This window comes from Phodopus roborovskii, unplaced genomic scaffold (assembly GCF_943737965.1).
Source record: "Phodopus roborovskii unplaced genomic scaffold, PHOROB, whole genome shotgun sequence".
NCBI lineage: Eukaryota > Metazoa > Chordata > Mammalia > Rodentia > Cricetidae > Phodopus > Phodopus roborovskii.
Genome location: NW_026125281.1, coordinates 32215982 through 32288070, shown reverse-complemented (window position 1 = coordinate 32288070; position 72089 = coordinate 32215982). Strand labels below are relative to the sequence as shown.

The window sequence follows — 72089 nt, the reverse complement described above, 5'->3', positions numbered from 1 at the left end:
GGTATGTACTCACTTATATATGGATTTTAGACCTAGATCAAAGGATCACCAGCCTATAATTGACATGACCAGAGGAAGTAGGATACAAGGTGTATTCTAACAGATTCATATAAAGTCCCTCACAGAAGGGGGATGGGACAAGTCCCCCAGAGCACAGGGGAAGTGGGGGCTGTGCAGTGAATGAAGAGAGAAGCAGGAGAAAGCGAGGGGGTGGAGATGAAAACACATGAGACTAGAAAGATTGAGTCAGGGTAGGAATAGAAGACAGGAGAGAGAGAGAGAGAGAGAGAGAGAGAGAGAGAGAGAGAGAGAGAGAGAACATAAAAGAGGGAGCCATTATTGGTTTGAAGAGAAAACTGAACCTAAAGACAGGTCTAGAGACCTACAAGATTGCCACCAGCTAATAATTTGAGCATCCGTGGAAAGCTACCATGAATGCCCTTCCTGGATAGTGAGATCAACAACTAACTTATCCATGGAGCCCTCATCTAATACCTGTTGGAAACAGGAGCAAACACCCATACATAAACACTTAGTCGAACTAGAATCCAGATGCACATGGACAGGACAGACTAGGTTGCAGAAACACATAGACAGCTTACCTGAACAAGGAGGAGCTAACAGGCCCCCAGACTGATAGCTGGGAATCTATCATGGGACTGACTCAGGCCCCCCTGAATATGGGTCTCAGCCAGAAGGACTGAGCTGTCTAAGGGACCTCAGACAGTGGAACCAAGAGGTATCCCTGGTGTACAAAAGGACCTTGGGAACAAATCCCCCATGGAGGGATTCTGCCTTAACCTAGAGACAGGAGAGAAGTCCTAGTCCCTACTTCAAGTGACCTGACAGATCTACATGATCCCACCTGGGTGGCATTGCCCTACATATGGAATTGGGGTGGGGGATGGGAGGGGAGGGTGGTCAAGATGCATGTGAGGGGGCAGAGAGGGTAAAAGGGAGGGAGGGAGCAGAGGGAGAGGGAACTGGGATCGACATGTAAAATAATAAATTAAATAAAAAAAGAAAGAAAAAAGGCAGTCATGTGCCATTAGCTAAAACAATGCTTCAAAGTAACTTCAAGTTAAACCAGATACCTTGCTAATAGTTTTAAGATAAATAACCACAGAAAACAAGCTAAAGTTAACAAGGACACATAGCTGAGCTATCTGACTCCTTAGGCTATGGTTGAAAATACAAAATGGACTGATTGTTGCTAACTCCCCTTGCTAGGTCTGGTTAATAATTTAATTGATGATTAGTGCCTTATACCCATTTATGCCTTTAATCTCCTGACATAAAAATCTATTGATGAGTGGGTATGTACTCTAAAGATTTAAAGTAGAGCTGACGGATTTTATTTTTCATATATAAAAGTTTAGGTTTGTGATACCTTTAAACCTTATGAGATTACCTTTCAGGATAAATAAGGAAGTAATTTGCCCTTTCTTTATAACTGCAAATGTAGGCTGCTAGTAAAAGACTTAACAAGAATATACCTTGCTTGCCCACACAGTTAATCTATAACAAGTTGCTTGGGTATGAATGTATATGGGCTCTTGGAATAATTTGTTCTTTACCTGTAATACATAAAATGTTTAATCATGTAAGGGAGATGAAAAACATGTTTTTACCTGTATTCATTATAATCATTCACTTGGAAAATAGAATGTAACCACATTGTAATTTCTTTGTTGCCTGAAAAACTTTGTTGGAATATATAAGCTGTAGGGAAAAAAAAGTATACAGCAGAAAGAAAAGAACGCAGAATGAACACAGAAAGAGCACAGAATAATAAAGAAGGAAGCCATCAAGCGAGTGTGTGAGTGCTTATTTTACTATAATTCCCCTCAGATGGAAAAGATTCCTTTCAAAGCCCTGTGCTGCTGGAGGCTGCCCCAACACCAGACAACTGTATTTTAAGGGTTTCTCAGCCATTTGAGTTTCCTCTTTTGAGAATTCTCTGTTTAGATATTTACAACACTTTTTCATTGGTACTTTTTTCCATTCATTTTTTTTATTTTACATACCAACCACAATTCATCCACTCTACCCCCCATCCATTCCTCCTCCCTCTCATGGGAATCCAAAAAGCATGGCATATCAAGTTGAGGCAGGACCAAACTCCTCCCTGCTGCATCAAGGCATAACAAGGCATCCTACCCTGGAGTCCTTTGAAGATAGGGTGGAGTGATTATACAAGCAAGGGTTTGGTCAAGATCATGATGGGAAAACCCACAGAGACAGCTGACCTGAGCTTGTGGGTGTTCATGGGCTCTGGATGGACAGCTAGAGAACCAGCATGGGATTGACTTAGGCACTCTGCATTTGGATGACAGTTGTGTATCTTGGACTTTTGTGGGGTCTGTTACAGTGGAACCTGTCCTTGATGCATGAGCTGGCTTTTTGGCATCTACAGCACTTTTAAGTTGGATTATTGCTTTTCTTGATATCTAGTTTCTTGATTGAGATATATATATATATATATATGAGCCCTCTATCAGATGGGGACTAGGTAAAAATCTTTTCCTATTCTGTAGCTTGTCATTTTGTCCTAATGACGTGTCTTTTGCAATATAGAAAATGTTTAGTTTCCCATAGCCCCATTTTTAAATTGTTACTCTTAGAGCCCATGTTAGCAGTATTCTAGTCCCAAAAGTCTCTTTCTTATGCAAATAACTTCAAAGATACTCCCCACTTTTTCTTCTTTCTTGTTCAGTGTGTCTGGTCTTTGACCATTTGAAATTGAGTTTTGTAAAGAGGGATAAGTATGGATCAATTTGCTTTCTACATGCAGATGTTTAGTTTTACCAACATCATTTGTTGAAGATAATGTCTTTTTTCCACTGTATTACTGGCTTCTTTGTCAAAACTCTTCTTTTTTTTTTTTCTAGAGCATTCAAGTGTGCTATTAAATTACTAGTATGAGATTTCTCTATTTTTTTTTAATGTAGGCACAGAGTGCTATGAACTTGCCCCATAGAACAATTTTCATTGTGTCCCACAAGTTTTAGTGGTATAAGTATATTCATTTTCATTTAATTTTATTGTCTTTAGTTTCTTTTGTAATTTCTGCCTTGATCCATTTTTCATTCAGTAGAGAATTATTCAGTTTCTGTGAGTTTGATAAATTTCTGTTCTTTCTGTTGTTAATAAACAGCTTTAATTTGTTAACTTTAATTTCCTGTAGCCATTGATACTTTTTGCTTCCAAGTATGTAGTCAGTTTTAGACAAAGTTCCTTGAGGTGCTGAGTACTAACATATTCATAGGAGGCACAGCTTACAGAAAACATTTGAACCACCAGAACTGTTAAACACACAGGATTTTTATATCAAGAGAAGAAAACGATTAACACTTGATCACCCAGAATGCTAGGTTTAGCAACCTGGTGATCTCTTGCTAGTCTGTGAAGGGAGCCTACACATGAATGCTCCCAAATCCTGATCATTGTCTATGACGTAATCCTGAGTTTTGCCTCTTAGAACCCATTCTTATGAAAGAGGTCCCATGTATTTTTCATCCTCCATCAATAGAATCCATCCTTATACTTTATCAGTCAATAGAAAGTCATCATTGTAAAGATTTCAGGAGCTTTTCTATAGAGATGTACATTGCAAGGGAGTTTCTATGTAGCCATCCATGAAGCCTTGTTTTGATAATTGTCACATGAAAACTTTTTTCCCCAAAGTTTTACTATGTTTAAATGTGTAGAAAAAATAAACAGTCTGGTCAGACTCTGATATTTTTACCTAGCTCCTGCTAAAGTGGTACTGACCTGAGTTTCATTCTTTACCTCATTGTTTTTCCTGTCAGCCATGATGCTTGCAGGGAGGCTTTGGAGGCTGTCCTGGAACTAGCTCGGTAGATCAGGCTGGCCTGGAAGTCACAGAGAGTGCTGGGATTAAACACCTGGCTTACCTTTTTATTATATTTTTTGAACTAACATTTTTTGAGTGAAATGTCATATAAATATTTGTTACATCCACTTGGTTTAACATCAGTTAGCTCCAGCATTTCTCTGTTTAGTTTTTGTCTAAATAACCTGTGTTTATTGAAGAGATTGCAGTATTGCAGTTTCCCATTATCAGGGTATGCTGTGGTTTGAAAGTAAGTGGGACCCAAAGGGAGTGTGTGGCACTATTAGGAGGTGTGGCTTTGTTGAAGTAGGTGTGGCCTTGTTGGAGGAAGTGTGTCACTAAGGAAGTGGGATTTGAGATCTCACATACGCTCAAGCCACACCAGTGTCTCAGACCACTTTCTGTTGCCTACCTATCAAGATGTAGGACTCTGAGCTCCAGCACTATGCCTACCTCCATGTTGCCATATTCCTAGTCATCATACTAACCTCCAAGGTGATAAGGACTAAACCTCTGAAACAGTAAGCCACCACATCCATTGAATTAAATGTTTTCTTTATAAGAGTTGCCATGGTCATAATGCCTCTTCACATCAATAGAAACATAGACTAAGACCAGGTATGAGAGTCAATATGTGATTTAAGCTATAGTAGTATTTCTTTTACAAACTTGTTCTCATAGTAGAATTTTCCCTTAGTGAATATATACTGTCCTTCCCTATCTCTTGTGATTAGTTTTGGTTTGGAGTCTTTTTTGTAAGATATTAAAATGGCTAAACCAGCTTGCTTCTTCTCGTTTTGTTGTTGTTGTTGTTGTTATTTGCTTGTTTATTTTTTTGTTTGTTTGTGTTTTCAGACAGGATTTCTCTGTGTAGTCCTGGCTGTCCTGGAACTTACTATGTAGACCAGGATGACCTTGAACTCAGAGATCCACCCTCCTCTGCGTCCAGTGCTGTGGTTGAAGACATGTACCACCACCACCCACCAAGCTTGCTTCTATTTTAAAAACAATTAATACATATTTCTATTATTTAAAACAATTTTCAAATTTAAATACATTTTGGTCATATTCCTCCTTTCTACTCAAGCCCTTTTACATCTTCTCTCCCTCCCTATCCAGACAACTTTAAGTTCTTTTTCAAAAAACAAACCTTCAGTTTCCCAGAGAATGTTTGATGAAGTTGGGTTCTGTTTTCCTGGTCAGAGTGCCATTTTGTTTTTAATGAGGTTTTAATGACAAATGTAAATCATGTGAAGCTCCTGCATGCTAATGTGGCATGCTATAAAAGAGATTCTCTACTCCATCCATCCCAGCAAGTATCGTTTGCTCCAAAGATGAGCATTCTATACTGCAAAGACTGTTATAGGGATGAAGAACCCTAATGAACAATGTTTCTGAGTGGATTATTATAATTAATTGAGCGCCACTTTTATTCTAAAATTAATTTATCCTCTCATTAACAGGAAACATCACCCAACACCCTCTCATCTATATCTAATATAGAGTCTCTGTGTATTATTTGGGGCTGGCATGGTGGTGGGACCAGACTGGCCATTGGGGAAAACCTACTCATAACACATGGCACTGCAACGTGGTTATGAGAACTTCCATTTAAAACTAAGAAAAGCTAAAGAAACAGTTTCAAAAATAAAAGAACAAAGGCAAGCAAGGCTTCTTGCTAACGGCATTTTTCTGGGTTGGACTGTTTTGCAAGAGACAAAGATTTGCACGGCTCCTTTAAGGGAGATTTCCTGACTCAGCATAAGCAGCAAAAAACTGCAAGGATTTGAAGAAGCACTGCTAACAATTCAGTGGTGTGTACAAGAGCTGGCAATGGCAGTGACCACATCTCCAAGCTGGCGACATACTGCTGGGTGCAGCATAGACCAAGGCAGTGAGCACAGCTCACTGCTGGTGGTAAAGGTACCTGCTGCCATCTTTGATAGACCGCGGCTAAAACAACTATGATTTCATTTTAGCAATGTTGTTGTTTACCAGATAAAGACTCATGGCCAGAAAAAAATAAAGATTTATAATAAAGACAGATTCACATTAAGAAAACCTCTAAAGGTTTACACTGTGTTTTAAAATATACGTAGGCTTGGGAGAAAAAAAAGAATAAAATAGTTTTAAACAGACAGAGGAGCTAGGTGTGGTGGCACATGCCTTTAATCCCAATACTCTAGAGACAGAGGCAAGCAGATCTCTGTGATTTGAAAGTAAACCTGGTATGCAGAGTAAATTCCAAGACAGATAAAAATTACACAGAGAAACCCTGTCTCAAAAAATAAAACAATAAAAGTAAAAAAAAACAGAGTAATAAAAAAGCCAAACAGAGTAATAAAAAAGCCACTTAATGATGGAGAGAATCTGGATACTGTACGGTATTATATTGTCTTTGTATCGTTTGACTGCAGAGGAAATAACAACTGTTAAAACAATGCTGCTGATTCAATCCAAATTATATGTTTTTAAAATGCTTTGACTTCAAAATTTAAGTCTAAGGACAAGGTACTGGGGAAAAGGATTTCTATTTTTGTTTCCACAGAAAATGAAAAGCTGTGGATTCCTTCCAGAATAATGTGGTTTGATCAAGCCAGACCCCCTGAAAGAGGTGATCCAACATTCAAAACAGTTGGGACATAGCAGCCTTGCAGACTACAACCAAGATATCTGCATCTTCTTAGGATCCTTAGGACAGCGTCCTCTACCAGCAGGAAGCAGTTTGGAAAGAACGATGCCCAAATTCCCAAATATTGTTTATAAATGTTTGTTTTCATTTAAATGGAGTTGGTTATAAATGGTTAATGACAACAACCAATATTGTTTATAAATGTTTGTTTTCATTTAAATGGAGTTGGTTATAAATGGTTAATGACAACAACCAATATTTTTAAAGGTAAAAATGGAATTATGGTATAGATATGAATACTTTGTGTTGGAATGGGATTTTCATTTATTGATACAATTTAAGGTCAATTTGTGATATGTATATTTCTCCTCTTGTTTAGGTATTGTGTTTATAGAGCTAATTTAGAAATGTAATGTATAATTAAGTACAGATTATAGATGGCTACCTATGATAGTCAAAACTTAGAGTTAAGTTAGTTAGGTTTTCAAGATGTATTTGAGATGAATAGGCATTCTTCAAACCTTTCAAAGACCTACAAAATATGGCATTTAAAATGTTTTTTTCTTAACAGTGAGGCACAATTGCTCCTGGCAACACCACCTGCATCAGAAAGAAGGATGGACATTACAGAAAACGTTATGGAGTTTTCCTCCAATATGGCAAGGCTAGCCATTTGGACAAGATACTGCTCTTGTCTGGACTGGTTGACTTTATGCTGTATAAACTGAACATGCAGGACCCACAGAAAAGTGACTGCTCATACAAGATAAACAATGTTGAGGGCTTCCTGCTTCATGGAAGAGTCTGCCAGACAGTCTGCAGGACATAGAGAAAAGTGACTGACAAACTGCCAATACAAGAAGACAGTTTAAACTTTCCTGCTTTGCTGAAGAGTCTGCTAGACACCCTGTGGCCTATGGGATGAAGATGGAACATTACAGAAGAACTTTGGGTGACTGACCAGGTGAGTTGTCTCTGTCATTTCTAGAGTTTATATACTATCCTTCTGTGGTCTTTGAAGGAGTTGAAGACAGATAGTTATGGTTATAGTTTTCCTTAGGATTAAAGATAAGTTACATATAGGACTATAGACTCACAAAGATAATAGATGATGAAATATTTTCTTAAATCTTACTAAATGGTAATGGACTAAATATTGTTAACTGTGATTCTTAATTTGATAACTGTTGTGTGATATATTCTGCCATGTTAAGGTTAAAACCCTTTTTTTAGAGAGAGAAAAGAGGAGATGATGGGAGATGTCATTCTGTGAATATATCTCTCATACTGGTTAATGAATAAAGCACTGTTGGCCAATAGGAAAGCAAGATAGGCAAGACTAGGAGACAAGGAGGATTCGACAAAGTAGTAGGGAGGAGTCAACATGGAGAGACTGGAGAGAACAGAGGTCCGGGCCCACTCTCCGGTAAGGTGAGACCACATGGAAATACTTAGATTAATAGAAATGGGTTAATAATTAAGACAGAGATAGCCGATAAGAAACAAGTAACTGGCCAACAGCATTTATATCTAATATAGAGTCACAATGTTTTATTTGGGGCTGGCATGGCAGTGGGACCAAACTGGCTGGTGGAGAAAACCTACTCATAACATTCACCTGTCAAAGTAACAAATCAAGATTTAAGATGGACAACATACTTACTGATTTTTGAACAGTGTTCAACCACAGCCAAATTACAAAGTTTATTTATAAAGTATATCCACTGGGCTGTAATGTGTTGTGGGCTATCACAATTTAGAACATTTTGTCATTATAATAGTTCAATGAAACAATTTTTTGTGAAATCTGTTTCCACCTTAACCAAAGCAATTAGAAATTTCCAGCAATTTATAAATCATCATGTATGCATTGTTGACAACAAGTTTATTGTCTGAGCCATTATTTATACCTAAATTTTAAGAGACATAAAACCATATGCTTTTTCTTTCTCGGTATAAATGGTAAAAAGCTTAAAAGAGCACACTTTTAACTCTATTTGATATTCAGTTTATACACCAAACAGAAAAATTAAACATGTTCTGAAGGCAGTGTGTAAATAGAACATTAATTACTCACCATGGTCACTTCCAAGACATTTTGTGAGCACCCTTGTGGTTTTCCCTTCTAATATCTGTTCATGTTAGCCCAACATGACTACCAAAAGAAAAAAAATTAACACAGACCTTCAACAACAAAAATGCCTTTTCTTCTCACATCTGCAAGCATCCCAGATTCCTGGGATTGTGTGAGACCTCATGCTCCAATCATCTTACCCTCTGTATCCCAGTCTTAAAGATGACTACTTCTGGCCAACAACAATATAAGGGATTGTGTTTAAGGCCCACCTATAGAATATGGGATACATCATTTCCCCTAGGAGCCTTAAATTTCAACATGCCTTTTATCACATAAAGTAATAGTCTCAGGAACTTTACTTCATTTTGGTTTGTATTAGGGTATTGGTACATTGGCCTGAGTCCCGAGTGTTGCTACAGTAGTTTCACACTACTGCAAGAAACTTGGCTTGTATTTCTTTTGCTGCCCCTTATTCCACCAGACCTCTGTGTCTTTATTCCTTCCTTCTCTGCTAAATCAAAGGTTTTCCTCTCCAATCTTTCCCCTCTCCTTGCCTGCTTCTCTTTCCTCTCCATCATATATTCACAGTTTCACTTTACAGGGGCTGCCATAACACCTTACCATCACCTGGGAGGCTGAAAGTCAGAGTCAGACAGATGCAAATGTCCACACACATAGTTTATTCGGAGTCCTCACCATGGTTTGTTATGATCCTCTTGCCATGTGTCTGCAGACTGTCTTCCCTCTGGAGGTGCCTGCTTGAACCTATTCTGTAAATGTTCAGACAGTGTGCATTAGGGCCTAACCTAATGGCTTTATTTAATGTAATTACTGTTTTATAAACTCTACCTTCAGAAACAGTTCATCATGTCCTGAAATACTAGGGACTGGACTTTCACCTACAAGCTTTGGAAGGACAGAACTGAGCCTATAATTCATATCATTCTTTCCCAGCCTTGAAGAAAAAGATAAAATCATCCATCTAAAAGTTAACTTCAATTTACCACCTGAATCAGACATTTGATCCTCATTAGGTGTGCTGTGTCTTCCCTTTTGCTAAGGACCTTGCTATAGGAGAAGTGCTGGATTCAAGTTTAAGTTGGTATTACTAGAATTCTGAACGACTGGAGAAGTTTTTGCTTTGAAAATTAGAATAGGAAAAAGGAATGTAACTTTAGTTTGGAAACACTGCCTCATAATATGGGTTTAGTAGTTTGAATGAGAATGGCCCTTGTAGTATCTCATGTTGCTGGGGCATCTGTCAGGTCCAGCTGACCTAAGAGGGGGAGTGTGGATTGAGGAAATGAATAGGCAAAATACAGCAGATAGAGTCTGAAGGGCATTTAGTGAATACTAAACCACCTATGTATATTGTTCAAAGTCTTTTTATAACCCCACCAAAAGAGGGGGAGAAGGCAAAAGACTTTCTTACGAAGATACAAAGAGAAAGCAAGCACAATTTCTATCTCAATACTCAAAATATCAAGTAACCATATCCTGTGCTAAGCATTCTGCTGTTTAGGCAGGACATGCAGCGACCAAATCCTAGGAAAAAAACATCATGTTTCATTCACATCTTAGGCCAGACATCCTCTTGTCAAGGTAAGACACACAATAACCAACCACACCTTAGCCCAAACATTCTGTGGTTTGACTTTGAAAGAGCAATATTTCAAGATGGGATGTAATCAATTCTATGGGTTCCTGCAGGCCCCTATAAGCTCATATATCTGAATGATTGTTTCTCAGTTGGTGGGACAGTTTAGGAAGGATTAAGAAGTGTGGCCTTGATGCAGGATGTAGGTCACCAGATGTGAGCTCTTGGTTACTACTCCAGTGCTGTTTGGCCATCTTCCAATCATGATAATGATGGCCTCTAACCCTCTGGAATTGTAAACTCCAAATGAAATGCTTTCTTTTATGCATTGCTTTGGTCATGGTATTTTGTCACAGCAATAGAAAAATAAATGAGACAACTGGTAAAAATTAAATCATATTTTTCCCAAAAAGTTTATATTATGTTTTAGATACATTCTTTATTCATAGCCTCTGAGATTTTGTCAGTAGAAGCCATAAAAACAAAGCTTCAAAGTCAGTTATGACATTACTACATGAAAATTAACTAGTACATCTCCAAAACTGTCTGTATCCCTTGATGGTTCCTTTTGGTCAGAAATAATCTTGTAATTGATTTATTTGTTTGGTTAGGTTTTGATTATCTTTGCTTTATCCAAAGCTTTATTTGTGATATAAGTAGCACAGCTATAATATAATCACAGGGGGTAGCAACTGTATCTGTCTTAATCATTTTCTCATGGCTTATTTCTGCATGTTCCAAAATATTTATTAAATAAGCAAGTCAGTTAACTTTATATCCCGAATATAACATTGTAATTTTTTAGAAATACTGATCTTATTTTCTTATTGTATTTCTCTGAGCCTAATTTTTCTCTTCTTGTGTTTGTAATGAATTCTATGATACTAACTTTGGAGGCATTTAGTCCTCTCTATTATGAATTTATACACTGATTAAAAAGTCCTACTTCATGTATGGTGGCTCATGCCCATGAATCTCCACAGCTGGGGCAGAGAGGAAGTCATCCTCAGCTGTACAGTAAGCTTGGGGCCAAATTGGAATATAGAAGATCTTATCTCAAACAAAGGAGAAATGAGTACTCAAAGTATATTCAATGAACATTTAATAGAATATTACTAACATATGAGATGACATCTGCAATTTCCTGTGTTTTTTGGATGATGCAAGGCAAAGGACAATCCTATCAAGAGATGTCCTGCTTCCACATCCATCTTACACCAAGTCATCAGTCACTTCAAGAATGAATAAGCAGCAGTTCCCAAAATCTAAGTCAAGAACCTGTAGTGTTTCTGAGTCTCAAAGGAGGTCTGTAGATTAGAACTCTTTCCAAAACCAAACGAAGTCATTTTTCTTTTGTACTCTAATTTCCTCATGATGATACAGTAAAATTTTGCAGATGCTACGAAATATAGTGTCATCAATTAAGTGAAGCTGTTACAGTGTTTTATTAAGCCAAATATCTAAAATAGCTGAGAAAATATAAAATGATACCACTCTTATCAATAAAATGTTTATTCTAAAGTAATATAACATGTGTGGTAGCTAGTAGCTAGTTTTATTTGGCAAATTGACACAACCTACAATCATCTGGGAAGACAGCTTCAATTTAGGATTGTCTAAATCAGGTTGGACTATGAGAATGTCTGTGGGGATTATCTTATGTTAATTAATGTGGAAAGACATAGAACACTGTGAATAGCACAATGTTATAACTCAAATCATGGGGTTTGAATTCTAGGCTACAGATGAGTAAAGTGATAATAAGCTGACTAACAGGCATGGATACATTCATCTTTTTTCTCTGCCCTTGCCTCCCCTCTGCGTGTGACTAGCTTCTAGAATGTTTAACACTACAAGTTTCCTGAGAAAAAATGAAAAAATCATGAGATCAAAGAAGCAGCCTCTTCTTCAATATTACAGAAAAACTAGAGCAAAAAGAGGAGGCCTCCTCCCTTTACTGTTCCTTTGGATCACTGACCATAGGTAATACCCATGTTGTCACCATTGGGCACCACACTGGACCATACAGAAAGTCACTCTATAAAACAATAGGATTCGGAATAATGGTGTTCCAGACAGGAAGTCTATGGCTCTAGGAACATAACCCAAATGTATGTATTCATCTCCCCTTCATTCTGTTAGACACAAGCCCCTGCGAATTTCTAGCTGCTAATAAATGTGGTATTTCCTCGGTGACTTTCCTGCAACTATCCCTCATTCAGAGAGATTCCACATCTCCATCATTGACCCTCATATTGCAGATGTTATCACTCAGAAATAACTTTAAACCTGATGCTATCCATCAAAGGCATGGCCTTGCTCTGCAAAGGCAAATATATCTATAGCAAGCATCAATTCTGACAAATTGTTAGTGGCTGACTGGAACATTGTTCTAGATGGATTCTGAAGCTGTTAACTAACTTAATAAAGCAAATTCTATAATTGATCTACCAGGGTACCTTGGTTTCTATACTGTGTATTTGCTGACCCTATGAAATCAACTGAATTCACTATGGTCAAACATATATAGAACAAGACAATAACTGTCTAGTCCATGTAAAAATTTCACAGAAATATAACTGTTATATGGTATAATAACAGTAATCAGCAACAGCATCTCCGTCATCAGGAAAACAGATCTGCTTAAAATTTGGGCAAAGAAAAAATGCATAAAGATATATAAAAATTGCTTTAAAGTTTGTAATAACATGGATTATGAATCTGTATACACTGACACTGGTTTGGTTTTAGCAACTCAACACAAACTAATGTCATCTGAAAAATAAAACCTCAATTAAGAAAATGTTTTCAGCAGATTGGCCTTGTAAACCAAGTCTTTGTGGTTTGTTCTTGGTTAATTTTGATTTGGTGGAGAATGAACACCCACTGGGAATAGTGAGAAGGTCCTGGGTTATATTAAAAAAAATCTGGCTAAACAAGCCATGTAGGATAAGCCAACAAATAGAGTTCTAACATCTCCGCTTCAGTTTCTACCTCTATGAGTTCCTGCCCTGCATTCCCTCTGTAATAGGCTATAAACTGTAAACTGAAATAAACCCTTCTTTCCTCAGATTGCTTCTGGTCATGTGTTTTATCACAGAAATAGAAAGCAAACTAAGACAATACCTATCTTGTTTCAGATCTTGTTTTCAGATCTTGTTTTCAGAAATAACTTCCCTGTATAGAATATCGGAAGATATTAGGAATGCCAACTGTAGGTCTGATCTATTCTGGATGTTGTCACTGATGCTGCTGTGGTATAACATCTATTGTTTTGTTTTTTGAAGCATGATTATAGTATGTCTGTATATTATTTATGATTTATTAAATCTTGCCTGAGAATTCAAAAAGCAAAGTCAGCCACAATCCATACAAGCCAAACACACACCTTTAATCCCAGCTGCCAGAAGCTAGGAAGTAGTGGTACATACCTTTAATCCCAGGACTAAATGTCTTGGAATGGTATGCATCCTCGTTCATTTCCTCTTACTCCTTGTTCTTCTCCATCTTCTCCATTGCCTCCATGCCTCTGGCATTAGTTGCATCAATGAGAGGATATGTGTAGCACACACACACACACACACACACACACACACACAACCAACCAACCAAACAAACCAAAAAATAAAACAAAAAACCCCACCCAGATCCTGATACATTTCTATTAGTTCAAGGCCACACTGAGCTACAGAAAATTGATTCAATCCTAAAGAAAAACAGGTCACACAAGGGCAATCTCAGTACTTGGGATCTTTAATCCCAGGGTTCAGTAGACAATGGCTGATGGATCGATCTGAATTCAAGGCCACCCCCCCATGGCTGCACATGTCTTTAATCCCAGGGCTCATATGAGGTAATTAAGACAGGAACAGGGTCTCAGAGCTGGCATTCATTCTCCAGCCACATTGAGGATAGGAAGACATTGAAGTCTCAGGAGTCTCTAATCACACCGAAGACAGCAAATCTGAGACGCACACTGAGTGAATGTGAGAAGCAGTGAAGTCAAGAGAAGTTTGGTCTGAGCTGAGGTAGAGGTGAGAGCTAGTGGCTGACTGCTTTGCTTTTCTTATCTTCATCTTGAAGCTTGAACCCCAGTATCAGGATCTGGGTGGGGTTTTTTGTTTTATTTTTTGGTTTGTTTGGTTGGTTGGTTGTGTGTGTGTGTGTGTGTGTGTGTGTGTGTGTGTGTGTGTGTGTGCTACACATATCCTCTCATTGATGCAACTAATGCCAGAGGCATGGAGGCAATGGAGAAGATGGAGAAGAACAAGGAGTAAGAGGAAATAAACGAGGATGCATACCATTCCAAGACATTTGGGAAATCTTGGCTTTCCCTTCCTTGGCAGGTAGGGCAGACTTTCTGTATCTCTTTAGAATGTGTTCCCATGGCTGTTAGCTGTAACGTGTATACTAGTACAGAGCAGGGATAAAAGCTGGTGATATATCTTTTAAAGCACATTTTGTTGATGAAATAAGAGCATTTTCTTCTCCTTTGTGACTGGGACAAATCTAAGCCCTGACAAGAACTCTAACTAGTTCTTTTGTGGATTTGTTTTTTGTCATTTTCTGAGAGTTACACTGTAAAGAAGTACAGAGGAAAACAAGGGATGCCTACAGCTAATAAATCTAACATTGTGCAAGAAAGGGAAAAAAGATTAATATAGAATTTGTTCCCTTGGAAACAAATAATACTTACAGTTTCTGGGAAAAAAATATATTTACAGCAGAATGTTAACAAAGATGTGGTACTAAAATGAAATTCTGACAATCACAAATAATACTAGTAAAAAATAAGTGGCAGCAGAAACATAAAGAGATGGTTTATACCTTTAAAAGTACTTACATGGATTGGGCTAGGCAGGTCAGAGTAAAAGTAGTGCATACAAAATTATAAAATGATAGAGAGTGAGGAAATGTATGTCTCTGTTTTACTAGTATGGGATGTAGAACATACTAATTAGAGCAGGGCTGTACTTCCATCAAGAAAACATGTAGCTAGTAGAAGGACTTTACACTTTGTTGGTAAGAAGAAGAAAAACAAAGTGAATCTAAAACAAATAATATAGTAATTATTTAATAATTAAAAGAATAAAATCACAGGCTTTACATTAAGGAAATGGTGGCTATAAAGGACCTACATGAGTTCTTTAAGGTCAAATCTACAAAAACTTAGCTTACAAAACTAAAAATTTGAATACTATAAATTTCCTTAAAGAAGATGACATTCTATCATCTTCCCTTCTAATAGAAGTATGAGGCTTAGAACAATCACATTAAAACATATCAAATAAATAATATATAAAATATATTAAAATCTTATAAAATATTTTTTACTATGTGCTCTATGACGAATGGTATGTAGTATGTGAAGCACCTATGGAAGCCAGAGGCAAAAGTCCTAGGCCACCTGACATAGGTGCCGAGAATCAAACCTCGATCCTTTGTTTAACAATTGACCTATTTCTACAGCCACAAATATATCTCTTAACCTCTAAAGTAACAAACAAATCTTGTAGCCTCAGTCCCAGTTTGTTTTTAAACATTGGAGTCTAATAAATTGGATCTCTGGCTTATCTTTAATTCTCTCAATCAGTTTTGTTAGCCAACAATGTTAAATGAGATATAATTTTAAAAATAATCTCAACTGATTTAAACACTTTCCTATAATATTTCCAGAGCTAAGAAGCTATTATACCAAAATGGAGCCTGACCAGATCTTTGATTTCTGCAGGATGGGCTTTGACTCTTACAGGATCTGAGAGTACCTGCAACCAGACCTCCAGCTAGTACAGATCCAGAGAGCACTGCCAGATCAGAGAGTACCACAGAATCAGCCCTCTAGCCGCACAAGCCATGGCCTTAGAGATGACTACAGAGCCAAAGTTTTTGCTCCAGTGTGTACAAGCTCTTGAGGAGTCTAGAGATTTGGCTCTACATCTCCCTCAGGTCTGTGTGGTATAGGGCTTTGACTTGATAGGTTCCAGTGGTCACTTCAGAATCAGGAGTCTATACTCTTGTCCTGGTGGGTATTTCTGGCTTAGGGCTCTAACTACAGTCCTCAGACAGGACAGAGATTTGTCTGACATTTGGTGTCCTATACCCAACCAGTTCCAAGACTTTGAAGAGTGCCCAAGCTTTATACTCCATGAGGTTTCCCGGAGCTAAATGTGCACCTCTCTCTCAGTCCTTTTGGGTTACATAAAACAAAAGATTCAAATAAACTCAGAAGAAGGGAAAATCAAGACTTGATGACAAACCCACTCACACAGGTAAGTTAAGAATGCTGTTCCTTGAAAGAGTTATCATTTTCAGACCACAATGGAATAAAATCAACAACAAAATAAAATGTGAAATCATTTTTGAAAAACTTGGAAAATACATAGAATATTCTTTACTGAACAGTGGGTTATGCAAGAAATCAGAGAAGAAATTTAAAACTTCTTATCCATAAGTGCTAAGAATAACAAAACCTGTCAGACACTCTGGGACATATCTCCAGCTGTCCTATGAGCAAGGTTTATAATGATAAGAGCTCACATTAAAAATATGGGAGATAGAGTTCATGCCAGCAAGTTCCCTGACCCACAAAGCAGGGACGCTGCTAAAGAAAGTGGCCTCAGCTGGAGAATTCCACTTTCCAGTGAGATCCAACTATCCTGCAAAAACTTCCCTCAGCCTTTGTCCTCTTCCGCCAACCATTGGCTAGAGGTGAGTCTGGGCCCAGTTGGGGTGGCCTCTCCCCTACAACCTTCCCCCTACTACCCCCCCTCCCCGAACTCCCTGGGTTGGCCCCTGATCCCACTGCTGCTTTGTCCTGTCCCCATCGAGAGCACCCTTGGACTCTGATACACCCCCACCCATCCCCACCGTGAGCCTGCCCCTCCCACCCTGTGCCCTACCCAGCCCACTGTTCTGCCGCTCTGGTTGAGCAATGGGACAGAGGATGGAGCCAACAGTCCACCCTACTTCGGAGATTTCACAGAGAAAATCTGAACAAAGGAGACCTGCCTATCCAGGTGGAACTACCCCTAATTTCCAACAGCTTGGTCTCTGATCCCACCTCCATTCCTCTGCTGGAGTCCTGGGCCCCTCGCAGAGATCTGCCTATCTCCAAAGGTCCACTCTGAATTCCCACCAGCAAGCTACCTGACCCCAAAAGCAGGGCATCTGTTAAAGAAAGAGGCCTCACCTGGAGAGTTCCAGTCTCCAGTGAGATCTGACAATCCTGCAAAAATTCCCAAGTTACAGCTCAGACTTTGTCCTCTTCCACCAGCCAATGGCCAGAGGCATCTTCTACTGAATCCTCAGCCCTGACCCCATCCCTGGATCCCTGTCTGCTGAGAGACCTTCTATAGAACTTCAATCACCCAGAGCTACAGATATTGAATCACTGACCCACATAAGCCCACAGGGGAAGTACCATAAAGAGAGGGGAGACCCCACCAACACCTACTGGAAGAAGCTGGGGGAAGACAGCAATAGAAGAAAAACCTAACAACAGAAATACAAGCATGACACCACCAGAATCTAGGGAATCTACACCAACTAGAACTGAACAAAACAACAAAGCAGAGGAAGTAGAAGGGAACGACTTAAAAATTACCATCATAAAAATGATAGAGGCCCTCAAAGAAGATGTGAGAAAATCCCTTAAAGAAATGGAGGAAAAAACAAACAAAAAAGTGGAAGAAATGAACAAATCCCTTAAGGAAAGCAAAGAAAGTACAGAAAGCCAAGAAAAAACATTTAAGCAGGTGAAGAAAACAGTTCAAGACTTGAAAATTGAAACAAAGAAAACAAACGCAACACAAACCGAAGGAATGCTGGAAATAGAAAAACTGGGCAAAACATTGGGAACTATAGACTCAAGCATAACCAACAGAATTCAAGAGAAGGAAGAGAGAATCTCAGGCGCAGAAGATAAACTAGAAGAAATAGATTCATCGACCAAAGAAAATCATAAATCCAACAAATCCGTAACACAAAACATCCAGGAAATATAGGACACCATGAAAAGGCCAAACTTAAGAATAATAGGCATAGACGAAGGTGAGGAAGCCCAGCTCAAAGGTGCCGAAAACATATTCAACAAAATCATTGAGGAAAACTTTCCAAATCTGAAGAAGGACATGCCCATGAAAGTACAAGAAGCATACCGAACCCCAAATAGGCTGGACCAAAGAAAAAGACCCCCGACATATAATAATCAAAACACCTAGCATACAGAATAAAGAAAGAATATTAAAAGCAGCAAAGGAAAAAGGACAGGTAACATATAAAGGCAGACCTATCAAAATTACACCTGACTTCTCCATGGAAACCCTCAAGGCCAGAAGGTCCTGGATAGATGTTCTACAAGTATAAAGAGAACACAGATGCCAGCCTAGGCTACTATATCCAGCAAAACTCTCAGTCACTATAGATGGAGAAAACAAGATATTTAATGACAAAACCAGATTTTCCCAATACGTATCTACAAATCCAGCCCTACCAGTTTGGAAGAAAAACTCCAACCCAAAGAAGGTAACTATGCCCACAAAAATGTAGGCAACAGATAATCCAACCTCACCAGAAACTAAGGGTAAAGCAGAACAAATGTATTCACAATACCACTACCAACAATAAACCTAAAACAAACAAGCATCAACAATCAATGGCCCTTACTCACCCTCAACATTAATGGTTTCAAATCACCTAAAAAGAGACACAGGCTAACAGAGTGGATACAAAGACAGAATCCATCCTTGTGCTGCATACAAGAAACACATCTAAGCTTAAAAGATAGACATTACCTCAGGGTAAATAGTTGGGAAAAGATCTTCCAATCAAATGGAACCAAGAAGCAAGCAGGCATGGCTATCCTAATATCTAAAAAGTTAGACTTCAAACCAAAATGAATCAAAAGAAATGAAGACGGTCATTTCATATTCATCGCAAGAGAAATCCATCAACACAAAGTCTCAATTCTGAACATCTATGCCCCTAATACAAAGGCACCCATATGCGTAAAAGAAACGCTACTAACACTCAATGCTCAATTAAAACCACAGGCATTATAGTGGGAGACTTCAATGTGGCACGCCCCTGACCCGCAGGGGAAGAAGACCACCGACACGAGGATCCTTCTCTGATCACACTTTATTGAAGCACTTCTTGATTGAGGGAGAGCTGGAGATGAGGGGCACGCAAGCAAGGAAGGGAACGGCTTATATCTAGGCAGGATGGGCGTTCCTTCCTGAAAGGACACCAGTCAGTCTGGGATTGGTGCATAGCTGTTGCCAGGCAGACTCGAGGAGGGCACGCGCCAAAAACAGAGTTGTTTACAACAGTCCTCGGCGCCATCTTGTAATGGCGAATTGTGTGGGTTCCCACACTTCCCCCTTTTATTTTATTAACGCATCATCGGTCATAGCTGGGAACAGAGGACGCCGCCCTGTTGAGTGCGCTGCTCTTTTTCCAGGGATAGGACGATTACGAGAGCAACCTATATGCTCGACATCTTGTTCCCCTGAGTGGATCGGCTCAGTGCACTCTCAGGTGCAAACTATCCGGAATAGTCTCTGACCGACTGCTTCAACAGCCATCTAGCCCTACCGGGTGCTATGGCAACAAGGCCTCCGGGTTCATAGGCACTAGACTTCATCGGCCATCTAGTCCCACCGGGTACAATGGCAACAAGGCCTCCGGGTGCATGGGCACTAGACTAGAGATCTTGAAAAATACTGATCCAAGCTTGGGGAGATTGGCCGGCCTCCAGGGCTGTCAAGGCTCGAGCAATGGCAACCTTTTCCCTTTTTCTGACGAATCGCATCCTACAGATCAGGAACAGGACTAAAGTCATGCCTGCCAGGCAAAACATGCCGAACATACCGACTCCGATCCATTCCTTAAAATAGGAAAATGTCTTCACCATCCAATCTGAAAATTGTCCCAAGGTGACTAACTCGACCTTAGTATCATTAAGCACTTGAATGTGATAGGTAAAATTAGCTTGAAGCTGTTCAAATTCTCTAGACCAATTTCCACTTAAAATGCAAGATAGCTGTTTAGACTCATTAAGGGAGACGGGATAAGGTGTAATGCAAATGTGCGGGGTTCTATCCACACAACTCACTGTCATAATATCAAAAAGATCTTGTATGTTCCCTTCCAATAAGTCTATCCTCTTATTGAGCATAAGTATTCCTGAAGTCAAGTGAGTATTTACCTTCTCTTGAACATAAAGAGCACTAGAAGTTTTTTGTATCACCTCATTAACTTGTTGAACGGTCTGTACTTGATTTGCCATAGCTACTCCGGCAGTAACCGCAGCGGCTGCAGAGATGGCTATAGCCGTAACTATGGCTGCTGTAATACCAAAGTCCCTTTTTTGTCTGAACAGAGTGGCTATAGGAAAATTGTTTGGGTCTGCCTTTACAGGAATAGGTACAAAAATTGGCAGACGCATAACCAATGCTGAGTTATAATATTCAGCACCCCAGCATTGACTGATGACACAAGTCTGGTTCTCACAATCAACCAAGTCCTGAGAATAATTAAAAAGCAAAAACAAAAATGGTGGATCTACACATACCCTGCCTCTGGGATAGGAAATATCATGTTGTTTGTGTGCCCATGATACTGTAAGCTTCTTGTTGGTGGTGTTCAGACTTCCAGTTACATTGTAAAGTTCCACTTTACTATCCTCTAGATTAACTAATGGCGAGAGGTCACAAGCAGCACCCTTGGAATTAATGAGGATCCAGGACGATAAGGGCCAACCCGTTTTTGTGGAATTATTCTTATATTGATATCTCATCAAATCTGGCGTAAACCAAAGTCCTGATGAGATGGGAACTATTTTATCATATTTTCCTCTACAATCAAGAAATTCAGGCGGATATTCAGAAAACACATTGGGACAAAGATGTGTGGGCTTAGATCCGTTGTATGACCCATAGCTATTATGCCTACTAATTTTTGGGGCAATAAAAGTCATATTCATCCAATATGTAGTGACATTAATCACCGGGCTGCCATTAGTTCCGGTACCTGAGCCACTCAAAGCGCCTGATGCTATTTGAGACAATGCTTCATGCAACATCTTTACCTCTAAATCTAGGGTCAAGGATCTTAATGGGTCTTCAAATGCTGACAACACCTGTCTGCACAAGGACACAAGGGGACGCATTGGTATCTTTAGAAAAACAGAGCGTTCCTTGCAGGGGCACTCGAGATTGATTAAACGCCTGTTGTTCCTCATTAACTTTGTCTTTCGCTTTGCAAGGGACCCCAAAATGGCAAAGGGTAGAATAGAACTGAGGGAAGATTGAGGATACATTATGTACAGGCACAGGTATTGGCCATGTTCGGGTAAATGACCAAAAATATTCTTCATTGGCATGGGTCAGATGGATTACTAACCACAGCATCATCCTTTTCCTCCAGAATATCGTTGGTGCTGACATCCTTCTCCTCTTCATTGTCGATTTTTCGAATCAGCCTCTCCGGAACCCAAATTGGATCCGTACGGTCCTGCGGGAAATCACAAACAGATCCCCTGGATCTCTGAATAACAGGATCCGGTCCATACCATTTGTTATCCAATACATCTTTCCACATAACCTGTACTTGTGGAACCGAGACTGATTGTACATGTCTATCAGCAGCAGTCTGATTTGAGTCATTCAAAATCAAAAAATTAAGTGTAAAGAGGACTAAGGATATTCTTTCTCGTGGGGTAGCATGTTCTGCTATTCCCCCTTTTTGTTTTTGTAGCAATTCCTTAATTGTCCTGTTGGCTCTCTCAACAACACCTTGCCCCTGGGGGTTATATGGCAATCCCAGGGTATGGGAAACTTCAAGGTGAGCACAGAACTCTTGGAAGCCATGAGAGGTGTAAGCTGGACCATTGTCCGTTTTTATTCTGCGTGGCTTGCCCCATGCTGCCCAGGCTTCAAGGCAGTGGGTTTTCACATGAGAAACCTTCTCTCCTGATAATGGCGTGGCATGTATAATGCCCGAACATGTGTCTACTGACACATGGAGATATTTAGATTTTCCAAATTCAGGTACATGTGTAACATCCATTTGCCATAGGGATAGTGGTTTTAGGCCCTTAGGATTTACGCCAATATGCGGCAGATGATGAAAAGGAACACATGACATGCAATTCTTCACTATATCTCTTGTCGTGCTCCGAGAAATATGAAACTTTAACCTTAAGGTATTAGCGGGAACATGGTATAAGCGATGAAATTGTTTTGCGGATTCCAAAGGATCCAATGCAGTCATAATTGCAGACCTTGTTGCTTTATCCATTAAATCATTCATGGCCGTCATTGGTCCCGGGAGTAAGGAATGGGCCCGAATGTGTCCTATATAGAAGGGATGTTTTCTATTTAAAATACAATTTTGAATTTGTACCAAAATAGGTGCTACCATACTCGATGAATGAATATTAGCAGCAACCTCCAAATTGGCAACCGCATTAACCACATATAATGAATCTGAGAACAAGTTAAAAGGTTCATCAAATCTTTCAAAAATCTTTAAAACCATTTGACATTCCACCACTTGAGGTGCATCAGGGCGAAAATTATAAACTACGGGTTCTTGTCCTTGAACTGCATAAGCCCCATTGCCTGTTTTTGACCCATCAGAGAATATAGTAATGGCAGTCACCAAGGGCGTAGTGGAGATTATTTTAGGAAAATAAACTAAATCTTTATTAACAATTGATAATAAATCACTCTTAGGATAATGATTATCTATTATACCAGAAAAGGCACACATTAAAATTGCCCAATCATCTATTATTCCTGCAAGTACTTCAACCTGTTGCCTGGTATAGGGGACAATTAAAACATCTGGATTTTTTGCAAAATGCATGAGGCTAAATTTTAACCCTGTCAATGCTTGGATAGCCACTAAGGTAGGGTAATGTTGTACTGTCTTTGCTCCAAGTGAGTGACCATGAAGCCACCAAAGAGGACCATCTTGCCACAATACACCTGTTGGATAAGTCTTTGTTTTTAAAATGCATAACTTCAAAGGTTTTTCTGGATCTAATCTGTCTAAACTTGCCTTCCTAATAGCTATCTCGACCTTACGAATTGCAGCCTCACCCTGGGGGGTGAGCGACCTGGGAGAGTTAACGTCTGGATTACCTTCTAATATAGAAAACAGAGGCTGAAGCTCATGACGAGGGATAGACAAATACCCCCGTAGCCAATTAAAATTCCCCAGCAACAGGGAGATAAGGGGGTGGAGCCAAGACAGAGTGCGGAGCCGAAGGCGCCATAGGTCCCGCACTTGACTTGGCAAAAGTCTGTCCTGGCCGCTGTTCATATCTTTCTTCCTCATACTCTGTAGCGGCCTCCTCTAACTCCTCCTCCTCCTGCCCAGTTAGTTCCTCTTTATCTGTTTCTTCATTTTCTGAAAGTCCTAAATTAGCAAATTCATCCAGTACTGGATACAAAGGGTTTTTTGTTATATTCCACCCTTCACTTTTACTATCCTTCTTGGATATAGTTTTCTTCTTTTCCTTTTTATCCTTATTGTTTTTAGGCCTTTCTTTCCCCTCTCCTAGTGACTCGGCTTCAGATAGGGTGTCCTGATGCTCAGCTAACACTCTACGTCCTTGCTTAATCAGATCCATATTTCTGCCGTCTCTGAGACATGAATGTACCAGCCTCCATAGAGGAAGCGTTCCCTTACCAAGCCGATCCTCCTGCTTAGCGGTCTCTAGATCTTTCCCAAGTTTCTCCCAGCAACCAAGAGTGAGGTCGCCAGAGACTGCAAACCAGGGCGCTATCTTGTCGAAATCCTTGACGATAGTATGTATCGTGCCCGAAGACACCTTTAAGCCTCGTTGTTTTAACAGGCTCTGTATCGGGCCAGAGAAATCACAGGCTCCTGGACCGGCACCCAAGTTATTACCCATATTGCCCACTTATTTACGAGGGACTTACAATATGGTAAGAAACGCCGCTTTGTTTACAACGGTCTTACTTTCACTTTACACCCAGCAGCAAAGGCACTCCTCACCGGGTTTGTGACACCGCAACCAAAAACAGCAGAAAAGAACCACAATCACTATACAGATAAAAATTAGAGCGTACACACCAGGATTAACCCCGCCAATCAACATACCTGAGAGGACTTACCGACATCGCCGCTTCGTGTGTAGAGTTCTGGATCCTTTTTGGCCCCTCACTAGTGTCCGCTGAATGCAGTTTCCCGGGTTTCGGCACCAGCTGTGGCGCGCCCCTGACCCGCAGGGGAAGAAGACCACCGACACGAGGATCCTTCTCTGATCACACTTTATTGAAGCACTTCTTGATTGAGGGAGAGCTGGAGATGAGGGGCACGCAAGCAAGGAAGGGAGCGGCTTATATCTAGGCAGGATGGGCGTTCCTTCCTGAAAGGACACCAGTCAGTCTGGGATTGGTGCATAGCTGTTGCCAGGCAGACTCGAGGAGGGCACGCGCCAAAAACAGAGTTGTTTACAACAGTCCTCGGCGCCATCTTGTAATGGCGAATTGTGTGGGTTCCCACACTTCAACATACCACTCTCAACACTAGACAAGAACACCAATCAGAAACTCAACAAAGAAACAAAAGTACTAACAGAAGTTATGTCTCAACTGAGTTAACAGACATCTATAGAACATTCCATCCAAACACAAAAGAATACAACTTCTTCTCTGCTCCACATGGAACCTTCTCTAAAATTGACCACATACTAGGTAGCATAACAAACCTCAACAGATACAAGAGAATAGGAATAGTCCCCTGTCCCTAATCAGACCACCATGCTTTAAAATTGGAATTCAACAACAACACAAATAGCAGAAAATCTGCAAACTCATGGAAAGTGAACAATGTGCAATTGGACCACACCTGGGTCAAAGAAGAAATAAAGAAAGAAATTAAGGACTTTCTAATATTAAACGAGAATGAAGACACAACATACCTGAACTTATGGGACACCTTGAAAGCAGTGCTACAAGGGAAGTTCATTGCACTAAGTGCCCATATGAATAAGACAGAGGATAGTCACATAAGAGAATTAACAGCTCAACTGAAAGCCTTAGAACAGAGAGAAGCAAACTCACCCCATAGCAGTAGACGCCAGGAAATAATCAATTTGAGGGCTGAAATCAACAAAATAGAAACCAGGAAGACAGGACAAAAAAACAATGCAACGAAAAGTTGGTTTTTTGAGAAAATCAACAAGATAGACACACCTTTATCCAAAATAATAAAACAGCAGAGAGAGAACATGCAAATTAACAAAATCAGAAATGAAAAGGGGAACATAACAACGGACACAAAGGAAATCCAGACAATTTTCAGGTCATACTTTGAAAATCTGTATTCCACAAAAATTGAAAATTCAAAGGAAATGGACAAATTTCTGGTTAACTATCACTTACCAAAATTAAATCAAGAACAGAAAAACAACTTAAATAGACCTATGACCCGCAATGAAATAGAAGCAGTCATCGAAAGCCTTCCAACCAAAAAAAAGTATAGGGCAAGATGGATTCAGTGCAGAATTCTACCAGACATTGAAGGAAGAACTAATACCACTACTCCTCAAACTGTTCCACAAAATAGAAACAGAAGGTTCATTGCCAAACACTCTTTATGAGGCCACAATAACCTTGGAATGCAAGCCTCACAAAGACACAACTAAGAAAGAAAACTACACACCAATATCCCTAATGAACATCGATGCAAAAATACTCAGTAAAATACTGAAAAACCAAATTCAAGAATACATCAGAGAAATCATGCACCATGACCAAGTAGGCTTCATCCCTGGAATGCAGAAATGGTTTAACTGCTGGTGGGAGTGCAGACTCATACAGCCATTTTGGAGTTCAGTATGGCACTTCCTCATGAAAATGGGAATTAGTTTAGCACAGGACCCGGCAATCCCCATCTTAGGCATATACCCAAAAGATCCACATCCATGCAACAAAGGCATCTGCTCAAGTATGTTCATAGCAGCATTATTTGTAATAGCAAGAATCTGGAAGCAACCTAGATGCCCCTCAATTGAAGAATGGTTAATGAAGATGTGGCACATCTACACAACAGAATACTACTCTGCAGGAAAAGATAATGGTATCTTGAAATTCGCAGTCAAGTGAATGGCACTTGAAGAAACCATCCTGAATGAGGTAACCTAGTCACAAAAAGAGGAACATCGTATGTGTATGCACTCAGTCATATATGGATTTTAGACCTAGATCAAAGGATCACCAGCCTATAATTCAAACCACCAGAGGAACTAGGATACAAGGTGTATTCTAAGAGATTCATATAAAGTCCCTCAGAGATCCGGGAAGGGACAAGTCCCCCAGAGCAAAGGGGAAGCATGGGGGGGGCCAGCAAATGGAGAGAGAAGTAGGAGAAAATGAGGGAGAGGAAAGGAAAACACATGTGACCAGGAAGACTGAGCCCTGTTAGGAATAGAACACAGGAGAGAGAGAGAGAGAGAGAGAGAGAGAGAGAGAGAGAGAGAGAGAGAGAGAGAGAGAGAGAGAACATAAAAGAGGGAGCCAATATTGGTTTGAAGATAAAATTGAACACAAAGAAAAGTCTAGAGAACTACAAGACTGCTGCAAACTAACAATTTGAGCTTCCGTGGAAAGGCTACCATAAATGCCCTTCCCGGAGAGTGAGATCAACATCTAACTTATCCATGGAGCCCTCATCTAATGCCTGTTCGAAACAGGAGCAAACACCCATACATAAACACTGAGTCGAACTAGAACCCAGATTCAGATGGAGAGGACAAGACCAGGCTGCAGAAACACATAGAGACAGCTTACCTGAGCAAGGAGGAGCTAGAGGGCCCCCAGACTGATAGCTGGGAAGCCAGCATGGGACTGACTCAAGCCCCCCTGAATATGGGTCTCAGCCAGAAGGACTGAGCAGTCTAAGGGACCTCAGACAGTGGAGCCAGGATGTATCCCTGGTGTACAAAAGAACCTTGGGAACACATACCCCATGGAGGGATAATTGCCTTAACCTAGAGAAAGAAGAGTAGCCCTAGTCCCTACTTTACATGACCTGTCAGATCTACATGACCCCACCTGGATGGCATTCCACTACATATGGAATTGGGGTGGGGGATGGGAGGGGAGTGTGGTTAGGGTGCATGTGAGAGGGCAGAGAGGCTAAAAGGGAGGGAAGGAGGGAGGGAGGAAGGGAGGGAGTGAGGGAGGTTGGGAGGGAAGGAGGGAGGGAGGAAGAGGGAACTGGGATGGACATGTAAAATAATAAATTTAAAAAAAAAATGCTCTGACTCAAAAATTTAAGTTCAAGGACAAGTTACTGGGGAAAAGGATTTCTATTTTTGTTTCCACAGAAAATGAAAAACTGTGGATTCTTTCCAGAATAATGTGGTTTGATCAAGCCAGACCACCTGAAACAGAGTACCACGTGATCCTTCATTCAAAACAGCTGGACAAAGCAGCCTTGCAGACTATAGCCAGGATTTCTGCATTCTTAGAATCCCCCAAGACAGCATCCCTTACCAGCAGGAAGTAGTTTGGAAGGAATGATGCCCAAATTCCCAAATAAATGTTTGTTTTCATTTAAATGGACTTGGTTATTAAAAAAAGATTTATTTGGGTACATTTTATATATAATCCGTCCTAAAATAATGTATGATAATGGAGTTATTTTAATAAATTCAAAATTGATTAGAAAAATATGGGATATATTAAATCAATAATATAGTGAGATATCTCACAACTCTCAGAAAACAAAAAGCAGACAGTCCAATACCAGAATTTATCAATAAATTAACTGGGGAAATTAACAAAACAAAGACTAAAAGAATATTACACAAGATTAACTAAAGAGTTAGTTCTTTGAAAAAAATGGTCCAAAAGCCCTTAGCCAATCTGACAAAAAGAAAGAGGGAGAAGACACAAATTAACAAAATTAGAGGCCAGTAAAATACAGAATGCTTTTAAGTATTATAATGAAAGTTTTGCTCTAAAAACCTGGATAACCCAAAGGAAATAGAAGAATTTCTAAATGCTTATCACCTATCAAAATTAAAGCCAGAAAATATAAGTAACAAACAGATCAACTACAAGCAATATGATAGAAACTGTAATCAATTCCCATTCAAAGAAAGCTCAGGTATAGATAGCCTCATGGGTGAATTCCCTCAAATTTCAGGAAAGATCTCATATCAGTTCTTGCTTACTAGTTAACAAAATCAATAGAGAAGGAACACTACCAAATTCATTCCCTGATGCCAATATTATTCTGACACCAAAATCAGGTAGAATAAAGAAAGAAAACTATAAATCACTTTCTTTGCCTAATATAAATGTAAAAATTCTTAACAAAATACTTTCACAACAAATATAGGAACACATTGTACCTATTATATACTATGACCAAATGAATTCATTCCAGAAAAGTCAAAGTTGATTCAACATATGTATATTAACAAATGTAATACACGATATAAATGAGCCATAAAAAAGAGAAATTACATACTCATCTCAACTGATTCTGAAAAGACACTGGACAAAGTTTAATATGCCTTCTTGATAAAAGGGTGTGAGGACAAAACTGAAAGCATTCCAATTAAATATAACATTCTAGTTAATCACAACCTCAAATTATACTACAAAGATATAATGATAAGGCAATCTGGCATAAAAACATAAAGGTAACACAATAGAATCAAACAGAAGACCCAGAAATCAGCCAACAAACCTATGCTCATCAGTTCTTGACCAATGAGACAAAAACATCCCTTCATCTTTTGTTCTCAAATTTGGATTGTTTCTATTTCCTAGCTAGTTAGAATACAGCAGTACTGAACGTGCTGAGCTATTATCAATGAAGTAGGATGTTGAGTGTTTTGTACATATTCAGAGCAGTATAGCAGATCACAAGGTAAATATATTTTCAGTTTTTGATACTTCTCTGATTCCAGAGAACAAAAGACCATGATTTTGAGAGGGGTGAAGAGAAAAAGGAAGAGATTGTAGGAAGGGGAGAGAGGGGAAAAATAATGGAAAAACTTTGATTTTTAATAATTATGAGAAAACTATATTGGGGTAGTAAAAGACTTTCTTAACAGAACATCAATAGCACAATAACAGATGGGAAATAGAAGGTTTCTGTACAGGAGAAGAAACAGACAACCCACAGAATGGGAGACCTTTGCTGCTACACATCAAACAAAGACTAATAGGCACACTTTTCAAAAAATTGCAGGTGTTAAGTACTAAGGTAAGAAATAAAACTGCAATAATCAAATAGGCGATAACAGTTTTGTTCTGTTTTTAAGAAAAAAACAAAAATAGCCAGTAATGATTTTTAAGGCATTCACCATCACTACCTAACAGGGGAATTCAAATTAAAGCTACTCTGAGGTACTACCTCACCCTCAGAATGGCTATCATCAAGAAACCTATAAACATTTGTTGGAGAAGATATGAGAAGCTACCTTATTCACCGCTGGTAGAGCTCAAATGAAAACACCATAATGGAAATCAGTTTGGGGTTTCAGAAAAAAAAATTAAAATATAACTTTCATATTTCCAAACTATTTCAGCCCTGAGCATATACACAGAGAACCCCCAAAAAGATATTGGAACCCCATAGATATATTGGAACCCCATGTGTGTATTGATGCTTTATTCACTATAGCAAGTAAATGGAGCAAACCTATTTGCCATCAGCAGATTAATAGACAATAGAAATCTAGTAAATATATAAAATGAAATAATGTTGAACTCAAAGAAAAGTGAAATCCCAGAATTCGTAGAAAAAATAGACATAGAATGTATAATAGTAATTGAGGTTACCCAATCTCAGAAAGAAAAGAGTCAAATGGGATTCCTAGTATATAATATATACATATATGTATGCAACCAAATGAATTATAGGTATAGTATAACATCTACAAAGGGGAACAAGGAAAGGTACCTCAAAAATATGTAAAATGCACACTGAGTTCACATAAGTAATAAACTTTGTGCAAGTCCTTTATATAATCTCTCAAAAGAGATCCGAATTTTAAATTATTTTTATTATTTGAATTTTCTTATAGATTATTCTTCATAAGCACTATTAAATTTAATGTATTTTATTCTTTAAAGATGGACTTTAAATAGTCTAGTAATAAATATAAGGATTATTAGATATATGTTTAAAATAAACACAATTTTAAAATTTCTTAGAATTCCTGGGAATACTTATTATCACTGAATCTCAAAACATAACATGCCAGGAATTTAAAAACACTAAGAAATTTGTTTTATTTCACTCATTGTTATCATTATAAAGTGTACCATTGTTTCTGAACAAATTTACTTGAAATAAATAAATATTTGTTAAAGAATAGAGAAATTAAATATGTGTATATATAGGTATATGTAGGTAAACCTGTGAGTGAGTGAACACAGGAAATGAGCCTTGTCACCCCACCCAGAAGCCCAGCAAAAGCAGACTTCCAGGGCTAAGCGTGGGCTTGTATAGTTCAAACTGATTGGTCCGCACTGGATGCTATGAGATGATTGGTTTATGATGTGCAGGCTTTGTTGTAACCCTATAAAAGTTGTCTCAATCCTGTACCCAGGGTTCCCAGTCCTCTACCCCCATGTGGAGTATGGCTGCGGACCCCAGTGCACTGGAATATAAAAGACCTCATGCTTTTGCATCAAGACCGCTTCTTGTGAGTGATTGGGGGGGGCATTCCTGAGTTGGGGCGTGAGGGTCCACACCCTCTGTGGGTCTTTCATTACCTTGGCAGGAGCAGCCTTCAAGTTAATTGGGCATGCCTGATAGAGTTGGAGTCCTGAACAAAGGAGCAAGTGCATGGAGGAAGGGGGGTTAGAAGGGATAACTTGTAGGATCCATGGGAGATGTGGGCTGCAGAGAAGGCTGCTGCTGGTGCTCTGATGCAACACCAGGGATGTGACTAGGGGATTGGATCCCTGGGGAAATGGAGAGAGAAGAGGTCTGCTGGCAGCCTACCTCTGTTATACTAATTTTTTAAGTAAATAAAAAAAAAAGTATGCTTCCTTTTTCAAACATCCTTAATCTTATTTTTCTCCCCTCCTCTTTATCATTCTGCATAGCCCTCTCTCCTCTTTTTCCAACTTTTCTCAGTCTTGTCACCTGTATCCTGATATTACTTTCTCTATCCCCTCTCATTGTCCCTTCTTACTTTCTGGAAATTGCAAGTGCAAATTAGAGAGAATATGTGGTGTTTTTCTTTCTGGCCCTTGGTTCCCCTGACTTAATACTATTTTTTCTAGTTCCATTTACCTGAAATTTTCATGATTTCATTTTTCTTTACAGGTGAATATTATTTCATAGGCTATTTGTACCACAGTTCCATTATCTATTTGTCAATTGTAGGACATTTAGGTTATCTCCACTTCTTAGGTATTGTAAACACAATGGCAATAAACATGGCTGTGGAGTAGGCTGTTGAGTCATTTGGGCATATGGCAAGGAGTAATACAGCTGGGTCACACTGCAGATTTATTTTTAGCTTTTTGAGAGTTTCCACTGATTTCTGCAGTGACTAGACCAATTTTCACTTCTATCAACAGTGAACGAGGGTTTCGTTTCCCACATCCTTCCTAGTATTTATTGTCAGTTATATTATTATTACTATTTTTTTTTTTTACTTCTTTTTTAAAGGTCAGGAGGGAGGGCATATAAGTCAATATTGAAATGCCATACAATGATGATGATGATGGTGCTGATGATGATGTCTTGCCCCATTATAATTGTGGTAAGATACCATCTGAAGTTGTACTGATTTGTATTTCCCAAATTGCTAAGTATGATGACCATATTTTGGAACCACTGTTATTTCTTTCTTTGAGATCTCTCTGATTATCTCTATAATCCCCTCGTTCTGAACCAGTCATTTTGTGTGGGTTTTGGTTGTTGTTCTTCTTTGATGTTTTTCAGTTATTTATATATTCTTGATATCAATCCTCTGACAGATGTACAACTGACAGAGTCTCTCGCATAGTGGGCTACCTCTTCACTTGTTTGATTGACTCCTTAGCTGTGCAGACAGTTCTTTGTTTTATGGGTCACACTTGTCAATTGGACAACCATATACTTTATATCTTACAGCACTAGAAAGAAGGATATTAAATGTTTTCCTTTTTTGTTTGTTTGTTTTTTCAGTCAGGGTTTCTCTGTAGCTTTGTAGCCTATCCAGGAACTCACTCTGTAGACCAGGGTGGCCTCAAACTTACAGAGATCTGGCTGCCTCTGCCTCCTGAGTACTGGGATTAAAGGCATTACCACCAACCACCACCTGGTTTGAACGTTTCTACCTGGATAGTGCATGAAGTGTTAGGGATTTGACATAATGTAATTGTTATGCATGTAAAAATATGTTGAAACATCTCAGTGTTTTATTGCTGTGTGTAATTTTATTTTTATGTCAAAAGGCAATATATAAGTTTCAAATTGTGTCATAAATCATGTGTATATATTGTAGCTAAAGACAATACCAGGTGTTTTCAGATTGTCTGCATATCAACAAATTAAGCTGGTTTGCACACAATCACAGACTTTTCAAAGAAATTGTCTACCCTCAAGAAAATAGCCACTTAGTGTTGGTTTCATTTTTTCATCCAGTGCATTTTTTTATTATTTTATATAACCAAGTCCATTTAAATAAAAACAAACCTTTATAGACAATATTTGGGAATTTGGGCGTCATTCTTACCAAACTACTTCCTGCTGATAAGAGGTGCTGTCATAGGGAATTCGAAGAAGATTCAGAGATCCTGGCTGTAGTCTGTCAGGCTGCTTTGTCCAGCTGTTTTGAATGTAGGATCACCTCGTACTCTGTTTCAGGTGGTCTGGCTTGATCAAACCACATTAGTCTATCCAGTGCATTTTTTAAAGTTCCTCTGTATATTGCATATTGGGCAAAAGTGAAATATACCCAATTCAAAAACACAGGTGGTTCAGTGTTTACAGGGCTCAGTGTACAAGCACAGGGGCTTGAGTTCAGAGTCCAGAACTCAGGTGGAAAGTTGGATATGATGATCAACTTGCTTGGCAGATAAAGCTAGGAGGATCCCCAGGGGCTTGCTGGCCAGTAAGAACCGATGAAAAGGAGAGCATCAAGCTTTGCTGAGAGACACTGCTTGAAAAGATAAGATAGAGAGCATAAAGAAATAATCAAATCTTGGTACTTTAGAAAACAAATATATTTATCTATTGGATGTGTTTTCTAGACGGATATATTTACATGGGAAGGAACTAAAATATCCCTTACAAAGTAGCAATACTAAGTACTAAAATATTCCTTACTGGGCGATTTCCCTCTTATTTGGTGGAGAATGCCGTGAATGCCAAAGAACAATGGCAGCAGTTTTCTTGTCTAAGGGGCCGTGTTGTCTTCTATCTTTTCATTCTCAGCTATGTCATTCCTTTGTCTGAGTATTTATTCCCCGTAAGAAAAGTAACAGGCTCTAGAACCACATGAACTCAATTCCATGGCGTTTGCAATATCCAAACGGATTCATTTTGGGAAAACAAAATGTAGTAGTGATGTAGTAGTAAAGGCCACGTTTCTCCAGCAATGACCTCTTTCTGGGCCCAAGTAAAATCCCAGCTCACTGTTCTAGGTAGATTGGTCACGATTTGTAATGGCCCGACATGAGACGAGTGTCCTCCTCTCACCAAAAGATGAGGCTTATTTGCTGGTTGCTGGGGAGAAAAGCGCACCTTGCAAACTGACTTTGCTGCTTGCCAGGCTTTGAAGCGCTTTGCAGCCTCCTCCCGAAGGCCACGCCCAGCCGAGGGCGCTGAACGTGACTGCCACGCTTCCGTTCGCGATTTGAGCCGGCTCCAGTGTCTTGGCCCTCGACGCGGCCCGTCCCTGGGCTCCCGCCGCCGGAGGAGGGCTGACGTGTCTGCTGTTCCCCGGTGTTGGTGCGAGCGAGGCCGTGATGGCGGACGCCTGGGAGGAGATCCGGCGGCTGGCGGCTGACTTTCAGCGGGCGCAGTTTGCTGAGGCTGTGCAGAGGTGCTGGTCCCCTCCTGTCTGGAGCCGGCTTAGGCCAGCCCGGGACGTTGCCCCACACTCCCGCGCTATGCGTGGTCCCGGCGGGAGCCCGGGGAGCGGCTGCCGGTCAAGGCGCTCGCAGCCCGGCGGGGCCTAGGGCGAGACCCCGGTGCAGTGCGCATCAAGTAGCCTGCCCTCCTTTAAATCCCTTCTTATCTGAAGCCACAGATCTCATTCAGACACACACGGCAGCTGTCATTTGAGGGACTCCAGGACACCGGACACTGACTTTTCTATATTCCTTGAACCTTTGGGGGAGTGGCTGAAACACCACGAACCCGTGCCCAGAATTACAGATCACATACAAAATGCGAGTAGATTGCTTTTTTACCCTCTTGTAAACGAGCTCTTGTAGTATTCTATTACTACGGGACCTACAAACACTAGTCCATTGATGCTGTTTTACAGCACTGAGAGCTAAACACATAGACACACGCCAGACAAGCAACAACAAACCCCAAATCATCAAAAATCCAAGAAAACAAATCTAGGACACGATAAATTCTGGGAGACTAACAGTAGTAACTGCAAAGTGTCAGCTGTATTGTCTGTACACCAACTGTGCTAGTAAGGCAAACATGCCATGATTTTAAGGAAGTTTGTTTCATCTGAAAGTTTAAAGACATAGCTGATGTTTTTGTTTCTTGAAGTGTATATCCACAATTTTGATATTTGAAGAGGGAAGACAAGACGGGACTAGAAGAGAACACTTTTAGAATCACAATATTGTGATGTGTCTGGATTAAGTAAATAATTCAAGTGAATGCTTACTCTCAAGTTTTCTTTTTAAATTACTTAATATTGTACTAATAAAGGACAGATTTTTCTAACATAGAAGTTAATCAAAATTTTGCATTCAAACACTTTCTGTGGAACATGTCTACTCCACTCTTAAAACTTCTGATTTCTCTCAGGTTGTCTGAGCGGAACTGCATTGAGATTGTGAATAAACTGATCTCTCAGAAACAGCTAGAAGTAGTTCATACACTTGATGGAAAGGAATATATCACTCCTGCCCAAATCAGTAAAGAAATGAGAGATGAGCTACATGTTCGAGGTGGTAAGTCTTTAGTGTTGTTTTTGTTTTTACTAGAATTTTGGGGAAATGCATTAAAATTATAACTAAATAGTCAATTATATGGTGGTTACTGGGCATTCTCCTCAATTTTTCTCCCCACTTTGTATTGGGAATCAAAATGGAGTACATGCTAGCAAATGCTACCATTGAGCAATAACCCTTCTCAACTGATAACTTCAGCTCTCATAGGTTCATGCAGTCAGTCTTCCTAAGCTCACGAAAATATGAGCTTAACTGTTGCCATTTAATGATGTTTTTGCTGTATTGAATTAAATGTATTATATATGTGGGTTGGTTTTTTTTTTTTTTTTTTTTTTTTTTTTTTTTTTTTGTGAACCAGGGGTGGGTACCTACCAGCCAGTGACCAGATGGTTAATTGTATATGAGGAATGGCGATTTTTATAAGATTGTAAGTTCTCAAATATTAAAGCTGCATTACTAATTTCTTTAAAAAAAGTTGAAAATCTATAAACTATGACCTGATGAGGCACATCATATTATATGAAATTCAGTTACTGCCAGCAAATGTAAAATACTGTTTTGCTTTGTATTTTTAACTCATCAATGGCTTAAGCAAATTGAGCACAGCTTGATTTAAACAAAACCAATTCTTTGGATATTATTAGGGTGTAACCTTGGTGCCTTATTTCCTATCTTTCTGAAATAGTGCTAATACAATGAAAGCTGTGATTTGGAATATTTAACGAGTTCCTTTTGCGGGTAGATAGATACTTAGTTTTCAGTTTCAAGAATAGGGAATTCCTCTTAATTTAGTTGCAGATATTTCCTTTGGTCATAGTAAATGAAGTGAATTGTGTGGAGAATTGAATGTTTCCCATAGGTTTGTCCACCTTGTGTCAGTTGATGTTCATAAGTGGGACTGGTGTGATTTAAAAAAAAAAAAAAAAAAACAACCTTTGAAAACAGTATTGTCTGTGGCTTTAACCATGAAGATTGATCAACTAGTAATTTGTATCTCAATGTATCAATCATTGTGGTCTTATGACATTTGTAGAAGGACTTGGACTGATCAACACTGTACTGTAAAAATTGATGCTGTTTGCCTGTGCTTCCATATCATTTAAATACCTGTCTTTTGTTCAAAGGTCGAGTAAACATTGTTGACTTACAACAGGTAAATTTGTAAAAGTTTCCCTTTAATTTCTTAAGAGTTTCTTAATTTCTAATACTATGGATTTGTTAAGTTCCTTTCTAAGTGTTCACTAGTACTGGTGTCATGTATAGTATGATGCTTGTGAAGAAATAGTTGTGAAACCTTGGCTGATGCCCTGAGTTGATTCAATAAATTTCTGTTCTTCTTTGAGCACATTCTTTACAGATTAAACCCAACAGTTATCTTCATAAAATTGTAAGATTTATGTAGTTTTGGGAGAAACATTAGGGTTTATATTTATATATTTTAGTATATAGAAAACTACAGCAATAGAGAGATAATTTTAAAAATATTTTTAGAACATTAAAAAGTATATATGACCACCAAGGTCATATATAGAAAATTTTACATGAAATGGCATTTTTTTTTTTATGGAAATAGAGTTCACTGCTTATTACAAGTTTTCCCTGAGAAAAATGTAATTCTTTGGAACTCAAAAGTGAACAAATAAGTAATGGGGCTTCTTCTGTTTTTTGTTTGTTTTTGTTAGCAGTGTCTTGTCCTTTTCTGTGGCCCTGTTTTGCCCTGAACTGGCTATATAGACCACACTAGCCTTGAACTTGTGGCTGTCCTACATGTTAGGACTATAGGTGTTTGCACCATACTCAGCTATCAGTATTTTAAAGCAATTCAAAATTTATCTAAGAATGAGTATGAAAGTATAATTCTAAATGTATAATCTTAAATTTACCAACTAGTACAAGCTTTATATAACTTCTGTCTAATTCTAGGTTATTAATGTGGACCTGACTCATATTGAAAATAGAATCAGTGACATTATTAAATCAGAGAAGCATGTCCAAATAGTATTGGGTCAACTGATAGATGAGTAAGTATAATATTTAGAAGCACTTTCTATCCTTCTTTCAAATAGTATTTAAATTTAGGCCAGTCATGGCCAGATAGGCTTTTTGTTTAGAGCTCATGTAATACAGTATATAAATCATTTCATTATAAAAATCATTCCATTTTAAATGTAAACACTAACTTTGGGGAATGCATATTTATATAAATCTTGATCTTTTTTTAAAGCAATACAAAAACATGACTTATGATTTGTCATAAGTTAACTGAACTCAAAGCAAATGAGTTCTAAAAATATTAATGTGAAATGACTATAAATTTTTTATTGGCAAAAAAAAAAATAAAACTACCATTTGATTAACCATTAATTTGATTACATCCATGAGCTTTAGATTCTGAGCAGTGATGCATGAACAGGAGAGAATACAGAAGGAAAACATTCTTCAGTTTTTAAAAACCTTTTCTTCAATATTAGGAACTATCTGGATCGGTTATCAGAAGAGGTAAATGATAAATTGCAAGAAAGTGGTCAAGTAACCATCTCAGAACTGTGTAAAACCTATGACCTTCCTGGGGATTTTCTGACACAGGTACTTTTTCCCCCTAATAGTGTAAAGACTTTAAAAAATCTTAGTGGTACAAGTGGATACCTCTCACAGCCATGCTTTTGGTTGTGTGTGCCATCTGTTTCTTGAGAGACTTGTTGAAAATGAATACAATTATCCAGAGTCCCTAGTCACAATATACCTAAGAGGAGTTAATAAATATGTTCCAGGACTGTTGTGTTGCCATAGTAGTATATATACCACAGGTTCATCTATTTGCCTAGTGATTATGATGTCCACTACACAGAAACTCACACACACACACACACACACACACACACACACACACACATTGATTGCTTTTCTATTGTTGCTAAGTATTATAATATAGAGGGGGTAAAGATTAGAGCTGCTGCTAAATATTTTGCAAAGCAAAACACCTTCAGCAAAGGATTTTCTTATGAAAATGTCAGTAGAACCAATTGCCATCAGTTTCCTCCTCTAAACTGTTACCATGACAGAAAAGCAAAAAAATCTCACATATTCTCTAACTCTAGGTATTTGTTTTGATACTTAAAAATTCAGATATCATGGTTGTAGTGCAATAACTGTGTTGCCTAAAAACTGAAGCCATATGTTTGTTAGTATCCAAAGATTCAAATAGAAACTTCTCTGAGACATGTCTTGGTATTTGTATGTTGAAAACCATTTATATCTAGAAAACTGACTAATCAATCATTTTTATTTTCTATTAGAAATAAGTATAGTAAGCAAGAGCTATTATTAGAGTTAATCCTTTATCAATTAACTAATAATAATCTATAATTATTATAGCTAATCCTCCTCCATGACACAATGAAGCTTTCTAGATACTAATCATCATTTTAGTTTATGTATGATGTAATTTGTACAGTTGAAATTTCTGTCACAGCACATAGCATAAATTGAGTAGAATTATACAAACACATATTTTAATTTTGATATTTCAAATTTACAAAATTGACATCTTATTCCCAGGCACTAACTCAGCGACTTGGTCGAATTATCAATGGCCATATTGACCTTGATAACAAAGGGGTAATTTTCACTGAGACCTTTGTAGCTCGACATAAAGCACGGATCCGTGGGCTCTTCAGTGCTATTACCCGGTGAGCATGTTTTAAGTATGTATTTGTGTATATGTATGTATTTGTACACTTCTCTGATATGATATGCATCTTTTATCTAATAGTTGGATCTTTTAAAGCAAAATCTCATCAAGCATCCCAGCATATTAAACAGGTAGAATGAGAGTCTCCAGGGTCCCCAAACTCAGCTGTCCCCACTCACATTGCCTTACTTTCCTTGCTCAAAAGTACTTTTTTTTTTTTTTTTTTTTTTTTTTTTTTAACAGAAAACAGTTTTAAAATCTCATGCTGACATCACCGTGTGAAAGTCACACTGAAATCATGGAAAGACCGTGCAATTACTAAAATAGAAGAATTTGGGTTCATTGCTCTGTTACATAGTAGCCGTGTGATATGGGCAGACACCAGTCCAAGCTTGCTTGGAGTTGAGATGGGACTGTGCATGTGAATGTCATTAGTGCCCATCATTGGCAGGAATTCACAGAAAGGACACATTATTCTTATAATTAACACTTAACATAAGGTGATATACTATTTATATTTTTTCCAGTTACTGATTAGTGTGTTATATTTACTTAACAGATAACATGTGATAAAATTCCTGTAAAGCTACATGCTTTCCTTTATAAAGGAAGCAAATAGTTATATATAGGGGATGGAATTTTAGTTCCATGTATCCCATTCTTCCTCAGGCTTATAGTTAGTTTATACCCTTGGGTACTTAGTATTACCCAAGTTTGTTTTCTGACCTTAACTTTTTTATTTTGAAAAGTTGGAATTCATTAAATTAGGACTTTGAATATGCATAAGAATAAAATCTAACAGTAGAACATGGGTGATAGCTTACAGTAAATAGAAACAAAATCTTCCTTTAAGAACTCTAAGTAGTAAAAAGTAAATGAATACAGGACTGGGGGAGTGGCTCAGTGCTCTGCAAGTATAAGGACCTGCACGTTTTTGTGGGTTCTTAGCATCACTCTTAAAGCTAAGCATGACGTACATGTCTGGGATCTTAAGTGCTGTAGAGTGGAAGCAGGCAAATCCTGGGAGCTTCCTAACCAGTGACTCTAGCTAAATAGAAAGCTGCAAGTGGAATAAGAAACCTGTCTCAAAAAATAAAGTAGATGGATAGTGGGAGATACTCAGATTTGTTCCTTGACCTCTGCAGGTTTATAGATAGGATAGGCTCACATATCTGAGCATATATACATCATACACAAAGAAACAAAAAAAGTACACTCAGGTATATGTTCAGCTACCTAAAAACATATGAAGTCTGGGGATATAAGTTAGTGATAGTAGGAGAGTGCTTCCTATACATGCACAAAACCCTCTAATGAATCTATAGCACCTCTTTTCCCACTTCCACAGTCAACATACAATGCCCATACAAAGATATGAATATATGGCATTCATTAAATCTATTTATAATAGCCTGTAAATATCTACCAGCTGGACATATAAACAAACTGGGATATGTCTGTATTATAGAGTTCATGACTAAACTACTTCATTCATGTTACAAAAAATACAGATAAAAGAGCATATTAAAATTGATTTCTCCCAAACACCGTTGTCTAGAAATATTCCAGATACATTTAAATACACATGTAATCTCACTTTTCTTCAAAAACAGAATCATGTAACTTGAATATTCTCAAGTGAGGAGAGGGCAAGCACAGTAAGGAAAATTACATTCACCCGCCCTCACATGTCTGTGAGTTCTGCATCATTCATGGATACAGTCATGTACTGAAAATATTTGGGAATAAAATTACATATGCACTAAACTGTTCTGATACATTGCATTAGAAAATAAGGACATCTATAAATGTAAATGTACAAGTCATAGGGAGGACCCACAGCATTTCATAATGAGAGACATGAGCATCCTGGGCTACACAGTGAGGATCAGGGGCACATCCAGCATCACAGAAGGGAAAAACCTGCTGGAATCGTAATAGAACTAGATCTAGGTTATGGATGGACTCATTCCTGCTATCTGGGTAGCACAATCCTGATCAGGTATCTAAGAGCTGATATAACTTTGCCATCATTTTTCATTAAATTAATTGGTGTTTCCTTCTAATAAACTCCAGATTGTATTTTAAATCATATATAATTCTATAGTGAATTCATTTCAGTTTTTTCCTTTTATTTTCCCATAAAGGCCTACAGCGGTGAATTCTTTGATTTCAAAATATGGATTTCAGGAGCAGCTTCTTTACTGTGAGTTTTATTTCAATTTGTATTATTTGGATTGTGGGTAACTCAGTGATATAGTGTTTTTTGAGAATGCACAGGTACCTGGCTTTCATCTCCAATGATGAAAAAAAGAAAGTTTCACACAGTTCTCTTCAAGAACATACATTTAATGACCCATGGCTTCTATCTCCTGCAAGCTCCATCAGTCCCAGAAGCACTTCTGTAGGACCAAGAAGACAGTCAGCATCCAGAGTATGGCATGCTTTATAAACTGTTGATGAAAGAGTCATTGATTTTCTCATTTTCTTCTTTTTCTAAAGTTTATCTTGTCTTTTATTTCTTGAAATTATAGCATAATCATGTCTTGTCTCCCTTCCCTTTCTGTGCTCCAAACTTCTCATATATCCCTCTTTTCTCTCTTCCAACTTCATGACCTATTTTTTGCATTAATTATTGGTGGTAGTGGTGGTGGTGGTGTGTGTGGACAACTAATTGGGGTGCTGTTTCCCGCAGAAGACTTTCTTCTACCCTCAGTGTTTCTGAGTCCCTGTAGCTCTGTGTGTTAAGGTTGAGACCTCCTGGGCTTTTTTTCTCCACATTAGCCTGTCTATTATTGTGAGCAGCCATGTTGGTGAAATTTTGACATTTCAAGGAGGCACAGTTTGACAGTAAATTCCCCATTGCTCTGGCTTCTATCATCTTTCTACCCTCTCTTTCACAATGGTCAATGAACCTTAGGTGTAAGAGTTTTGTTATATATGGATCCCTTGTGACTTGGCTCCACAGCTCTGCATTTTGCTTGGTTGTGGTTTTCTGTAATGATCTCAGTGTGTTACACAGTTTTCTTGATCTCAGTGTGCTACACAAAGTTTTCTTGATAAGGGGTGAGGACTATGCTGTGGGTGTAAGGACAAATGTTTGGAATCTAGTTAGGGGCTGGCTAAGTAAATATAGTGATGGTTGTTAGTTCTCCTCCAAGATGTGTGACTACACTAGCCTCAGGTACAATTAGTATATGAGGCATGATTTCTCTCTTGTTGAGCATGCCTAAAGTCCAGTTAGCATTCAAACTGGCCCCAAACTTAGAAGTATGAAATTTGTGCCTAATATGTATTAAGTGCTCAGGATATGCCTGCTGATGGTAGCAGTTAACTTAAATACAGCAGCCTTATGAGAAAGGTATTGTTATTGTCCCCATTTTGTAGACAAGAAAATAAAGGGACTAAGAAAATTATTTGCCCAGTGTTTTATAGTGAGTAGATGGCAGAGTTGAGGTTTGCCCTTGACCACTGGAGCCACAGAACCCATCCTCTGAGCTGTGGCATTTTACGTCTGCACTAAGAATGGTTGATGTACTGCTTCAGGGTAAACAGACATGTAGTTACAATTAAAAGTGATCACACTGCCTTGTCCTGCTGTTAATTGAATGTATAATGCTAGTGATTAAACTAGCCATTCTTAAAGTATTTGGTCACCTACTTTACATCAAATTAGGAAATAATTGATGGTGTGATGAAATTTTTATCAAGTTTTTAAATTAACATACAAAGCAATGGGTTTTGTTATGGCATTTTCATACATATATGTCATATTTTGTACTTAGCTGTCTTTCGCCTCCATTTCTACTACTCTATTACTGGTCCCATCTTTTCCCCAAAAAGCCCCCTCCCCTCCCTTTTGCTTTATTGTTACACGTATTCCATTACCCCCCCTTTTCAAACCATTCCTACTCTTATGATGCTTCCTCCTCTTCCATGGCCTCCATTTCTGATTTCATGACCAGAATGTTGAGTTTTGTTCAAAAAAAAACTACTCAATGTGTAAATATTGTCTTGTTTGAGTTACACTAGTTCCTAAATTTTCCCTGAATTATAGCCTGAATAGTCTCATAAAATAAATATCAGGGATTTTTTTTCTTTAAAGTATAATTTCATGCACAGTGCTTAAATTTTAATATATCTTTTAAAAGCATAAAGTTTAAGAAGACTAACTGGAAAGTACTTGGCTATCAAAGCTGTTTCCCTATTCTGATCTGTGTATATTATGTCTGTTTGCTTTAAGCTGTGCTTGAGGAACTCGTTGGCAGTGGCCGTTTACGAGGCACTGTGGTTGGTGGGCGACAGGATAAAGCAGTGTTTATTCCTGACATCTACTCCAGGACCCAGAGTACTTGGGTGGATTCCTTTTTCAGACAGAATGGCTACCTAGGTAACTATTTTTTTTTTTCTTTTCCTCAGAGCTAAAATTTCATTGTTGGAAAGTGTTGTACACCAGAGTCCACACGCATGTTCCTGCGGTTGACCAGATAGGTTGTCATAGTTCCCTCTGACTGCAAAAGTTGTCACTTTCTATTCTGTGGGACTTAGGAACCAAAATTAATTCCATTATTACTGAAATTTTAAAATGCTGAAAGATAGTATTGACAGTTGCTAACTTGTATAAAGGTGTTATAAAATTTAGGTTTTTAAACCCAAAAGGCAAATACTGTGTGTTTAATGTAGTGTGCTTATTGTTTCAAGTTATTTCACTTTAGAAATACTCATTGGCTATCAGCTTTGCAGTATTTCCTTTCATCAGTTATCTACTACTCAGAAACATTACTATTACTCTTAAGTATACTTCTGAGGTTGTGTCATCATTTCTGTAGACTGACCGATTTAGAGCAGGGGCCACATCATTTGCTGAGTGCAGTCCTGACTTAGCTGCATAGTGGGGCACATTCTCCTAAGTTTGTTTTTCTTCTTTTTTTTTTTTTTTTTAATTTAAATTTGAAACAAGCTTGTTTTACATGCCAATCCCAGTTCCCACACCCTCCCCACCTCTCCTGTTCCCACCATCAACCCCCAACCCATCTCCATTCTGCTCCCTAGGAAAGGTGAGGCCTTCCATGGAGAGTCTTCAAAGACTGACACATCATTTGGAGCAGGGCCTAGACCCTCCTCAATGTGTCTAGGCTGAGAGAGTATCCCTTTATGTGGAATGTCCATTCTTTTACTAGGAATATATACTGATCCACTACCAGAGGCCCCATAGATTGCCCAGGCCTCCTAACTAACACCACGTTCAGGGGGTCTGGGTGGGTCCTATGCTGGTTTCCCAACTATCCCAACGATCAGATTGGAGTCCATGAGCTCCCCCTTGTTCAGATCAGCAGTTTCTGTGGTTTTTCTCCAGCCTGATCTTGACTTCTCCCTCACTGCAACTGGATTCCAGGAGTTCAGCTCAGTGTTTAGCTGTGGGTGTCTGCTTCTGCTTCCATCAGCTACTGGATGAAGGCTCATGTTTGTCTTTTTGAGACTAGATTACCTCACTTAGGATGGTTTCTTCTAGTTCCATCCATTTGTCTGCAAATTGCAAGATTCTGTTGTTGTTTTTTGTTTGTTTGTTTCTTTGTTTGGGGTTTTTTTTGTTGTTGTTGTTGTTGTTGTTCTTTTTTTTTTTTTCAGTTGAGTTTTCTCCATCCATTCTTCAGTTGAGGGGAATTAAGGTTGCTTCCAGGTTCTGACTGTTACAAATAATGCTGCTATGACCATAGCTGAACAGATGTTCTTGTTGTATGAATGTGCATATGTGCATCTTTTGGGTATATGCCTAAGGGTGGAATTAATGGACCTTGAGGTAGACTGATTCCCATTTTCCTGAGGAATCTCCACACTGATTTCCAAAGTGGCTATATGAGTTTACACTCCCATCAGCAGTGGAGTGTAAACTTTCTCCACATCCTCTCCAGCATAAACTGTCTTTGATGTTTTTTATTTTAACCAGAATTGTTTTGATTTTCATTTTCCTGATGGCTAAGGATGTTGAACACTTTCTTCAGTGTCTTTCAGTCATTTTAGATTCCTCTATTGAGAATTCTCTATTTAGTTCTGTACCCCACTTTTTAATTGAATTATTTGGTGCTTTGATAACTAGCTTCTTGAGTTCTTTGTATATTTTGGAAATCAGCCCTCTGTCAGATGTGGGGTTTTGAAGATTTTTTTTCCCCCATTCTGTAGGCTGCCATTTGGTCTGTTGACTGTGTCCTTTGCCTTACAGAAGCTTTTCAATTTCAGGAGGTCCCATTGTTGATATCGGTGTCTGGGCTACTAGTGTTATGTTCAGGAAGTGGTCTCCTGAACCAATCCATTCAGGGGTACCTCCCACTTCTCTACTAAGAAGTTCAGTGTGACTGGATTTATGTTGAGGTCTTTGATCTATTTGGACTTAAATTGTGTATATGTCAATAGATATGGCAGTCTTCTACATACCAGCATCCAGTTATGCCAACACCATTTGTTGAAGATGCTTTCTTCTATTGTATAATTTTAGCTTCTTGTCAAAAATCAGGTGTTTGTACGTGTGTGAGTTAATATCAGGGTTTTCACTTTGATTCCATTGGTCTTCCTGTCTATCTTTGTGCCAATACTAAGCTGTTTTCAGGACTGTAGCTCTATAATAGAGCTTGAAATCAGGGATGGTGATACCTCCAGAATTTCCTTTATTGTACAGGGTTATTTTGGCTATCCTGGATCTTCTTTTTTTATATAAAGTTGAGTGTTGTTCCTTCAAGGTGTGTGAAGACTTGTGCTGGGATTTTGATGGGAATTGCATTAAATCTGTAGATGGCTTTTGGCAAGATTGCCATTTTTACTGTGTTGATCCTATGATCCTGCTTATCCAAGAGCATGGGAGATCTTTATGTGTTCTCTTAACTTCTTTAAATTCTTTCTTTAAAGATACTAAGTTCTTATTATAAAGGTCTTTCACTTGTTTGGTTAGCATTATCCAAAGATATTTCATGGTGTTTGTAGCTATTATAAAGCGTGATATTTCTCTGATTTCCTTCTTAACTCCTTTATCATCTGTATTTAGCAGGGCTACTGATTTTTTTTTTGTTTGTTTGTTTTTTTTGAGGTAATGTTGTATCCTGCCACTTTGCTGAAGGTATTTATCAGCTGTAGGAGTTCCCTGGTAGAGTTCTTTGGGTCACTTATGTAAATTATCATATCATCTGCAAATAGTAAATGTACAGTATTGAAGAGATAAGGAGAGAGTGGTCAGCCTTCCTGATTTTAGAGGAATTGCATTGAGTTTCTCTCCATTTAGTTTGATGGTGGCTATTGATTTGCTATATATTGCTTTTATTATGTTTAGGTAAGTTCCTGTTATCCCTGATCTCTCCAAGACCTTTGTCATGAAGGGGTGTTGGATTTTGTCAAAAGCTTTTTCAGTATCTAGTGAAATGATCAAGTGATTTTTATTTTTCAGTTTGTTTATATGGTGGGTTACATTGATGGATTTTTATATGTTGAACCAACCCTACACCTCCAGGATGAAACCTATTTATTTGGTCATGGTGGTTGATTTCTCTGATGTGTTCTTGGATTCAGTTTACCAGTATTTTACTGAGTATTTTTGCATCAATGTTCATGAGGAATACTGGTCTGTAGTTCTCTTTCTTAATTTTGTCTTTGTGTGTCTTGAGTACAAAGGTAATTGTGGCCTCGTAAAAAGAATTTGGTAACGAACCTTCTGCTTCTGTTGTGTGGAATGATTTGAGGGGTATTGATTTTAGCTCTTCTTTGAATTTCTGGTAGAATTCTGCACTGAAGCTATGTGGCCCTGGTTTTTTTGTTTTTTTGGTTTTTTTTTTGGGGGGGGGGTGGGGGTTGATGACCACTTCTATTTCATTAGGAATTATAGGTCTATTTAAGTTGCTTATCTGTTCTTGATTTTATTTTGGTAAGTGATAGCTATCCAGAAATTTGTCCATGTCCGTTAAATTTTTGAATTTTGTGGTGTACAAAGTATGACCTGAAGAGTCTCTGGATTTCCTCAGTGTCCATTGTCATATCCCCTATTTCATTTTTAATTTCGTCAATTTGCATGCTCTCTCTCTGCTTTTTGGTTAGTTTGGATAATCTGTCTTGTTGATTTTCTCAAGGAACCAACTCTTTTAACATTGATTATTTGAATTGTTTTCATTGTTTCTACTTTATTGATTTCAGCCCTCAATTTCACTATTTTCTGGCATCTACTCCTCCAGGTTGAGTTTGCTTCTTTTTGTTCTAGAGCTTTCAGTTGTGCTGTTAGTTCTCTAATGTGACTATTCTCCAGTTTCTTCATGTGGACACTTAGTGCTATGAACTTTCCTATTAGTACTGCTTTCAAAGGGTCCCATAAGTTTGGGTATGTTGTGTCTCTATTCTCACTGAATTCTAGGAAGTCTTTAATTTCTTTATTTATTCCTTGACCCAGGAATTGTGCAATTGTGCATTGTTCAGTTACCATGAGGGCTTCTACCATGGTATTGTTTTATTTAACTAATAAGATACAGGGGGTTCTGCCTTTTTTTTGTACCTATTGAGGTTTGCTATGTTGCCAAGTATGGGGTCAATTAGACATAGTTCCATGTGGTGCTGAAAGTGCTGAAAAGAAGGTATGTTCTTTTGTTTTTGGATGGAATGTTCTATAAATGTCTGTTAAACCCAATTGGGTCATAACTTCTGTTAATTCCTTTGTTTCTTTGTTAAGTTTCTGTCTGGCGGACCTTTCTAGTGTTGAGAGTGGGGTGTTAATATCTCCCAGTATAAGTGTGTGAGGTTTTGTGGGCAATTTGAGTTTCAGTAATGTTTATTTTATGAATATGGGTGCTTTTCTATTTGGGGACATAGATGTTCAGAATTGAGACTTCATCTTGATGGATTTCTCCTATGATGAATAAGAAATGACCTTTTCATCTCTTTTGATTGATTTTAGTTCAAAGTCTAATTTGTTAGATATTAGGATTGCTACACCAGCTTGTTTCTTGGGTCCATTTGATTGGAAAATCTTTTACCAACCCTTAACTCTGAGGTCATGTCTGTCTTTGAAGTTGAGGTGTGTTTCTTATATGCAGTAGAAGGATGGAATCTCTCTTTGTATCCATTCTGTTAGCTGGTATCTTTTTATAGGCGAGTTAAAACCATGAATATTGGAGGATATTAATGACCATTGATTGTCAATTTTTGTTTGATTTGGATTTGTTGGTAGTAGTGGTATTATGAATGGATTTCCCCTCATTTTTCTTTTGGCTGTTGGTAAAGTGCCATTATGTATTGCCTATGTTTTTGTGGGTATAATTGACTTCCTTGGATTAGAGTATTCCTTCCAGAACTTTCTGTAGAGCTGGATTTGTGAATATGTATTGTGAGAATATGATTTTCTCATGGAATACCTTATTTTCTCCATCTATAGTGATTTTAATTTTGCTGGGTATAGTAGTCTGGGCTGTCATCCAAGGGCCCTTAGAGTATGTACAACTTCTATCCAGGACCTGTTGGCTTTCATAGTTTCCATGGAGAAGTCACTTGTAATTTTGATAGATCTGCCTTTATATATTACTTTTTCCTTCTCTGTTCTTAATAATCTTTCTTTATTCAGTATGTTTAGTGTTTTGATTATCATGTGGTGAGGGAACTTTTTTTTGTGATCTACTTTATTTGGTGTTCTGTGAGCTTCTTGTACTTTCATTGGCATGTCTTCTTCTATGATTTTGTTGAATATATTTTCTGAACCTTTGAGTTGGGTTTCTTCATCTTTTTCTATACCTATTATTCTTAGGTTTGGCCTTTTCATAGTGTCCCATTTTTCTTGGATATTTTGTGTCAGGGATTTGGTGGACTTAAGATTTTCTTTGGTAGATGAATCTATTTCTCCTAGTGTATCTTCAACACCTGATATTCTTTCTTCAAACTCTTATATTATGTTGGTTATACTGTTGATTTTATCTGTACTTCTTGATCATTGACCCAGGTTTTCTATTTCCAGCATTTCCTCAAACTGTGTGTATGTGGTTTTTTGTTTGTGGTTTTTTGTTTGTTTGTTTGTTTTGTTTTGTTTTTAATCGTCTCTATTTCAGCTTTCAAACTTTGCACTATTTGAATAGTTTCTTGCAAAGTCTTTTGATTTGTCTTTTTTTTTAAAAAAATAGTTTTTCATTTCCTCTTAGGGTCTCTATCATCTTCATAAATTTAGTTTTAGGGTCGTTCTCTTCTGTTTCATCTGTGTTGGGATGTTCAGGTCTTGCTGGTGTGGAGTTCCTAGACACTGGGAGCCTCATATTGATCTTTCTGTTGTTGACTCTGTTCTTATGCTGTCGTCTACCCATCCCTCTTTCCAGTGGGTACCAGTAGGGTCTCTCCCTCTCCTGGTGGGTACGGGACCAGGTTTTCTTCTGGTGGATGCGTGGAGGTCCAATACTCCAATGGCTCTTCTCTTCCAGTGGGTGGAGGTGGGACTAGGGCACTGCGAGACTCTAGATGAGCTGGTCCTCTGCGACTTGTTACCCTGTGCTCAGACCCCAGTCCTCAGGAGGTACTGAACAGGGCACCGGAAGGCAAGCTCCTTCCGTGGATGGAGGCAGGACCATTACTTTTTAGGTCTTTCACTTCCAGTAGGGGTTGGTGGGGTCTCTCCCTCTCTCTATGGTACTTTCCTGGTGGGCTTAGGTGAGTCAGAGGTTCGATATTTGTAACTCTTGGTGGTCCAAGCTCTCTAGGAGGTCTCTCCACAGACAAGGGCCTGGCGATGGGGGTCAGTGATCAGGCTCCAGCAGAAGCCAGCAATGGGAGTCAAATATTCCATAGGCTGGGACTCAGGGTATTCCTTGTGCCTATAGGCAAATCCAGCCTGGGCCTGGCACTCTCCAGCTGAGGCCTCTCTAGCAGAGTCCCTGCTATGGGGGTCAAGGATCCTGCTGGCAGGAACTCAGAGTGGTCCTGCTGAGATAGGTAGATCTCTGGGAGGTGCTGGGAACTCCATTGAACCGCGGTGAGGGTCAGAGACCAAGCAGGTGGAATCAAGTGTGGTCCCACGTGGATAGGCAGGTCTTGTGTGTTCAGAGCCGCTCAGGGACGTTCCCCGAATGTGTCTGGATTGTTGGTTCCACCCTCTGTCCCAATGCTCAACCATAGTGGTGGGACAGTAGGCAGGGTAGGGCACAGGGCAGGGGGAGGGCAGGCTCTCAGTCGGGGTGGGTTGTATCAGAGCTCCAAGAGCGCTCTCAATGGGGACAGGAGGCAGGGACAGGGGGATCCGGAATTCCCTGGGAAAAATGTAGGGAAGAGTCCACCCGAATCGGTTCCAGACTCACCTCTAGCCAAGGCCTGGTTATGCGGGGCAAAGGCTGGGCTGATACTGAGGGTGTTTCTGCACCAATAGGTGAATCTAGCAGGGACCTGGCATTCTCCAGCTGAGGCCTCTTTAGCAGAGGCCCTGCAATGGGGGATCAAGGATCCTGCTGGCAGGAACTTAGAGTGGTCCTGCAGAGAAAGACGCAGAGATAGACAGATCTCTGGGAGGGGCCCGGGGCTCCAATAGAAGACTGGAGGTGGGGGTCAGAGACCAAGCAGGTGGAAATCACGGTGGTCCCCTCGGCTTGCTTTTTTAAATAAATCCAGTTTTGAGTTTTAATTTGAACCATTACCATTTCCTTTCCTGCCGTTTTTTTTTTCATTGTATTGCTCTGTAGTCCTTCTTTCCTTCAACTCTTCAGATGGGGAAGGGAACACTTGAAGCATGTTTCCTACAGAGATTTTCAGTAAAAGACATCTAGAACAGTAACCCACATAATAAGCTACACTATGTTTCTTTTCGTTTTTTTTTTTTTTTCCTTCAAAAATACTGAAATACATTATATTTACAGTGAAAGGATGGGTTTTTGTAGAAATTTTTATAAGACCTCTTGGAAGGTGTGAGTGTCTGAAAAGTTTTTTTCAACTTTCTTGTGTATTTCTAGAGTTTGATGCTTTATCCAGACTTGGAATCCCAGATGCTGTGAATTATATAAAGAAAAGGTATAAGAACACCCAACTCTTGTTTTTGAAGGCAGCTTGTGTTGGTCAAGGACTCGTGGACCAGGTGGAAGCATCAGTAGAGGAAGCCATCAGCTCGGGGACATGGGTTGATATTTCTGTATGTTTACCTTTTTCTCTTAATTTTAACTAAACTAATAATGGATGATATTTTAGTAAAATGTGCCCATTGCCTTTAGAGGTAAATTCTAGCAATCATTTTTACAACAGAAATTTTAATTATTTTAGGCTTAAAGTGATGATTTAAGTATACATAATCTAATCCAGAATTTTATAAACCTCAAAAGCAAAGAAGAAAAAAATACAGCATTTCAGTCCTGGCAGTGAAATTGGTGAGATTTTACACATTTGTCTCAGTTTTCCTTCCAGTTACTATAAGACCTGTCACCCTGATAAAACCATCTTCAGGGTGAATGGGCTTTTTTTAGCTCACAGTTCCAAGTTGCCAATCTGTCACTGTGGGAAGCAAGGGAGCAGTAATATGAAGCAGCTAGTATAATACATCCACGATCTAGGGCAGAGAACAAACTAATGCCTACATGCTTGCTAGTGCTAGAATTACTTTCTTCCTTTTTGACCAATACAAGGCCCAAACCCAGGGAGTGGTGCCACTAACTATTAGGCAGAGTCTTCCTGTACTAATTAACACAATCAAGGCAGTCCTCCACTGCCATGCCTACAGGCCAACCTGATCTAGATTGTCCCTCATTGAGACCCTTCCCATTGATTCCAGATTGTGTCAGTAAATGAAAGTAACCATTATAATGTCTTATCCAAGCTTGTACAACTGTCATGGCCTCATCCTGGTGAATTTGCTTATCCCTTCTCCAATAATCTCCTAATATATTAGCAAAAACTGCTTTAGCCCAGATTGTGCTTTACTTCATTGTTCACCTGTCCCTCATTATGCCAGAGAGACAGTCTGTTATTTCTAATCAGAGCATAGGTGTTTTGTAAAGTAGGAAGACTCCTGCAGTGGGTACTGAATTCTTAAGGCATCTTTATTCTTGCAGCAGGTCTCAGATCGTTTCTGTGTGGTAGACGTTGTTCCATATGCTAGAAATATGGTAGACAAACAAATGTCTTCTCAAGATAGGCAGTTCATAGGGAAAGATATCTAAAATAGTCATTAAAAATAGTAATTGAGATGATAGAGCAGAAAAGAACTGTACTGGTAAACTTGTCAGTACTTACTGGTGAATTGTTTGTAGGTTTATAAGAGGGGTCTATAGTTTTTGATGGTGGTTTGCCCAACATATTCCTATAAAGGCATGCAAGTGTAAAAATTGGGTTAAAAAATTATATATGGCTCTAGAGCTCCTAGTGCTGATAAGACTAGAAAAACTGTTTGGGAAATTGGGATCTTAACTGCTTCTAAAAGTCACTGGCTTAAGTGAGGTTACTGGGGAAATTTCATTTATATATACATATATCTTCACATGTACATGTATATGAAACATATACCCTGTGTTTTCCTGCATTTCTTTCATTTTCATTTTGCTTGTTTTTCTAGCCTCTGCTACCCAGTTCTTTGTCAGTTGAAGATGCTGCCATGCTGCTTCAGCAGGTGATGAGACCATTCAGCAAGCAAGCTTCAGCTATAGTCTTTAATGACACAGTTGTGGTCAGTGAAAAATTTATAAATGACTGTACAGAACTGTTCAGTGAACGGATGCACCAAAAAGCTGAAAAGGTATTCCAGAGTTTCCTCCACCTGGTAATCTTGACAGTATCTTCTTTCCAGCTAGGATAACAATAGCTTTTGGGAAATGCTGTAAGCAGTCTGACCACAAAGGAATGTCATCTTGCACAACTCTTTTTTACGTTCTCTAGGAATTATTATCCCTTTCTCCATGTTTGTTAGAACCTGTTAAAAGTTAAAGAACTAATTTTAAAAATTACAATCTTATCAATAAAATTACTTATTTTGAATTTTAAATTGCCAAGGGATTTGATCCACAGTTAAAACTTAAAATGCATAAAAGTGTTACCTATGTGTAAGTGAAACTTACTTTGTGATCAGAGAGACTCCAAAAAAAAAAAAAAAATCAGTGAGCGTATTTTAGTACAAAGCATGTTAGCACCACAGGTAATCATTAAGTCTGGTGGCAAAGCCTCGTTGATTTTACCTGGTTAGAAGAAACAGGGTGACTTACTTAGAAAATAATTTTTGTCAGTATCAAAGTTTATTAGCTTTCAAGCATGATGGTGCATTCTTGTAATCTTCAGCATTCTGAAACTAAGGGCAAGGAATACTAGCTTTAATCTGTTTAGGCTCAAGGACAGCCCTGAACTATATAGTAAGACTTTATCCTAACCAAAAACTGATGATTTTTTATAAATATATTTGTCTTTTTATATGTATCCTTATATGTCCATGTATGCATGTACCCATGTATTTGGGTGCCCTTGGTGGTCATCAAAGCCTATTGAGTCCCCTGAAATTTGAATTATAGGCAGCTGTGCACCTCCAAGATGGTGCTGGAACACCTGGATCCTCTGCTATCGTAGCTGGTGCTTGTCACCATTGAGCTATCTCTCCAGCTTCTGATCAGTTTGCTTTTTTAAATTTTTAATATTTGACTGCTGTCTAAAAGTATTTTGAAGCAGAGTTCTTGCCAGGCCTGTATCCATTCCTATGCAATTCATGCATGTTGCTAAAACCACTGTCTCTGTATAAAGCCTATTCTCAGATAAGTAAGCCCTATGTCTTAATATAATGTTGCTGAATTCATGCAGACCTATTAAAAGTGTAAATCATTTGTGTTTAACTATTCTTTTAAACCTTAGTAATGTGACTGTATCATAGTTTTCTGCAGTTGTCCTACTAAGCAGACAAGAATAAAAATACAGATGTGGCATTAATAAACTGTAGACTTGAAGTGTTTATTCTGTGCTTGGGCAAAAAAAAAAAAAAAAAAAAATAGGAGAAAGAATGGGTTTAGAAAAAGTTAATCTTGGCCATTGGCAGTGGTGCACATGCCTTTAATCCCAGCACTTGGTAGGCAGAGGCAACCGGATTTCTGTGAGTTCGAGACTAGCCTGGTCTACAAAGCTACACAGAGAAACCTTGTCTTAAAAAACAAACAAACAACAACAAAAAAAAAAAAAAAAAAACAAGTAAAAAATAAGAAAAAGATAATCTTATTACTGGAATCCTCATTATCTTAAGAAAATTTTTTTGTCACTAGAGACTAAAAAACTATTTCTCATAAAAATGAGCTGATTTCTGAAGCTGGAAATAGTTTGTCATTGTTAATTGTTAACATAAATTTTAAGTAGTAGAGCTCTTCAGTAACTAATTCATGGGAAAAATAGATTCATATGAATTGGCTTTAGCCCTTGGAGTTACAGAAGTCTCCATATCTTTCTTGTCATTTTAAGTATCCTTGTGGCACAGTATTCAAGAGTCTCCAAAAAAGAAAGGGAGAAGGGCGGTTCTTTCATGACAGCTGAGGAAGACTGCATCTCCTGCTATCAGTCGGATGCTTTGTGCTTACATTGCTGCTTTCATTAGCCAGGGAGAGAAGATACAGAAAGACAGACAGCATCAGAGCAGCAGCTATGAGTTTTATTGTTATTAGCAGTGAAACCTAACAATGATAATTAGGGTGAATGACTAAATAAGCAACTTCTTTGCTGTTTAAAATGTTATACATACATATGTATGTATGTATGTATGTACCAAAAAAAATGTTTTTTTTCAGGAAATGAAAAATAATCCTGTGCATTTAATCACTGAAGAAGATCTGAAACAAGTTTCCAGTTTAGAAAGTGTCAATACAAATAAAAAGGATAAAAAAGATGAGCGCAGGAAGAAAGCAACAGGTAATGAAATAAGTGAGACTCAAAGCTATGTTGTCGTAATAGGACGAAAGGATTTCATTAGCACATTCCATTCCCATGCTTGTATATCAGATAGCCCCTTTCTGAGATGAACAAAAAACAAAGAGTAGCACTGGACCTATCTCAATACCTGACTAAAGCACCACAGCCATGGTGCAGGGACAGAGACAGCTCCAGGCTGGAAAGAAATCAGACACATAGGTCTGTGGATGCAATAGGAGTCAGCCTAAGGAGCTTCAGCTACCAGGTTCCCGACACAGGGGCTGAAAACATAAGTGCTGCTAGAAAAATGGAGTTTTTATTTTTTGCTTGAACTTTTTACTTAATTGATTCATTTTTTTAACTACTAATCTAAACCAAATCTTGCTACTAAATTAAATTTTAAAGTTTTTTTCAATTTTTAATTTCATGTGTATGTCTGTTTTACCACATGTATCCTGGTGCCCAAAGAGGCCAGAAGAGGGCATCAGGACCCTTGGGAACTAGGGTTACAGACAGTTGTGAAGCTGCCATGTAGGTGCTAGGAATTAAATGTAAATTCTCTGGAAAAGCAAACAGTGTTCTTAACCACTGAACCATCTCTCCAGACCCTAGTAAATTAAATTGTAATCATGGAAATGGAAATGATGCAGTGTATTTTGATTTAGTATGTATTTGTGAAAAGATACAGAGCCTTTTTCGTGGCTGTCCATCCTTCCTGTTTACCCTTCTGTATTCTCATATTGCTGAGTTCATATTTGCATTAAGGCCTCTGCGCTAACTATGCTGCTTCACTTTATTGCTTCTTCCAAATTCAAGTAACTGGATTTGTCTTTCCTTTAGAGTTCAATTCCAAATGTCACTTCCTTGGATGCCTTTCTCATCCCTCACAATAGTAAACATACTTGATTTATCCTTCCAGTATAGGACCTTGTCACTGTAATGGGCTACATTGTTTTGAATCCATTTGAAACAATGGAACCGCATTGTTGAATCCCTAGTACCTAAAATAGCACTTGGCATAGTTAAACATTGTATTTTATTTTTACATTCAGTGGAAATTGTTCTAGGGAGTACTTTCATCTAGTAACTTACAGTTGAGAACCACTTGTATTTTTCCCTGCTCATACTAGTACAGATTATTAGTGCTATGTCCATACTAAAAGCTTTGATATTCAACTTTTTTCATTAATAAACACAAGTGTATCTAACATGTATGCTTAAAACATACTTTTTGCTATAAAAGCAGTTCCTACTTTATTGGTTAAAAATTTTCCTTTTGCAAACTTTTTTCTGCAAGACTTAAACTATTTTTTACTTTCTCTCCATCCTTCCAGAAGAGCCACAATAAGTTCGTCCAGTGACTCCTAATACTCAGATAATACACTTTATCATTTTATACAGAGTGGTATTTAGAAATACACAAGTGTTGATTGATGACTTAAGTCAGTGTAGTTGATCTGTTTCTCTCAAAGTACTTTGTTCTCCGTGACTGTAGTTGTGTGGTAGTAATTAATTATGTTGCACTGAGTCATGTCCAACTCAAATATCCTCCCTCAAGAAACTCAATACCAGATATTAAAGATGCATCTCCCTGTAAGCATGTGGTTTATTATTTTTTGTTTTTGTCATTGTAAAGTCGAGGAAAATAAACTCTAAAATATAATGAAATATAAGGGAATTCTGCTTAGATGTTAGAAAAGTATGTTTAGTTTATAAGAATCAGCTCATTTTACTCAATAAATAGTCTTTATGTTGTAAATACGTAACACTTATAACCCACTGTAAGATAAGTATTCTGTTTTATAGATAAGATCCTAAATGTGGATGTCTAATGGCAGATAGTTAACCTCAGTTATGTTTCTTCACTCTGATGTGCAGTACTTAAGCTTCCCTAATGATTTGTGTTTATTAACTCTTTAGTAACTAAATTAAATAGTTGGAAATCACTATTTAGTTGATAATTAACTAGTTCAGAAAGTAATTGATAATGGCATTTTTCTGTTACTGATTTACAAACATTTATCCAGTATCTGTAATTTTCGACCATTACATATCAAGAATTCTTAACCTAGGTGTGTAGTGGGTGAGTTAGACTCCTCCAAATGGGTGACAGTCAGTCTTTGAGCCAAGAAAGAAAAGCCAATGGGATATATCAGAAGAGAGTAAAACAATGCTATGATAGCAGAGATGAATAGATGAAAGGATATTTTTGAGGGGACAAGAAAAGGTGAAGGGGTGACTGAAAAGATGGTCCAGTGGTTAAGAGCACTAGCTGGTCTTGCAGAGGACCCTGGTTCAAGTTGCAGCACCCACATGGCAGCTAACAGCCACCTGTAACTCCAGTTCCACAGGATCTGACACTGTCACACTTCCATGGGCACTGCATACTCATGGTACAGAAGCACATGTAGACAAAAATTCATACTCATAAAATAATGTAGGGAAAGGAAATGGTGACAGAATGGATATGACTAAAAAAAGAGATCAGCAAACTGCAGAAAAGAGGCAGCATTGAGTAGATTACAGTTAAAACAATCCCAGGGGATTCCTTAAGTTCAAAAGATTTTTAGTGATTGAACTTAATATCACTGTCCTTAGCACCTTAATATGGAAACTGACCTTAAATGAATTTAAATTATTTTTAGCTTGCTTTTCATTTTTTATCATATGGTTTAATTCAGCAATATAGTATCATAATTTTCTAAACTTTATTAATTAAATAATACTAACTAATATATTTCCACCAGAGGGCACTGGAAGTGTGAGAGGAGGAGGGGGCAATGCCAGAGAATACAAAATTAAAAAAACCAAGAAGAAAGGAAGAAAAGATGATGAGAGTGATGATGAATCTCAGTCATCTCATGTTGGTGTGTAGCTTCTATTTCATTATTTATCTGTGTGTGTGTGTGTGTGTGTGTATTATATAAAAGTGTTAATGTAAATACATGTATACTTGTATATACATATATATTAACATTTTTCTTAAGATGCATATAACTAGGATGTGTGTTTGTATGCAAAGTACTTATTTAACATTTTCAGTGATCACAAATTTCAGTTTAATAATGTAAAATCTAATCTTGTCTCTTAGTTTTCATGCTAGAAATCACTAAACAGATGGTGCCTATTATCATCTTTTGCATTCAAGTCACTCATTTTAGGGTTTATCAATACATAGTCATTCTTCATGCCAAAACAACTTATAATTAACTGTATTGCTCCTCATCACCCAGTCATAAGCCCATGTGACAATTTACAAAAATGGACAGTTATAAAAGAATTAAAAAGTAGTAACACTGGAATAAAATTAATCTGAAGCCGTTATAATCCCAGCATTTAAGAGTCAGAAACAGGGTCAAGCATGGTGGCACACACTTTTAATCCCAACACTCAGAAGTCAGAGGCAGTCGAGGCCAGCCTGGTCTACAAAGTGAGTTCCAGGACAGCCAGGGCTGTTGCACTGAGAAACCCTGTCTTGGAAAACCACCAAAATAAAATAAAATAATATAAAATAAAATAAAAAAGAAGTAGAAGCAGAAGAATCAGGAGTTTAAGGTAAGGCCAGCCTTTAGTTTTAGTTAAACTTGGCTACAGGAGACCCTGTCCCCAGACTAAATCAAAATTGGAGTCAAGCTTAATGCTGAGTTTTGTCCAGAAATGCTGACTTTGCCTTTTTAAGGTTAGTGCAAATGGAAGAATTTAATATTGGCTCATTTATTGATATGATTGTCTTAGGGTGAAAATTTTTAGAAGGTATAGAATATGCAAAAAGAGAAAAGAAAAGAAAAACACAAGAAAACAAAAAGCCTCTATAACTACAAGGGCCAAAAGAGTGTTGATCCATATGAGGCAAAAAGGAAAACAGTTCCGCACAACTCTGTAGCCAGTGTTGGTTCAAACTTCTAGAATCTGACCCCAGTCTTTTTAGACCTAAAAAGTACAACATAATTTGGGAAGAGGTTTACTGGTATAGCACAATCCTTTGTGCATTTCATCAAAATGCCTCAAAGTATAGGTTACTTCTTCCATGAAGATGGGTTCTAGAGCTAAGTTATGGTGTTACCTTAAAGGCCTTTGAGATACTACAGAGGTCTTCTTGGCTATTAGCTACCTCTAGTCCTACTCACGGAAATTTAGTATAGCCTGGCCCTACAGGCAGGGCAAGGATCGCCTAGGCTGTTGGCCACCTCTATTCCCCATTTTCCAGTCCAAAAACAAGTTCTGCATGTTTTCTTTGAAAAGACAACTGCAAATTTAACATTCCTATTTCCCAGTAGTATCTGTGAGCACACAGACCTTTGTGTACCCAAAACCTCTTCACCTTGAATGAACTCTTGGAAATAGTTGAAGACATTGAAAAATGAAGAATAGATATTGAAAGCTGATGCAGAGAATCACATGCTTTTTTGACATTTTACAATACATGGCTGTCTTGTTACTTATATCTGAGAAGGAATTAACTGCCTCTTGGCTCTTCCACTTCCTAGACTTGTTAATGTTTGCTAAGGTTAATTCTGCAAGGGACATATTATTTTGCTTTTCTAAATACAATTATATTTTTCCACTTTAAAGATCATGAAACATAATACCTCCTCCTTATCTCTAGCAACCATGTAAAAAATAATAAATCTCAAATGGAGATAATGTGCTACTATTTGCATCATCACAGTTGCTTAGACTTTCCTTTAAAATAATCTAAAAAAGATTGAAATAGCTACTATTGGTAATGTGCAGAAAATGTTAACTAAAGGCAGTGTCCAACAGAAACTGCTCTGTCTTCTACCTTTATTCTAAACAGTATTGAGAAGCTGTGTGTATTATTATTTTTCACTTTGTGTGCTTGCTTATGAATTCCCAAGATACAGTGGGAACAGGAATAAAAAGAAATTTTAAGAAGTTATTCTCTAGTGCCTGTAATCGTAGAGAAATGAGGCATGTGACATTTTTTTTTCTGTGTAGATTATTGAGGCACTATAGTAGTAGTAACAATTCTACCTTAAAAGTAATTTGAAAGGGTTATGTTGTCATCTCTGAAATGGAGGATGAAATTGGGCTCTCAACTAAAAGACAGAATCAAGTCAGTATGCAAGATTACTGGAAGGAATGGAATTTAACAAGCTATGAAAGGCTTACAGGAAGCAAACAGAACAAAATTTAGTATGAACATCAGGATTGCATAGCAGATCTTAGGAGGGACTAGAACTGGGGTATCTACCTTGAAGCTATGATGTCAACAATTTATTTCATTAAGACTGAAAATTAATTTTTGAGCCATTTTATTTTATTGCTAAGGTTTCACTTGTTGGATCAATCTGATTTAGCTGGAAATAATCACTTGTATAAAAGGTATAGCTTTATCATTTATAATGAAAACATTGTTCACTTTGCTACCAATACTTTTTCAAGTAAGTGGTTTGGCATGGCATATCCATAATTAACATTTCCATTACACTAGGTGCATACTAATTTTTATTAGTCATTAGTATAGAATTGTCTTTGGGAAAGCAAAAACAAATTATAAGGGTTTTTTCTTTTCCTTCTATTTTCTTTGTTTGTATCTTTCCAAAAAGGTAAATTTTTAACTTAGTCCTGTGGCTTTCTGAAGCTCTGATATAAATTTCATGGCTGACTTAACATTAGTAAGTACTTAGTTATGTGAATAAGGAAATTCTGCTCAGTGCCTGTTGTTGAAAGAAAAGAAATCACTTGTTCCTGAATGATAATCTATGTGATGGTTCTGATACCTGACCATTGGCATTTTCTACATTAGAGGAGAACAGAGTTCCCTTGTTCAGAAATGTCTTATAGATAAAAGTCATTTGTAAAGGAAGTTAAAAAGAAAATGATCACTTAAAAGAACTTTTAAATTTTAATTTTATTAGATTCTTAGTAGCAGTTTTTTTGACATAAAATTATGTTGCTGTCTTGTGAGGTGTGTATTACCTGCCAGGCTTTTGCTGTTGAGTGTGTTGAGTGTGTGTGTGTGTTTTCCCATTGTTGATGTATGTTACAGGAAAGAAGAAGCCAGACATCATGTTCATGTTCCCAGATGAAATTGAAGATTACTTAAAGAAACATGTGCAAGATGCCCCTGAGGAGTTTATTTCCGAACTTGCAGAATACTTAATAAAGCAAGTATAAGTCCCATTTCTTTTTTTTTTGTTTTTTGAAGTGTGGTAATTTTCACTAAGAACTCCAAAACCATGTTTTAAGCTTTTTTTTTGAAACATGGTTTCTCTTTGTAAAAGTCCTGGCTATCCTAGAACTTACTCTGTAGACCAGGGTAGCCTCAAACTTACAGAGATACATGTGTCTCCGCCCCCCAAGTTCTGGGATTTAAAGGTGTGCATCACCACTCACCACTGCCTTACTAGTTTTTTTTTTTTGTTTGTTTGTTTGTTTGTTTGTTTTGTTTTCCTAATCCATTGGGTTTAGTTTAATCTAGAATTCCAAATTGATTTTTCCTTCAGAGGCAGTTGAGTTTAACATTTAGTAAATGCTTTGGACAATATGGACAGTAGAAGCTGAGAACCTTTAAGTGTTCAGTGAAGTTGCAGTCGTAGGTCTTCGTTGGGACTAATCACTAAGTGGTCCCTTACATGGCATGAAAAATATCATCTAAAAGGAGAAAGGGATCATTTTCTATTTTGATTTGACAGAAAGTAAACAGTGTTTATTTTTAGTCTGGGGGTGGGGATTGGGGATTGACCTCAAAAAGGATAAGTTTAGAAACATCTACCTTGTGAATGAAGCAAGGTAACTTTAAATGCAAAAATGAAAGAACGTTTACATAATTTGACCACTGTTAACCAGCCTTGGTCTTCCATCAACTTAGACGCAGCACATAAGTCTCAGATAATTCAAGACTCAGAGAGACTACTTTTTCATTTTGAAATGGAGCTTCTGTAGAGACATAGTGAAATTTTTTAATAAAATAAATTTTATGCATAAAAATAGAAAATAGACACTGCTAGCATTGCACCATTTTTTAAGTAATCTGTTGTAGAGCATATAAGTGATTTTTAATATCTTACATAGTAGTTTGGAAATTGAGAGCTTTTCTGTTGTGACTCCTAAGAAGGAAAAACAAACTTATATTCTGCTATTTGCACATTAGTTTTAGTAGTCTCTTTAGATTTGTAAAGTTTATTGCTGTCATTCTTGTCATCTTTACCACAAGTACTACGAATACTTAACATTTAAGTTATTATTCCTGAACCTGTAAACAAATTCCTTACGGAGCCTTGCTTCAAATTAATTTTATTTCTTAGAAAGACAGAGATTTTTTTAAAGTGCTATTTCACTATAGGCAAAATTTTTTATCCATATAAAAGTGGTACAACTGTATTTTATTTGCCTTTTCACAGACCTCTTAATAAAATGTATCTTGAGGTGGTACGTTCAGTGTTCATGTCTTCCACTTCTGCTTCTGGGACTGGCAGAAAACGCACAATCAAGGACTTACAAGAAGAGGTTTCAAACCTTTTCAATAACATCAGATTATTTGAAAAGGGGATGAAGTTTTTTGCAGGTATACTTAACAGTGTCTTTTTTATTGGTTCTTGCAATTATGCAAGGAAGTTAATATTCACAGAAAGTCCTTCTTTTCCAGATGACACACAGACTGCCCTGACCAAGCACTTGCTGAAGACAGTGTGTACTGATATCACTAACCTCATGTTCAACTTCCTAGCCTCTGATTTAATGATGGCAGTGGAGGACCCTGCAGCCATTACTAGTGAAGTATGTTAGTGATCTGCTTGCTATGTGATGTAATTTGAGTCTGAGCACATTTTTTTTCTCTTTCTTTCTTTCTTTCTTTCTTTCTTTATTTATTTATTTATTTTATATAACCAAATCCATTTAAATGAAAACAAATATTTATGGACAATATTTGGGAATTTGGGTGTCGTTCTTTCCAAACTACTTCCTGCTGGTAAGGGTCGCTGTCATGGGGGATACTAAGAAGATGCAGAAATCCTGGCTGTAGTCTGCAAGGCTACTTTGTCCAGCTGTTTTGAATGTAGGGTCACTTGGTACTCTGTTTCAGGCGGTCTGACTTGATCAAACCACATTATTCTGGAAGGAATCCACAGCTTTTCATTTTCTGTGGAAACAAAAATAGAAATCCTTTTCCCCAGTAACTTGTCCTTGAACTTAAATTTTGGAGTCAAAGCATTTTTTTTTATTTAATTTATTATTTTACATGTCGATCCCAGTTCCCTCTCCCTCCCTTCCTCCCTCTATTCCTCCCTCCCTCCCTCCCTTCTTCCCTCCCTTTTACCCTCTCTACCCTTTCACATGCACTCTAACCACCCTCCCCTCCCATCCCCCCCCCCCAATTCCATACGTAGGGGTATGCCATCCAGTTGGGGTCATCTAGGTCTGACAGGTCATGTGAAGTAGGGACTAGGGCTTCTCTCCTATCTCTAGATTAAGGCAGTTATCCCTCCATGGGGAATGTGTTTGCAATGTCCTTTTGTGCACCAGGGATACATCCTGTCTCCACTGTCTGAGGTTCCTTAGACTGCTCAGTCCTTCTGGCTGAGACCCATATTCAGGGGGGCCTGAGTCAGTCCCCTGTTGGCTTCCCAGCTATCAGTCTGGTGGCCCATTAGCTCCTCCTTGTTCAGGTAAGCTGTCTGTATGTGTTTCTGCCTCCTGGTCTTGTCCTCTCTATCTGCATCTGAGTTCTACTTCTACTCAGTGTTTATGTATGGGTGTTTGCTCCTGTTTCCAACAGGCATTAGTTGAGGGCTCCATGGAGAAGTTAGTTGTTGATCTCACTCTCCGGGAAGGGCATTTATGGTAGCCTTTCCATGGAAGCTCAAATTGTTATTTGGCAGCAGTCTTGTAATTCTCTAGACCTTTCTTTGTGTTCAATTTTATCTTCAAACCAATATTGGCTCCCTCTTTTATGTTCTCTCTCTCTCTCTCTCTCTCTCTCTCTCTCTCTGTCTCCTCCTTTCCTGTCTTCTATTCCTAACCAGGCTCAATCTTCCTGGTCGCACAGGTTTTCTTTTCTTCCCCCTCGTTTTCTCCTACTTCTCTCTCCATTCGCTGTCCCCCCCCCCACTTCCCCTGAGCTCTGGGGGACTTGTCCCTTTCCAGTTCTGTGAGGGGCTTTATATGAATCTCTTAGAATACACCTTGTATCCTAGTTCCTCTGGTGGTGTGAATTATAGGCTGGTGATCCTTTGATCTAGGTCTAAAATCCATATATGAGTGAGTACATACTGTGTTCCTCTTATTGTGACTGGGTTAGCTCATTCAGGATGGTTTCTTCAAGTGCCATCCACTGTCCTGCGAATTTCAACATACCATTATTTTTTTCTGCAGAGTAGTATTCCATTGTGTAGATGTACCACATCTTCATTAACCATTCTTCAATTGAAGGGCATCTAGGTTGCTTCCAGGTTCTTGCTATTACAAATAGTGCTGCTATGAACATAGTTGAACGGATGTCTTTGTTGCATGGATGTGGATCATTTGAGTATATGCCTAAGAGGGGGATTGCCGGGTCCTGTGGTAAACTAATTCCTATTTTCCTGAGGAACCGCCATACTGATCTCCAAAACGGCTGTATGAGTTTGCACTCCCACCAGCAGTGGAGGAGTGTTCCCATTTCTCCACATCCTCTCCAACATGAGTCATCATTGGTGTTTCTAATTTTAGCCATTCTGGCAGGAGTAAGATGGTATGTCTGAGCACATTTTTATTTTCTCTTTTTGAAATAGTTTAAAGGGAAAATAAGTTTTTAAGTGGCAAAAAGCACTAAATACTAGAGAATTTAAGTATAGTACAATGGTTATATAATTTTATAAGGATTGATAAAATGACCAAACTACTTATAGTAGAGAGGTTTATGATAAAAACTTTTTCTAATTGTTTCTTTTCTTATTGATTTATAACTCCCCAAAGTTTTTTAAGTTCATAGTTTTGTTTGTTTTGGTTTTTTGTTTGTTTGGTTTTGGTTTTTAAAGACAGTTTTCTCTGTTTCTGTGGCTTTGGAGCTTGTCTTGGAACTAGCTCTTATAGACCAGGCTGGTCTCGAACTCACAGATCTGCCTGCCTCCCAAGTGCTGGGTCAAAAGCATGCACCACCACTGCCCAGCCCAGTAGTCATTTTCTTTTGATAACAAGGCAATGTAACTCTTAAATATTGAGACAACCTCAAATTTACTTGTTTAAAAGTGTGATCTTAAACTTGAGCCCAAGTCTATCACTTCTGTCCTTGCCATGCATGAGAGGTAGAGCCATGCATGCTCAGATAGCTACAGGTAAAAGTGTTTGGTCTATTCCTGTGCTAACAATAGCCATTCCTCTACCTCTTTCTCTTCCTTCTTTTACTTATGGGTTCATCTTGCGGTTAGAAATTGAAGGAGAAATGAGTGAGAAGGTCCTCACATGGCTAACTGCAATCATAACTGGCTTAGGAAAACACCCATATAATGCCATGGCCTCTGTTACTATGGTTTGTTGCCACCAGTAGCATAGTTTTTCTTGGTTTGTTTTAATTTTAGGTAACTCCTTTTCATAATAAGGACCACCCTCCAACTCCAGACAGAAGAGCAGTATTTACTTGGAATCTACTGGATTCCTTCTCTTTCACTTTGAGCAACCATCCTCAACACTTTGAAATGTTTCATGTCTCCTGTCTGTTTACCAATTGCCACTCTAAAAATTACAATATTGGCAGTGTTTTTCTGTAGTCTTGAGCAGGGCTAAGGATTGATATGACATGGAACATGGAAGCTCTGACTAGCCTGTCTTCCCAAACACAGTGTCCTACCAGGTCCTTCTGCCAAGCTTTCCCTTCCTGAAATGTCCCAGAAGGAATTCATCTGATCCACAATGCCATGAAAGTCACATTATCTACATCTATGAAAGATGACTCAAGCTTCCTTATACCAGTTATCATACAAACATCTACCCACAGAACAAGATCTACTGCCCTTCCTCCAGGCATTCCTTTCTGTGTGAGAGCCATGTGGCTATGTGACACTCTTTCAGGTGACACTGAGAAGAAAAACCACAGGAAGTCTATTTACCCAAAGTCTCTATCCCTCATGGCCAGTCACCCTGTAGTTATCTAATGTCACTGGGGCTGTAAAGATGAGGGCTGCATAGAAGTTTTTTGGCTAATGTTTATCTAGCCCTATTATTCTGTAATATTTTAACATTTTTAATCTCTGGTTTGAGACCTAACAAAATATATTACATGTAGCATTGTATTACAGTACTGAATATACAGGGACATTTATTTGTCTGTTTGGTCTTATATCCAGCATATATCAAAGCCACAATGGCAAAAGAATTTTTTCTTTTACAGATAAGAAAAAAAATTTTAAGTAAATTGACAGAAGAAACCAAAGTAGCTCTCACCAAACTCCACAACTCTCTGAATGAAAAAGTAAGTCAGTGCTAACTGGTGACTATGGTAAGAACTTTGTGTATAAAGTACCATGTGTACACTCCAATCAGAATCCTTGTAAATTGAATCTAAAACTAATACTGTATGCATGTACCTTTGGGGGAGATGAGGGGTGAGAAAGATGGCGACACTTAACATTTTTAGTCGTAAATCACAATTTCTGTTTGCCAGATGCCCTGTTAAAAATTTATGTTTGGGGTGTAAAATTGTAAATCAGTATTAAATGTCTATAAAAGTAAATTATGTAATTAATTGTCTTCAGAGCATAGAAGACTTCCTTTCTTGTCTGGATTCTGCAACAGAAGCTTGTGACATTATGGTGAAAAAGGGAGACAAAAAAAGGGAAAGGTAATACTGACTCTGTTGTTGCTGCTCCTATATCTGAACTTCTTCGTAGCTGATGTTTGAGTGTGACTGTCCAAGCATTTCAGTGAGAGTCTACTCACTTCTCTAATCTCATGGAAGCTTAGTCCTTGGACAGTGAATTAAAGTTGAGAATTTCCTTACCTGGAACCTTATTCAAGTTGTTATTGTAGCTTGTTTAATCCCAGCAACCTAAGAAAGTATACTTTGAATTTTCTTGCTTGTAGCTTTGTCTGTATCTTTATAGAATGCTTATCTACCTGTGCCAACTAAATTGCTTAAAATGCAGTAGAACCAAGTCATTAGACTAGAGAAGGTGAAAAATAGATGCTAAAGAGAAAATATGTAAATAGCCAGTCCTTGTTAATTATGTATTGTGTGATTTTGATTTGCAGGCAAATACTGTTCCAGCATCGTCAGGCACTGGCTGAGCAGCTGAAAGTGACAGAAGATCCTGCTCTTGTCTTGCACCTCACATCAGTCCTGTTATTTCAATGCTGCACCCACACCATGCTCCATGCGCCTGGAAGATGTGTGCCACAGATCATTGCTTTTCTTCAAGGCAAAATCCCAGAGGTACTGCATTTTAATACATTGGAAATCTCATAAGCTTTTAAATTTGGAGTATATTGGGCGTGAATCATTGATGACACTGGGGGAGGGAGGCCATTAACATCTTTTTGTATCCAGGAATGGGGATGGTGAGTTAGGTTTTGTTTGTTTGTTTGTTTGTTTTTAATTGAGTGTAGCTCAAGAATCTTTTAGCATTCTATAAGATCATGGTGAAAAGTCCTCTAATTTTAGAAGTTTTCAGAAAAGAGACAAGAACGTAAGAACTCTCGCAGTTTTCCTAATTTTGATTAAGCCTCCAAGGACCGCTTCAAATGTCTTGTCAGTTCATCTAAGGAAGCCAGCCCCTACCAAAAAGCGATTTCGCTTCTTAGACTCTTACTATTTTCTTTTTGATGATCGAGCCTAGCTAAATCAGCTTCCTGTGGCATGGTCTGCACAGGCTTTACTTTTTCTGATCTGCATGCTATCTGCACTCCGGAGAGCACAGACCTTGCTTTCCATACTCAGCTTTTCACTAACATGGCCATTGTTTCATGAAAATAAGCCCATTCAATTTGTACTGCTCAAACAAATCTACTCTGTCTGGTCACAGAAAATCAAATGTACTTGGTGCAGGTTCTTCTTTCTTTTTGCAGGACCAACATTCTCTGCTGGTAAAATACCAAGGTTTGGTAGTAAAGCAGTTAGTCAATCAAAATAAGAAGAGTGGGCCGAGAGAGGATCTGTCAGCTGACGAGTTAGACAAGGAACAGCATGACGTCACCAACACTACTCGGAAGGAGCTTCAGGAACTGTCTCTATCCATTAAGGACCTTGTTCTGAAGTCCAGGAAATCATCTGTGACAGAGGAGTAATACCTTAATTTACTTTTATAGTTAAAGATGAGTGATCACAAAATTAGTCACTCAACACATCCACCAGCCCCTGTTAATCCTTCCCACACAATTCAAATAAAATAGTGGTGTTGCATTAGATGCAAATCTACAGAAATTTTTACAGGTTGAGTTCCCCATGAAACATTTCCTTTTTACATAACCCTATGTATAATTTTTAATGTAATAAAATTTCTTCAAAGAGTTCTGAATCTAAAACATATTATATGTTTTAATTTCTTCCAGATGTTAAAATGAATAAAACAGAGTACTTTTCATCTCTAGGAAAGAAATTGTTCACTAATTTCTAAGTGCCATTTCTATATTTTGGCAGACATTTAAAATATTGTATTTTTTGTGGAAAAATATGTCTTTTTATGTCTGAAGTAAAAATGAATTTTACTTTTAAGTTAATAGAGAATGCTTTAAAACTAAAAAGTTTCAAATATATATATATATATATATATATATATATATATATATATATATATATATATATATATATATATATATATGGTCCAGCTCTTGCTTTTGATGGGTAGCAGGCCTCCTGCATGTTTTGGTGGTTTTGACAATCGAGGACACTGAAGAATCATGTAGTTCTGGGCTCTCATAAAGCAAGCCCCAGGAACAGTGAGGGCAAACCTAAGGGTCACTGTGAGACAGTACAAGGCACATGGCATAGTGGGGTGGCTAAAAAAACAGAGGTGTGCTTTCAATAGCCCAGTTTAGATTTCTAGTTTCTAAGTTTGTTTGATTTCAGTGACTGCTTTACCCTGAATTTTTTGTTGGAACCTGTAAACAGGTAGCTAGGCTATTCTTTCTAATGAACACAGAGTCTGTGTTATTAAACTATGCAGAACTTTTATTCCAAAAATGGAAATTATAAAACATTGTATTTTTGGTTTTTGCAATTATAAGTTAAGACTTATTAAAATAGTTCCTTGGAACAATAATTTAAACCAAGTAAGTTCTAAGCAGGGTCCTATTACATTATTACATTATTCTGAATGTAATAAAGTATTTAAAGAATGCTGTTTTATATAATGCCTTAGATGACATTATAATTTTTATATTTTAAAAGTTAAAATACAAAATAAGACTACCTCTTTTCCAAAATGACAGTGTTAATACTGCATGGAAGTCATTAATTACTAAGCATTCTGTTAAAATTTATGATAGAACTTTATAGACAACATTAAGGGGCTGGAGAGATGGTTCAGTGGGTAAGTACTGGCTGCTCTTCCTTGAGAGTCAGGTTTGGTTCCCATTCCCAGGAAATCCAGTGTTTCTGTGGGCACCAAGCACACACAGAATGCAAAGTCCTTCATGTAGGCAAAACACCCATACACCTAAAAGAAAATAATTAAATGATTTCACATGGGTAGTTTTCTATTGCATATTTTCATGTAAGCAAAGGGACAAAGTGATAAATTCTGCAACTCCAAAATCATTTTATTTTTTTTTATTCAGCTTCCAAATTAAGAATGAGACTTTCAATTTTTTTTAAACAACATTATTTGTTTCAGAAAACACCAAAGTAATCCAATCTGTATGTGCCATACTCTACCTATAAATACAAGAAATGACCAGATAAACTCAGTTTAATTTACAAAAATAAAATAGAAAACATGTAAAGTTTTGTTAATCTTACCATTTATTTCATTTGTGCATAAAGTTCTTATTTTTCCTTAGTAAATAAAAGGAGTTTATAAAGAAAATTACATAGCTGACTTTGTCTGTAAAGACATAATTTCTGATATATTTTTAATGAACTGGGTTAATAACAGAATTTAAAATAATGTTGTCTATCCTATTAAAATTTATATGCTATTCTGAAAGTACTTAGCAAATGCAATCTATATAATGCTTATATTTTGAGTTATTGATTGTTACAGGGGGTGATATTTTTTATTACATGAAAATAATTCCTTACTTTCTGGTATTTTTCATTGTTTGCAAGTTTGCCATTCTTATTAGAAAATCGTTTCTTAGCCAGATTTCAGGAGTTGTATAGCTGGTTCTCACATCTGTTAACTCTTGCCACTGTGATAAAGATATAGGGAAGTGTGCCCATTTGCAATGTTCAATGTGTTCCATATGCAGACCAATGTAGTCAACAGAAACCCATTTCTGACCACCTGGAAGATAAAGTAATCAGTAGCAGGTACCATCAGAAAGGCAGTGTGCTTTTAGCACAAGCCATAATGCTATAGAACATGAATAAAAAAAAGTGGCTAAATCTCTGTGTGGGACTACTTTGGAGATTTTGGAGAAGTCAAATCTTACTCAAATACTGAGTAAGATCAAAGTGAGCTAGATAGGCAAGGAACAATTTATTGCTTTTGTCAAAATGTCATCAACTCCAGGCCCAACTGTTTTGTTTCTATTGTTGTTTTTATCAAAAACTACTTACAACAGGTTGTATGAAAGGAGAGTGGGGCAGTTTTGGTTTTGTTTTTGTTTGTTTTGTTTTGTTTCACTAAAGTTCATGAAGCCTTTACCTCTGTTACATGAGTGATAAGGTAAAAACACCCATAGAAAACTCTTCTGGGATATATATTTTCCACACACATCTTGAATCACTATTTTAATGTGGATTTTATTTTTAATGACTGACAATTTTTAAATATTAAAAAATTAAAATGACAATTTAAGTAGCTTTAAAGGAGAACACAGATTGTTCTATTTGTATGTAGCAACTGAGGAAATAGAAGTCTTATCACACATTCAGTAAGAGTCATGACTTATGACTTATAGGCATTCACAGAAATTACACACAAAAGGTATAACATGATTAAGCATGTATTAAGTTTGTACATTTTTAATGTTGCATTGTTTTGACACATGTGTACTTTATTGCATCTCTATTCATCCTACATAAGGCAAAGGATGCCACCTTGGTATTGTTCTGATGAGGATGATAAACTTGGGATGGAAGAGAATCTGTTGAATCTAAAGCTCTGTAGTTTCCTATATCTTCTCTAGCAGCTGAATACTAAGAATACAACTGTAAACCAAAGAATTGGTTCAGTTATAGAGTTTTACTTACAAAGGGTTTCATGAGAAAAGATGAAATTCAAACTGATTCAGGCCCTCTTGCACAGCTGAGAGGCTGAAGATGAGCTCCCAACTCAGTCCTGAAAGAAAAATGAAGAGCCTCAAAAGCTTAAGGTAAAAAGGGTATTTCCAGGCTGAGGAGATGAGATGCAGAAGCATTAATTACCATGTGTAATGATACATTTTGAGAGCTTCCTGGGGTGCGATGGCATAAGGCAAAAGTGGGAAGGCCAGAAGGTGCCTTGTACAGTAACCTAAAAAGCTGAACACATACCCTTGAAAACACACAAATGCATCACACAGTTAACTTCAGCAAGAATCACTTCCATTCTGTAATGCAGTTTGATAATTCCCCCACCTTTGAAAATGGACATATTTGTGAAGCCATTGTCTTTACTCAGAAGTAAAGGTGATCTAAAAAAATAGATGTGCAAGAGAAGCAAGAGCAGCGACTTTACACAGAAAGGAAGCATTCCTCTGAACCAAATTATTCATCAGCCTCGGCCAGCCAAAAGTTCAGAAGTTCATCTTTTATGCGTCACTGGGAGGAAGTAGAATCACATTGTCAAATTGTTTTCCTTATTAGGCTTTAGGCCTTAACCCTATTAGACATCATGTTTGGATAAGCAATTGAAGGCATAATGTAACATTGGTACCGAAAGTACATGTTTAAACCAGGCATAGAAGTTCATACCTGTACTTTCAGATGGATCGCAAGATCAAAGCCAGCCTTAGCGACATGGTAGAGGCCTCAGACAAAATAAATGCAGAAAGAAAATGCAGTTGTTTATATTATAATCAATAAATATACATGAGGTTAATTTAAGGCAGTAGGTTTTCCCTTTTTCATCCTACTTAAATCAAGTCCCTGTAATTCTTGGGTTAACAAATGCTTGATAGAATCTTTAGTGCTGATAGAAACAAGTAGTGGGTTGCAGGATAA

The 72089-nt window shown here is 38.0% G+C and overlaps 1 protein-coding gene across 1 annotated transcript; it reads left to right on the top strand.

The window, feature by feature from the left end:
- Positions 1 to 34120: 34120 nt before the first annotated feature.
- On the top strand, positions 34121 to 68291 carry Ufl1 (UFM1 specific ligase 1). The gene is made up of 19 exons (XM_051198657.1): positions 34121 to 34208; positions 35162 to 35307; positions 36432 to 36460; positions 37231 to 37328; positions 37779 to 37893; positions 38866 to 38996; positions 41146 to 41204; positions 43242 to 43388; positions 50941 to 51116; positions 52530 to 52709; positions 54724 to 54844; positions 57592 to 57711; positions 60858 to 60975; positions 62212 to 62375; positions 62457 to 62587; positions 66177 to 66257; positions 66541 to 66626; positions 67037 to 67217; positions 67850 to 68291. The coding sequence occupies exons 1-19, from the start codon at positions 34132 to 34134 to the stop codon at positions 68066 to 68068; spliced, it is 2379 nt and encodes a 792-aa protein (XP_051054614.1). The 5' UTR covers positions 34121 to 34131; the 3' UTR covers positions 68069 to 68291.
- The last annotated feature ends 3798 nt before the right edge of the window (positions 68292 to 72089 follow it).

Bases quoted from the DNA above. Each gene is read 5' to 3' on its own strand.
- Ufl1 (XM_051198657.1), top strand. From the start codon at position 34,132: ATGGCGGACGCCTGGGAGGAGATCCGGCGGCTGGCGGCTGACTTTCAG. The intron at 37,894-38,865 runs GTACTTTTTCCC...TCTTATTCCCAG, and splicing joins CTGGGGATTTTCTGACACAG to GCACTAACTCAGCGACTTGG. The intron at 62,376-62,456 runs GTATACTTAACA...CTTCTTTTCCAG, and splicing joins GGGGATGAAGTTTTTTGCAG to ATGACACACAGACTGCCCTG.